The sequence below is a fragment of the Python bivittatus genome, unplaced genomic scaffold, assembly GCF_059951505.1.
Source record: "Python bivittatus isolate LINGU-HERP-01145 unplaced genomic scaffold, Pbiv_v1 ctg000080_np1212, whole genome shotgun sequence".
In the NCBI taxonomy this organism is placed as follows: domain Eukaryota; kingdom Metazoa; phylum Chordata; class Lepidosauria; order Squamata; family Pythonidae; genus Python; species Python bivittatus.
In genome coordinates, this window is record NW_028277035.1 from 72,684,626 (window position 1) to 72,756,714 (window position 72,089).

Genomic DNA, 72,089 nt, shown 5'->3' on the forward strand with positions numbered 1-72,089 from the left:
AAATCAACCAAAATCTGATTTGACACTGAGATTTGAAATTTGAGAGTGAAATTTGATCTGATTGAAAACTCTCTTCAGAGTGTTAGGGACCTTTCTGGAATACAGGTAGTGTGATACAGAGCTACCACAGTGTCAATATCGTTCTCACTCAAAAGTTCAACCATGGGGAACTACTAACTGTTTAGAGATAGATTTTAGGGATATTGGAGATGCCAAAGGAGAATGATATTGTGTTGTATTGCCTTTCATTCATGTTGATATGGGATATATTTTTAATATTTTGATATAGTAGTGATAAAAATTATATAAATAGTGATTTGTACTGGGTGTTTGTTTTACTCCTGAGAAAATAATGAAAAAGTGATTCAAACTGTTATTTTGATTTGGAAAATTAATCCAAATCCACCATTCAAACTGAACTATCATACCAGTTTTGATCTGATGTAAGAAAAAAAAATAGTTTATGCATAGTACCACTGAAATAATCTGAATTGGTTCAAAGCCATCTATAAGGGAATTGGGTGCTATTGTTAGGGGCTTGACAACATCCACTTTGACTCAATAATTTGATTTAACTTTCTAATTGAATTTGGAAAGTCAATTGTTTTAAGAGTTTTGATCAAACAATCTTTGAATCAAATCTGCAAAGCTCTTCTTTTGGCATGGCCATATGTTATTCTGTCCATTTAGAGACCTTCTAGAATTGTATAACTGAGTTCTAAAACCAGATTCCAAAGGAAAGAAAATTGCCTCTTGTTGATGAAGATACCCAGTGACAATCCTAGCTTCAGGCACATCATTCCAAGTAGACAGTTCTAACTCTTTCTTTTTAGTGGATTATTTTACTTTCTCACTTTTATTATCTTTCATGATGGTAGACAGAAGTGAAGAACCTTTGCAATCATAGAAAATTGACAGTTCCAATGTCCCCAATCATTTGAATGAATGGATCAGCAATCAATGAACATGTAAATAGTTTATTTTTTTTCCAGTTGTAATCCTTTGTAGAAAGTTGTTACATAAAATAATAAAAATAAAAAATCAGCTTCAGCAAACTAGCAACTTTTTGAAGTCCCACCCACCTCTGAATATTGTTCCACTCCTCATACTATCTGAAGGTTACGTGAAAATAGCTTTAAACACACACACACACACACACACACACACACACAATTGCAAGAATTGCAAAGAGGGAACACTTTTGTACCCAGTCAGATAATGTCAGGATACAAAAGTATATTGTTATATCTCCTTACATTATATAATGAAACTATGAAGTAAATGTTACTTTGAATAGACAAGCTGATGAAAGTAAAACAAAACATTAATGTGAGAAAACTTCAATCAAATGAAATCCCCCCAAACCTCCATCTGAAGCAATATATGCTATTTGAACATAAAGTACACGTCAAGATATTTAGGTGCACACATGCCCAACTCATGATACAACTATTCAGTGCTAGTTTCTAAAATTAGGAGTTTTCCAAACTTTTCATCATAACACAAGCCATGGTAATTACAACTGGTACACAATGCAAACTAGCATATAAGAACTTAAATATACATTTTTCTTCTGAATTTAAAGAAAAAAAGGAAGCACACACACATGTACATACATTGCCCTGGAGGAAACTTCCTTCATAGGATTCATTGAACGCAACTGAAAATAATGTTCTTTCTTTTGCTAATGTTGGAATATTTGGAGAAAGGATTTAATGTTCTTCACCTTTTTTTAAATATTATCACATGCAGCAAAAAGCAAAAAGCACTGTCATCCTCTGTGTTGCCCATCAGCTGCATGAATGCACATATACACACAGCTGTATGCACACACAAAAGACTGTCATAAGATATTAAGAAATACGCTTGTACCTATGCCTGCTTAACAGCTTCGTTTCTTGCAAGATGTTGTTCTTGCATGAATAGAGATTAAATGCAAACACACAAGATGCATGCATATGTCTTTCTGAATATAACATTCAGCCTCAGCAATACTAGCGTTCAAGCCTCATTGCAGGAAGACAGCTTGTTTGTTTGTTTGTTTGTTTATTTATTTATTTATTTATTTATTTATTTATTTTAGTCTCTTATATTAATGCAAATCACTGCAAAGGGAGGGGGAGCAGAAGAAAGAAAGAAAGAAAGAAAGAAAGAAAGAAAGAAAGAAAGAAAGAAAGAAAGAAAGAAAGAAAGAAAGAGAAAATGCACTTCTCCCTTCAGCATTATTCACATTGCAAGAGACAGCCCAATCTTGTACTTACATATCTTAATGTCTCAGAACCGTCCCAGATTTCTGCCAAAACGTTACTTGCGCTCTGAAAGCCACACAGCTCAGCTAGGCAAAAACCAGACCTAGGCAGCTGGCAGATAATTGAACTCTTTCTCCAGCTGGGAATAGGAGCCTTTTATCTCTGAGCATTGAGTCTCTTCAGTGGGATTAGCTGTGAAATGTATGGCTTTTGCACAACATCCCCGGCACGGTTAGAGTACACGTACCCAAAGGATGCCACCAATCTCAGAAAGAAGCAGCTAATTCCTGCATAGAGATATCCAGAAATCCTGTGCCTTTTGCACTGTATTTCTTTATGCAGGGCAAGAACAGATGCATACACACACACACATACACACAAACACCAGCAAAGAAAGAAAAAGAACACATAAAGCTGCCTGTCGTACCTTCAGCATGATAGATCAAATGTTCTTCCTATTTTTCCCCTTAGACAGCTGTGAGCTCCTACCAGGCTACTTCTCTTCTTGAAATCCAGGTTGCTAATCAGCATATTAAATTGATATCAGGAATGACAAGAGTTTTCTTCCTACAAATGGCATTGTCTTCTATATAAGATTAGGCTCATCAAGAAGACCCTGTACTCTCATTAAATATTGAACTCACCCTATGAGTGGGTTTCCCACACTGTGGAATGACAGTTCTGATCGGAAAAAAAAGAAGTACCCCAGCAGAATCCCATCTATTTTCTATAGGTTGTTGTGAATGACATCCTGCACGTATCCTATAGGCTTTAAAAAAGAGAGATATCCTGCCATTTGACATCTGCTTACACATTTTAAACTTGGAGAAGTGTCAAACTAATGAAACTTTGTCAAGTGTAAAATTGCAACAAATGTTGCAAGCCTTCTCTGATAGACTTCACCTGTTCATTCATTCATTCATTCATTCATTCATTCATTCATTCATTCATTCATTCATTCATTCATTTCCCAAGGCTTATTCAGAGCTCTGGTTGAAAATGTCTTTCAGCATTTATCTCAGCTTCTTTCAAAACACCTATGGATACTGCCAAATTTACTGCATCTTATCTAATCTTCATGCATTGTTAGAAAGAATTCATCGGACAAATCCAAAGATTTGATTTATTTACTCCTGAAGCTCACAAAGTAACCCCCTGACAATGCATAACTAATATTGCCTTCTTTTTCTATATGAAGTTCTACAATAAGGGTCAATAGTGTGACACTAATGGCAATTACTGGAAGTTAATGCAAAATATATTTTCAATTCTACAGCATAATTTGATACCACAACTATATAGAGTATTCCAGTAGGACTTTACCATAAAAGAACATTACTATAGCAGTCCCTTTTTCTGATAATTCCTAACCTGATAGCTATTGTATGGTGGGTTAACAATTACTCAATTATCAATTATTGCCAGAAAATTGTATGTATCAATTTAAAGCCTCTTCCCTATTTTGGAGAAATTCTTTTGGAGTCCTTTGCAACCCATTTGTGATCTTACTATCCTAGTGACACAAGCAATTTTGCCAAGAAAGGAGGTGTCAGAGCTTTAGAAAGAATGCATAGGTAAAGAAACATTATTTGAAGCAATAAATGCAAACTTTAATCTAGAAATACATTGAAATATAAAAATACAACACATAATGTAAAATTCATCCCATGTCTAAATATAATGAAAACATATTTCTGTCCATAGTCATATACTTAAACACAGAAAATAATACCCAGTGTAAACAATACTGGGTCAAACTCTGTGGTATGATACTGTGTTTACTGCAGTCATGTATTACATAACAACATGTCCCATTCGTGTTGATATATATCAATAGGGTCAGATATGAATGAAAATATGCCAAACACAATCTGTGTTTAGCAAGTGGACATTATTGGGTTTAGAATACCTTTCACTGAAATATTTCAAAACTCTATCAATTTAATGATCTACAGCAGTGTTTCTCAAATTTGGCAACTTTAGGATGTGTGGACTTCAACTCCCAGAATTCCCTAGCCAGTCATGCTGGCTGGGGTATTCTGGGAGTTGAAGTCTGGACATCTTAACATTGCCAAGTTTGAGAAACACTGATCTACAGGGATATAAAGTTCATTGATATATTCATGGAGTTTTCCTGCACCAATTACAGTGGTACCTCGGGATACGAACTTAATCCGTTCCGTGACTCTGGACGTATCCCGAGTTGTTCGTAACCCGAAGCAAATTTTCCCATAGGGTTCAATGTAAATCCGGTTAATCCGTTCCGCCCTCCGAATTTGGTCGCAACCCGAGGCAAATTTCCCCATAGGGTTCAATGTAAATCTGATTAATCCGTTCTGCCCTCCGCCCGAATTTGGTCGCAACCCAAGGCAATTTCCCCATAAGGTTCGATGTAAAGTACAATCCGTTCTGAAACATATGCATTTTATTTTTACACCACAAAAACATGAAAAACAGTGCAACTGGCACAGCATGAAGAGGGAGAATGAGGTGGGGAGGCAGTTATTGGTTGGCGGGAGAGTCCCCTTCAGGGGTTTCCTCTCTTCTTTGCCTCTTAGCTGCAGGCTCAGTTCTGGGGAAAAACCTGTCTAAAGTCTGTTGTTTTTTCCTGCGCTGCATAACCCTCCGGAAATGAGAAAACACGTTATCGTTCATAAGATTCAGCACTCTGCTTGTCACAGTTCTGTTGGGGTGGTGCTTCTCAATGAAATCCTGACACTCATTCCATTTCTCCATGATGGACTTTATTGCATCACAGCTCACCTCCTCCCCCTCCTCCTCTTCCTCAATGGAATGCTCCTTGCCCAGTGCCTTCTGTTGCTCACTCTGGAGCTGAGCAAGTTCTTCTGTGGTCAGCTCCTCCTTATGGTCTTCAACAAGCTCCTCTATGTCTGCATCATCCACAACCAGACCCATGCTCTTGCCCATGGACACAATCTCCTCCACTACCTCTGCATCAGACCCTTCACACTCACGTCCAGCAACACATTCTGGCCACAGTTTCCTCCAGGCTGAGTTTAAGGTCCGGCAGGTGACATCTTCCCAGGCTTTGTCAATGAGGCTGATGCAGTGGAGGACATTGAAATGTTTTTTCCAAAACTGTTTGAGAGTCAAGGATGTTTCTTCGGTGACATTGAAACACCTGGTGAAGAGTGCCTTTGTGTACAACTTCTTGAAGTTGCAGATCACTTGCTGGTGCATGGGCTGCAGAAGAGGTGTCGTGTTGGGGGGGAGGAACCTGACCTTTATGAAGTCGCACTCGGCGTCCATGTCATCCACCAAGGCTGGAGGGTGTGCCGGGGCATTGTCCATCAGGAGAAGGCACCTTTCAGGCAGCTGGTTCTCAGACAGGTATTTTTTAATGCTGGGTGTGAACACCTCATGCAGCCATTCCATGAACAACTGCCTTGTGACCCATGCTCTCGCATTGGCCCTCCACATGACAGGCAGTCTGGCCTTGTTCACATTGTGCTCCCTGAATGCACGAGGGGTCTGGGAATGGTACACGAGTAGCGGCTTAATCTTCAGGTCACCGCTTGCGTTCACACACAGCAAAAGGGTCAATCTGTCCTTCATGGGCTTGTGCCCTGGCAGTGCCTTTTCCTCCTGCGTGATGTAGGTTCTCTTTGGCATCTTCTTCCAGAAGAGCCCTGTCTCGTCACAGTTGAACACTTGCTCAGTGACGTACCCTTCCGCCTTCATGAAGTCCTCAAATTCTTTCTTGTAGGCTTCTGCAACAGCCTTGTCAGAACTGGAAGCCTACCATGTCTTGCCACACTGTGGATGCCACTTCTCTTTCGGAATTTCTCAAACCAGCCTCTGCTGGCTTTAAATTCCTCACTTGCTGCGCTGGTAGAGGGGTTTGTCTGCAGCAAATCACTGTGCAGCTTCCTGGCTTTCTCGCAGATCATAGCCTCACTCACGCTATCACCTGCCAGCTGTTTCTCATTCAGCCACACCAACAACAGCTTTTCCACCTCTTCCAGCACTGGTGTCCTCTGCCTCGTTAAGATCGACACTCCTTTTGCCACATCAGCTCCTCTGATGGCATCTTTATTCTTGAGAATAGTCGAGATGGTCGACTTCGCCATCTTGTACTCCGAGGCCAGATCAGTCACACGAATGCCATGATCGTGCTTTTCTATAATTTCCTTCTTCAGCTTGATCGTCACTTTTCTCTTCAGAGCCTTACTCCTGCCAAGCCTGCTCTGCATTTTCTTTGGAGCCATGCTAACCAAAAACCTTCGCAAAACACCGCAAAACACACCACAAGCCTCACCGAACGTCTCCTTGCTACCGCGACCTCGCCCACAGGAAGCCACGACCGCGTGGCAGCAGGGAAAATGGCTGGGGATCCGGTTCGTTAGTAGAGGCGTTCGTAACCCGAGGTAAATTTTTCCTGCCGAAGCTGGTCGTAACACGAAATGTTCGTTAGTAGAGGCGTTCATATCCCGAGGTACTACTGTATTTGCCATTGCCTTCCTCTGGGATGATAGCTCAGTTTCCCACTTTAGCTTATATTCCTAATGATCCCCCATCTACAGTAAATTCACCAGGTCCAGCCCTGCTTAGCCTTCTGAAAAGAAACCAACCCAGGTTAGCTTGGTGCTGCCATCTAGCCAGGCAGTGACATACTTAGCAATTTCTTGTCAATCTTTGTATTTCTCCTAAATTCCTTATACTGCATTAACAACCAAAAAAGCAGTTTGCTTGTTTTTCACTAATTTTCATGCACCTCGTTTTCTCAACTGACCTGGAGATCCAAAGGAAATTATTATGGTAAGTAATATCTACTAATGATTGTATTTCTTCTTACTTTGAAACTTCATTCAAATTTTAATCTTACTTATTTTCGTCTCAAATGTATAAGACTTGTATAATATAATTATAACACTTTCAACCAGCAATGTTAAATGAAGAGTATGGGTAATGGTGGAGGAGCTGTAGAGGCTAATATAAAATGCTTGACAATATGTTTCAGAAAGTGGGAAAATATTGACCAAATTTTGATTGCCAGTTACTTAATCTTTCCCTGGCCAGCTAGCTGGGGAAACTTCATGTGATGGAATATTGTGCACACCAATTTGCCATTTGTTTGCTTGTTTCTTTGTTTTGGGGAAGGAAGTATTTCCTTGAGCCTCTAAGCTAGGCTGGTCCTTGAGATCACCCTCCTCATTTCTGGCCTCTTTGGCTGGTCTCCCATCACCCACCTCTTAATGACAGCTATGGATACAGCCTAAAGGCCCAAACACAACAAGAGCTATGCCACGTGAGTGGCTCAGTTCATTGTCAACTCTGACATTTTTGTAACCATCTATAAGGATTGTTAGAATTTTCTGCTGCCCTAAATCTTGCCCTGGGTCTAAGAAGGTCAAAAATTGGCTTCCTGTTTAAAGGGTATTCTTAGGCCTTGGAGGCTCTGCCTTAGTTAACATTTGTCCTTCTGGGGTTCCTGGTGCTACACCATGTTCTCTCTTCAAGCAAGCCAGTTCATATCACGTAGATTTGATGTAACAAATCAGTTGCCCAGTAGGCTGACTAGTGCACTTGGTGTGTGTGTGGGGTGTGTGTGTGTGAGGCAGAGAGAGAGATTGAGAGAGAGAGAGAGAGAGAGAGAGGGAGGCAGTCAGGAGAGCAGAACAACATATTCAGAATTGCAATGGAGCCTATAACATGATACATCTACCTAGCCATATGATATGAAACTTGTCCTCTAGATCTATATGAAGTCTCATAATGATTTTGCTATTTCTGAGTGGTACAATGGACAATATTATGGTCACGGGGGGGGGGGGGGAGAAAGATCAATGATGAAGTGACAGTATTAGTCTTATGCTTGTCTTGTATATCCTGGAGCCGCACATGCTGATGACTTCAAACAGGTCATAGGCATCCCCCAACTCAATACAGAGCTAGTTGCCCTGATTTGAAAGGAACACACGCCCAGATCTTTTGGTATTAGTCCTATGCCAAATATATATGAGTACAGGATTGTGGAAAGATGGAACCTTATGAGTGGGGAGCTTATGTGTTAGACAGATCTCTGGCCCCATACACTCTGCTTAAAAGGAGTAGTCATAATCTTAAGTACTAACTCCCCTCTATTAGATAGCACTGGAAAACGCAGTCTATATGGGCCCTCTGTGTTCTGAGAAAAGTTAGGAAGAATATGATTATACTAGCATATAAATTATGAGAGGAAATGAAATAAAACTGAGTATTGTTTCCATTATCAAATGGAACCTTGCAGGAATAGATCCAATTCAGTGTGGGACTCCTAAACCAAGGATTAAAGCCATCCCTCCTGAAAATGAGAAAGAACAATGGCTAAACTGCAGTCTGCACCTGCTGTATGAGATTTCAAGAAAGAAATATTAGCAGAGAAGAAAGCAAATACAAACTTCTTGAGCAATCTCATGTCCTATTTGAATGGGAGATCTAGCTATTAGCCTACTTATCACAGCAGAATAATGCAGAAACTTAACATAAGATCCAATCATAGAGCAAAAAGTTTGGATAAAGAGAAGGGACAAAACTTTCTTTTCTCCACCCCCATTCAGGTAATAGCTTCTCATACACATATTTTCAAGTGTTTATTTTGCTTAAATCATTCAGCTTAACACTAGGATCTCAGCCTCTTATAACAACAGGCAATAGTCCCAGCTTAATTTTTCCATATGAGTTTGAATTTATTATAGCATCACTTATATCCTCACCTGAATTCTGCCAGGGTGATTGCTAAATTCCTAGTAAGATGGATGGTGACCAAATTTGAAATATACATACATACATGTATATATGTATGTGTATGTGTATGTGTATGTGTATGTGTATGTGTATGTGTATGTGTATGTGTGTGTGTGTGTGTGTGTGTGTATCCTGTGCTAACAGGACACAAGAATAGAAATACAGGATGGGTACAAATACTGGTGCTTGTCAATACTGTAGCACTTCTGCAAGGAGATACTTTTCTTAGGCTTGCCTAGAACCTGGCTCCTTTGTAAGCAAAGCAGGTGTGCTATTGCTTAGATGCAGCCTTTCCTTTAGGACATTTACAATACAGCTGTGTTATGGATTTTCCACAGTTTAGTGATGCGTCGCATTAATGATACATTAATGGTACCATGGTCAATGAGGGGCATAAGAGATTGGGTAGAGCTGAAACATGTTTGAGAAGCTGGGTTTAGTCAGGATCTCATGGCTGGTCATGCTAGGTACTGTTTGGAAAATGTTATTATGTAAACAAACATTGATTTAACTTACCATCAGGTTTCTGTGCCATCCATGATAAAATATTTTTTTTTTACCTTTGACTATATTGCTCTATCCTTTGTGAGTGGCATCTTTTAAGCTTGTCATCAACAAAAGAAACAATGTACAATCAACCTTGCTGTTAGCCTGTGCTGGCCAGCTTTCTTCTCTTTCTCCTGGCCAGATAGCTATGTGCAGACCTATTTCCCTGCAGCTGAACTATGGCATTGTTTGGCCAGAGGTTAATGCTTATGTCACAAAAAGTTGTGGGGGGGGGGTTGGGAGGGGCAGGGGGGAATATCAGCCTCTGTTTGCACCTATAATATGAATGCCTACTCAAAATCATAGTATCCCAGCCACGTTTGCTTTCTGGACCTCTTAAGAAAGCTAAAAATTGAATCTAGGACCTTTTAAATGTAACCTTAGCTGCCCAGAGCCATGAATTTGAGATGGATGGCCATATAAATTGAAATAAATAAATAAGTTGGGAAGCAAAAGTCAACTAAACAAGGTTCTTCCAGGAAACTCTTCAATTGTTCTGTTGATGACTTTCTCCTTCAAGGATGAAGAAAGGCACAGGAAGATCAGCTGTTGTAATTCTAACTTGAAATTAATTAATAGGGAAGGCAGAGTCAATGGAGTGGAAGCAGCAAGAAGATTGAGGGAAAGTGCCCATATAATGCTGAAGTTGTTAATTTTAAGAGAAACTAACACTAAATATGGTCAAACATCTTTCTCAAATTTGAGAAAGTAGACTTTAATGATAAGTTCTATTTCCATGGCAGGAGAAGCTAATGGGAAGGGTCACTCAGGATGATCAAGAGTTCCTAAAAAGGGAGGATAATAATAGCAGGTGAACAATTCCAATGAGGAGAACAGTAAATGGCTATATAAAAGCTTTAATGAACATCTGAAAAGGGGACAGGTCACTAAGGAAGAATACATACAGATAGCCAAGAATTTCAGAGATAGTTTCACAAACTTCAGTGAAGGATTCCAAGAAAAACAAAAATGACTTCTTCAGTATGTTCAAAACAAATGAAACAAATACTATACCAGCTGCTCAGTGAAGTTGTAAAAAAGAACAGGATGTCTGTTTGGTTTGGCTTAGTCTTCCCCAGAAGGCAATATGTGCTCCACTGGGCAGCTATAAACAGTGGGATGAAAGACAAAACAGAAACTGGAGATGGAAAGAAACAAGATCAAGGAAAACCTATTTATATTGAATGAATTTAAATTCTCAGGATCAGATGAACTACAAGCTAGAGTATTGAAGAAACTTGCTGATAATTTGTATGAAATTGTATGGATTGTCTTCAAAAAAACTTGAAGGACAAGCAGTGCAGGATAACTAGAGAAAGTCAACATTTGTCTGCATGCTCAAAGTGATCTGTATGGATTTAGTTACTTCCTCAGGGCACTCTTACTCTGTTTTTATCATTTGTATTGTTGTTGTTGTTTTAATGTGTGAGCTAAATTGTAATCAATTTACAGCCTTGTTTGTACTGAGTGGGATAAAAATCATAGAAATAAATAAATAAATGGACCAAGGAAGATCAAGGTAATTACAGTCAGACTGACATTAATGCTTGAGAATATTCTAAAGCAGATCATAAAGTTACAAGTTAATCAGTATCTTGAAAACAACAGAATGACAACTTGAAATTTATATAGATTTTTAACAAGAACAAGTCTTGAGAGATTCACATTTTTGATCATGTAACTTTAGATTGTGGAAATGTAGATCCATCTTGTCTTCAGTAAAGCCTTTGACAAAGCACCTTATGATGTTTGTATTATCACCAGTTAAATTTGGGCTGAATGGCATGTCCAATTAATAGACATATCGCTGTCATAAAAACTGTACTGAAAGAATGCTCCAGTAGTTCTTCATCAAACTTAGAGGATGCTTTGAGCCACAGGCTTTACTTCTGGGTTTTGTACACTTCAGCATTTTTATTAATGACTTGGATGAAATGAAGTGGAAGAAATGCATATCAAATTTGCAGATGACACAGCATTAAATGGAATAGCTAATACCCTAGAAGAGAAATATAAAATTAAAAAATGATCCTGATATTTTACACAAATAGGCTGATAATAATTATGAAATGAAGAGTCAAATGTAAAATTCTTCATCTGGGAATTAGGAATCAAATGCACAGAAATAGAATGGGGGTTACCTGGCTTTGTGACACTACTTGTGAAAAAGATCTTGAAATAGTATTTGATTATGAACTGAATATCAGTCAGCAGTGTGAACTAGCTGCAAAAAATCCAAGTGAAACTTAGCTGCAGAAACATACATGCTGTTTCTACTTTACAGTATAGAAAGTAATTGTTCTACTTTACTCTGCAGCTAGAGTTTTTTGTCCAGTTCTGGACAGCACATTTTAAGACAGTTTAAAAAAAAATAAAATAGGTTAGAGGAGGGAAATGAGGATGATCTGAAACTAAGTCTCATAAAGAGAAATTGAAAGATTTGGGAATGATGAATCTTCAGAAGAGAAGACCAAGGGGGAATGATAGCACTCTTGAAATACCTGAAAGGATGCCAAACAAAAGAAAGCTGTCATCCCAGAGAGTAAGACCTGGAATAATGGTTTTAGTTATAGGATGGCAAATAATGGTTGAATGTTAGGGAGCAACATCCTAATAGTAAGAAGAGTATAGCAGTGGAGCCAGTAATCAATGCAAATTGAGGCTCCTCTTCACTAGATATATTAAGGAGATGCTGGACAAATAGTCATTATGGATGCTTTAATCTGGATTCCTGCATGGACCAGAAACTAGACTGGATGACTTAAATGGCTCCCTACAATTCTGTAGTTCTTTTATTCTAGACAGACTGAAACTATGTTAGGTGAAACCTATGACTTCAGGGACAACCACCGTCTATCTCATCCTTCTAGTGAAGTGCTTTATTCCCTAACCATCTCCTGTTGACTTGTTGATCCCCAAGTGAGTCAGGCTTGGTATTACTTGGTTTGATAGAATATAAAGAGGCAATGCTGGGGGTGGGGGGGGAGGTATGAGAAGAGTACAAATGACTAACAATGATGAATACCATTCATTATTTTCTTCAGGCCACTTGGTTTCCTCCTAGAAAACTGTTTAGCTATGTCAGTCTGAGCAAAAAAGTAACATACTTACTGTACTTTTTTCTTGAGATTGATTTGCTATGTGACATGAGTAACAGTGTAACTACATGTTGGCATTTGATTTTGGGTTTATGTTCTGTGATTCTCTTTTTCAATTGTCTAGAAGTTTCCTTAATATAAAATATGGACAATCAATGAGGAAGTGAATATAAAGGAAATTGTTATTGGAAATACTTCCATCTAATGTGTATCTCCTGTTATTTATAGGTTTAATAATCTCCTTGATTTCATTAAAGGTGGGATGGACAGAACTTAGCCTATGATTGTCAAATGCATGTTAATTGCTGTAACCATTCACTTCACAGCCTAAATCCTATGGCAATTAGCCATGCTAGGTTTTAACCTGATCCAGGGTTCTACATGAGTTAGTCATCTTGGGATCTTCCATTACTAAAACGTGATGGCTAGGCTTCAGCAGCTATCTTCACCAACTAAACCACAATTTCTTTATCATTTTTTTGGCATTTAACCAGCTGTGATTGTCTCCTCATCTGAAGCTACAAGCAGCTGCTATGGACAGAGATCTTCATTTGCATTCTATTATACCGTCAATCAAATTATCTCCTGTCTATCTTCTGTATAACACAATAAATCATAGACTTGACATTAAGAAAACCTTGGAGTGCTATGATTTTAATGCTGTCTGATAAGTGAGATTTCAGATCCATATCTTATGAGATCAGAATAGACCTACAAATGGAAGAAATGCAAGGCCACCTATATGACTTCAGGATGCCAATATTGTCTAATACTCTTACTAATAGAAGTGGAAATACAAATACATTGAAAAGACCAAATCTCTAATTGATTCTGCTTCATAGTGATGGTATTGAATTCCCTTATGTCCAATCAATTTTGTGTTTTGCCTGTTGAATATTTTTAAATAGAAAATTTCTTTGTTCTGCATTCTCTTGAAATCCTGTTCCCTTGTACTTATTTCTTTTGACTAAAAACAGGCTCATGAGCCTTTAGTTGAGAGTTCACCTCTATCAACAAACCTGTTGATGTGAAAAAGTCTAGAAATTAGTGAGACAAGACCTTTGTTGAAGCCCTGTTGGTTCTTCTTCAGCAAGTCTCTTTCTTCTCTATACTTCATTAGTGTTATTTTTTGTTTAATAATGTTTTCCATCAATTTACCCAGAACAGATGTTAAATTAACTGGCCTATAATTTTGTGCAACCCTCTTTGATCCCTTTTTAAAAATTGAAGTTTTTTGGCTGCTTTCCAGTTCTCATTTGTATGCACATAAGGAAGAAGTGGAAAATAGCACTTTAGAAAACACTTGTGCCAAAAGAAAGGCTCTATTTTGAATCCTTGAGCTCACTAAACAGTTTCATGTCTTTCCATTGTAAATCTATTAATTTTTAATAATATTAATTATAAGCCTGCTTGAACAATAAGCTATGGGAAAAAAGAAGCACAAGCAACAACAGATGCACGTTGGCTTTCAGACACAATATCAGAAACTTTCTATAGTGTCATGAGAAATTTCAGACACTTCTGTTCAAATAGTTATATCTTAGTGAGTCCCTAAGTGAACAGAAACTAACAGAAAGTTTACAGGGTACAGCATCTTTTCTAAGTATGCATGCATACATGTATGAACAATTCTTAACAGTTTAAAAATAAGAAAACTGAATTTGACAGGGACAGAAATTTGGATATTCTTCCAATGGATTTAGCAATTTTTAAACTATAAAATTGTTAATGAAGTCCCAGAAGGCATTCAACTAAGCAGACCTACAATTAGTCAAGGGAAGACAGTTGCATGGGTGAACAAATACTCTGACCCTTCTAATCTCTCAGGTTTTGATTGTTCATCTAAATTCAAAGTTCACGGGCTCCCTCAAGCAGCTGAGAATTTGGAAATGAAGATAAGTCACTCTTCATAAAAAGTCTATTTAAAAAATCTGTAAATGTTTCCAGCTAGCAATTTCAACTGTGAGAAACATTATTAAGAAATGGAAGTTACATGAACTGTTAAAGTTAAGGCAAGATTTGGAAGACAAAGAAAAAATATTTGCTAGACCTACCTGAAACCTGGTCAGATCTGCAATACAGAACCTGCAGATCACTATAAAATATCTGCTGAAAAATTTAGCTGAGGCTGGAGTAATTTCCACAGCATTGCTTATGGAACAAGTCAGTGTGGAAGACTTGTCAAAAGGAAACAGTTTCTCCAACCTCTTCAGAAAACCCGTTGTCTAAACTATGGAAATGAAAACCTCGAGAAGCTTAAAATGTTTTGGAACTAAGTGCTTTGGACTGATGGAACAAACATTGAAATGTTTAGCCACAAAATACACAAGATACATTTGGAGAGAAAAAAGGTGATGCATCTGAAGAAAATAACACCTTGTCAACCATTAAGCACAGGAGTGGCTCTATTATGCTTTGGGGCTGTGCAGCAGCCAGTGGCCCAGGAAATAGTGTACAGGCGGAAGAAAGAAGAGATTCAGCTAAATATCAACATATCCTGGTAGCTAATGTTCCACAGTCAATAAAGAAATTGAAAATGAAAAGAGGTTGGATACTACAGCAAGAAAACAGTCCAAAACATATTTCCAAATCAACTGTGAAGTATTCACAGGAACAAAATGATAAACTTTTGGAATAGCCTTCACAGTCCCCAGACATGAATATCACTGAAAATTTTTGGGAGATCTCAAGCATGCAGGGCATGCAAGGAGACCTAAGAAGAGTTCTGAGTTAGAAGAGTTCTGCAGGGAGGAGTGGGGGGAAAAAAAAATAAAGGTTAAAAAAGGAAAAACTCTTAGCAGGCTATAGGTAATGTTTGGAAGCTGTAATTTCTGCCAAATTAGGTGAAATTGCTGCCCAGGCCTCTGCATCTGCTATATTTACTGTTTCTATTTTTAATCTGTAAAATTGTTGCACATAAATAGTAAGTGTGAATTCAAATTACAGAAAGATGTCACATTTAACTTTGTGCCATGAAAAGGTAGGTCAGTTTCTACTCCCTTAGGAATTAATTGAAGCATACAATTGACTAGGGGTGCCTAAACTTTAGCATAGAACTGTATATTATGAAGGCACAGCAGATTTATTCTAGAATGTATTTATTTTTCATTGTTGTATAAACAATCGTTATAATTATTATAATTATTCATTATGTGCCTTTACCAAGGGGCAGGATAGATAAAAAAATAAACAAATCAAAAGAAAGCCTAACAGAAAAATTGCAAATCAATCCTATAAAGTTAACTCAGAACCTAGTAAACAAATATTAGACTAAAACAACCAACTCAACAAAAATACATTTAAAACAATGCTCTGGGATAGGACCAAGTGTTTATATACCTCTAATATTTTAATTGATTCCTGAACTATCAGCTAAATAACAATAGGTTGGAATATTATCATACCTTATGCTAACCCCCTAATCAAATAAAATCATATTTAAACCTCTTTTAAAGGAAATCCAATTTTTACAGAGATAAAGGGAGGTGATTCCAGAATCTCCAAAGGCCTGCAACTTGGAAACTGTGAACCTTGAAGTGAGGAATTATATGATGTTGGTGATTTCCTTGGAGTTTACCTGGAAAACGTTGGCTCAGGAAAAGGCAGTCAATTTTCCAACAGGTCTGGGGAATTGCCCGAAACTAGAGCTGCTCCTTATATGTAAAAGATTAATAAAAGCAACACTCAGCTGAATGGGATTCTACATACTTCTTATTTTTTCTCTAGTGTTTTTCATTAAAATAATCAAATAATTCTACTGTGCATTCGGGGAAATTTAGTATTTCAGATGCTCCTTTTATGAATGCAGAAATAATGATTAAAAATAATGCTACCAGATCTAGTAGCAAAGAGTTACAGTTTTCTGTATTTCTTTGTGGTCATCTACTGGTCACCTACTTTTCTGCAGTTCAAATGTGTTGTCCTAATTAAGAGTCCTGTGGATTTATCCTGAGCAAAGGGACAACTGTACATCAGCCAGTGACAGTTTTGAAGCTATCAACCCTCTATTTTTAAATGTTTAATTGTATCTACTTAACTTCCAGCTACTTAACAAGCACCTATCCTATACATTGGGCTGCCAAGCAGCACCTTTCCACAACAATATAGCATTACTCTTTAAATGGGCATTCCCACTCATAGAATCATAGAATCATAGGGTTGGAAGGGACCCTGGAGGTCTTCTAGTCCAACCCCCTGCCCAAGGCAGGAGTCCTCATACTATCTAGGACAAATGGTTGTCTAATCTTTTCTTGAAAACCTCCAGCGATGGAGCACCCACAACTCCGGGAGGCAAGCTGTTCCACTGCTAGATAGTTCTCACTGTCAGGAAATTCCTCCTCATTTCCAAGTTGGATCTCCCTCTGATGAGCTTCCACCCATTGCTTCTTGTCCTATCCTCAGGTGGTATGGAGAATAAATCAACACCCTCTTCCCTGTGGCAGCCCTTCAAGTATTTGAAGACTGTATTGTCGAAGGCTTTCACGGCTGGCATACGATGGCTGGTGTGGGTCTTCCGGGCTGTGTGGCCGTGTTCTGGAAGTTTTGTTTCCTAACGTTTCGCCAGCACCTGTGACCAGCATCTTCAGAGTGCAGGAGCACAGACAGGAGCAGTTCTCTCTGTGCCCAGGGTGATGTGACCCTTTTTGTGGGTATTTATAGAGATCTGGGGGGGGGAAGGGGGGATTGTGTGTGTGTGGGGGGGTTGGGTTACTGAGTGGCTGCTTGTTTTGGTGTCAGAATCTGTGTGCATCTTCCTGGGGATTAGGCAGGGTTTTTTCTTCTATTGAATTGTTAACGAGGGGCTGCTGGGGGTGATTAGCAAGTTCATTGTGTGAACTGTTCACATGTCCTGGTGGTTGAGCTGAGTTCGTTGACCTTTTGCAGGCTGTATTTTTCAGGATGGTAGCCAGGTTTTGTTGATTTTTAGACTCTCCTCTTTTTTATTGAAACTGTGCTGGTGTTTCTGAATCTCAATGGCTTCCCGGTATATATATTTTTCAGGTATATCCTCACTCCTTTCACTTCCTAATCTCCACAAACTTCAGCTGAAATACAGCTTTCTTCATATTGGCTCTCATTTGAACACAACTCTCTGCATGTTTTGAGAATTTGTTTTAGTGGGGTTCTGAATCATCCAGAACAGCATACTTATGTTCAAACCCATATGGACATAGTTCTGAATGCATGGAGAAAGGATGAGTTGGGAATGGAGTTTTATATACATTTTCTCTCCAATTTTAATCCCATGAATCCCTGAATATGGCTATGATCGTAATCACTTCCTTGATTAATTTACAGCCTATTCTATGTACATGTTGCTAACTTTGACATCTTAGAATGTGTTAGAATTTCACACATTAACTGTCTATCCTTGAGCCTCATTGTTTTAACATTGCAGAAGTGGAAAGAACATGCAAAACAGCCATTGAAAAACTGAATTTGCCTCTAGACTGATAACCTATTTATTAAATTTTTATACTGCCTGACTCCCAGAGATTAATAGAAGTGTCATATATGTTATATAGATACAAGAAAGCAGAAAGCTAGTTTAATTGTCCAGTGGGAGAAAACAAAGAGGTGACTTCAAATCAGAGGACTAGAGATTGCTTATCTGTGGGGTTCTTTTCAAAAGAGGCTTTGAGCATATAGTATATCCTGAGCTGGGTCTTCTTGACTCCAATGTGGGTCAGCATGCCTTCTCTCAGATTCCCCTCAACATCTCAACAAATCTAGATTACACTCCTACATTGAAATCCTACATTGAGGATGTGTGCCATTTGTTCTCCCCCTCCCAATGAGTTGCAAGTTTGTGCAGTTCATCATCCATACCCCATTTCCTTCTGCATAAACTTCATAGCCACAAATTGGAAAGTTGGGCTCTATAGAAATTCCACTTCCATTGTACATTTGCCAGGTGGCCTTGTTCAAACTCTTTTCTCGTCTTCAGCTTTTCAGCTATTAAGAATGCATAAGAATGACCTACTTTATGGGACAGTGAGAGAGGGGAAAAAAAAACATTAAAGCACTGAGTATACTAAGTGCTGTATAAATGATTGATGATGATAATAATAAAGTGCCCATTTGATTGCAGTATGCCTTTGAGATTCTTTCTTAGCAGCAGATTTAATGATAGTAGGTGGCTTTGAGCCAGGAACAATCCCCCATTTTCTGTCTAGAATCTGCATTTCTCACCAAAGATTCACTACAAGCATCACCTTTTTCTTGTGCTAAAACAAAAATCACCTTCTCATGTCTCATTCTATATTTACTACCTTACCTGTTTTCTGAGAGAGTATTTTTAACCTCCATTTCATCTCCTCTCCAGATTATGAAGTGCTTTTCAAAAGAAGAAGAAAAAGTTGTGAGAAAGATAACTATCAGTATTCATAGCCATAGATGAATATTTATGGTGGCGTTGCATATGTAAAGTTATGAAACACCTATGTCTTCTTCAAGCAAAATGACTAATCAATGTGACACTTGATATGAAGGCATTCAGTAATATCTTTAAGTTGGCTAAGCATTGGAGAGCTGGTAAACAAAACACTACAGCTCATCTTTTTCACATCCCTCATTACTGAATATTTCATACTAATCCTTTGAGCTACATGCAATACAAATAATAGTGAACATAACCAGAAACAGAATTATGGCTCTGAAAGGGGCAGTAAAGCAAGCAAGAAGAGACAGTAAATGGAAAATAGGGAAGAGGACAAAGAACAAGTGGAAATAGGAAATCGTGAGCAACTGTGGTAAATGATTTTACGTATCTTTATTTACTTTTATGTGTTTTTTTTAAAATAGTTGCAACAAATTATTGAAACAAAAGGATGGGGAGGGGGGCTTGTTATACAGCTGTATCATATACCAGAATGATAAAGGACATTACTAGAAGAGGACAAGGCTTGGTCATTGAGTTCTTGTTATCCATACCATGATTTCAGAGTCCTAGCTATGATCTGAGACTCCAGCATAGGTTACAATAAAACAGACAAAACCTGAGAGCTATGTTTTTCTTTCACCATGTACCTATCTACCCAGACCTCCTTCCATACCCCTCAGAGTTGTTCCCAATAACATTGGTATCAATGTGTACAGGTTGGATTTATAGCTGGGAGCAGATGTATGGCTTGCAGCAAGGATCCTGTTTCTGTATAAACATCCTTGTTTGCAAAAACAAGATCAATACAGAGTAAGACATCACAAAAGACTATTTTATAAGCTCTCAGTATCAGCTAAGATGCAGCTCTTGTTCATGATTAACTGGAACAGGAGAGTAAGCATGCAAATAGCTGTGTCTGTGTACATGAGGTACAACGTACTATATGTAAATATGTAAGGGACACCAGCTAGTACATATTTTCCCCACCATTATGTCCTTCTGCACACCACTCCCACTTCCTCAGTCTTTGTTCTTGTTCATTTAATCAACAAGATCTGAACTGAGTATGCAAGTGGGGATCACAATTGGATCATACCAGCTGGGTTTGCCCGAAATGCTTAGACAAGGCTAAAATGGGATTGGTTATATTGTGGTTTAGTGAATTTGGATATGTAGCCATTGTCTTAGTATGTTGTGTGAAACAAGCTGTTGTACTGGTTTATTTGTTTTAGCATAGAATATTATGTGAATACAGCTGTTTTGTTTGCTTAAACCAGATGTACATGTCAGGTAAACTCAACCAAAGATCTGAGATAGAGGATGAATTAGGTTTTAATATAAACTTCTTGTTTATAGTTTCTGAAGTAAAAGCAAGCTAATACTCACTATCTTTTAATATTTACGTATTAAGAGAAAATGTTCAATCCAAATTCCTGAGAACAGTGCTTCAGATCCCCAAGTGCGTCCCAATTTGGAGGACCATTTTCCCAAGGTGAATATTCATGCATGGCTGCTGAGTTTTAGTCTTTAACCACATCGCTTTTAAATAATGGATCTAGCTCTCTGTGAGGAAGTGAAGTTGAAGTTGCCTCCTGCACTTTGGAAGTTATGCTGCTGCCAGGCAGAAACACTTGCCACTCCATTTCCCTTGTTTCCTTGACTACACATAAGCATCCAGGCCAGCTCTCCAGCTGTGATAATGAGCCACACCCTGGTGTTTTCAAGGATGTGCCAATGTCCACAAGCAGCTTCAACTCCACCCAGGGGCTTAGAAAAGCAAACATTAAGGCGGGGTGGAGGAGGAGGTGCGTGTAGAGGGTATGTGTGAAAGAGAAAAAGTGACAAGCATACAGCCTACAGATGGGGAAATGGAGGTGAAGTCTATTACTATAGCTATTATAAGCAGGCAAGAGGACTAGTATTCAACTGCCAAGTCCACAGGTTGCATTGAGCAGCTTATCTTGGTGGGAGTCCTGCCAGGAGCTTGGTGTTTTGCTGGGAGATCAGTAGCAACTAGAAGAGGAACAAGCACACTGAAGCAGCACCTCATCTCAACTAGTGCAAGAATATTAGGAAAAGACTTAAAGGTTGTATGCCACTCTACAGACTTAATAAACTTTATATATTTATACAGACTTTATCCATTTTATGGACTTCTGCTTGAACTAAGTATTTAAGGACTGAGTATTAAAGACATATTTACATGACAACATCACCTTGCAAGTCCTATATGGATGAAGAGCAATAATCTGTTGTTGGGGAAGATGTGTGCTGCAATAAAGCATTTTGTACAGCTTTGCTATGCTGTGGTATGTCCAGTCCCTGGATAACAAAGAACCCTCACATTCTCCTAACAATCTCCGATCATATTCTGGCTGGAATCAGTCCCTATTGGATAAAGTATGTCTTTATATGCTTTATAAAGTATGTATGGTCTCTCCCCAGAATTTCTGCTACTCATAGGCTATGAGCACGCTAGGGTGCTACTTAAACAGTGAATTCTAGATGTGAACAGCAAAAAGTGTTGAAGAGTTGAGTTTGAATGTGAATCTGCAGGCACCCTAAATATCTTTTCACCTTGGAATTGCCTAATCGTCACAGAGCTTATCTCAGGCTCAGTTTAATATCCTTCCATGTATCTCTGCTAAACTTCAGTTTCACTAAAGTTCCCTATGAGGAGCACACCTGCCCTTGGAAGCAGCAGCATAATAACTTGATCGTGTACAGGCCTCTATTCCAAACTTTCCAGGCCACCCAGATGAATTCATGCTTGTAAATCAGGCAGCCTGCTACTATCTACAATAGTAGATATTACTATCTACTATTAATCTCCTGCACTGGGAGATTAATTGCTATAGTTGTCGAGAGAGAGAGATGGCCAGTTTTGATGACTGCTTATTATCTGTTACCATACTACATGACACGTGTCATGTAGTATGGTAACAGATAATAAGCAGTCATCAAAACTGGCCATCTCTCTCTCTCGACAACTATAGCAATTAATCTCCCAGTGCTTTTACGTTACTATTTCTTTTACTGTGTACTGCTTTATTATCTTCATGAGCTCCACACGTTATAGGCTACTCTAAGTAGCTGTTCTTTATCCACAAGAAAGAGTTCAAGAACACATTCATATACTCATAGAAATTTATGTGGAAAAAAATGGACATTTGTTTACTTTTTTAAAAAACAAGCAAATGTGTAAATGGATGCAGAAGTAGGACATAATGAACATAAAAGAGAGGAGAAGCTGCGAGAAAGAAAATGGAATAGATTCACATATCTGCAAATTGGATATTTAATAGCAATTAAATTGGGTGATTATTGTTGTTGTTGCTGTTGTTGTTGTTTTTGGTCTGGATCCCACTTTCATTTTCATACTAGTCCTCTGGGTTCCCAGAAAGCCTCTGAAAGATAAAAAGCAGGGCTTAATTTTTTTAAAAAGTTATACATTCCTAGTGCATGTCTCTTTCCCAAAATACATATTTTTAAAACTGAAACTCATATTAATCTAACTCTTTGCTACCCTTGTGTTAGTACTTCCTTTAGTATCAATATTTTAGGTATTAATCTACAGAAATTACTTCAACTGGACAAGAGAATACTGGAATGGTGAGTGGGGGTGCAGTTTTCCTCACAGCCCGTGGCTCCCTTTGTTCCACCTCCCCCCAGCAAAGTGGCAGGCAGTTCTGCTGGTCAGCTGAGGAGGAGGAGCATGAAGGGGAGGGGGAGGAGAAGGAAGGAAGGAAGGAAGGAAGGAAGGAAGGAAGGAAGGAAGGAAGGAAGGAAGGAAGGAAGGAAGGAAGGAAAGGGAGGGAGGGAGGGAGGGAGGAAGGAAGGAAGGAAGGAAGTGAGAGGGAGAGTGGGAAGGAAGGAAGGAAGGAAGGAAGGAAGGAAGGAAGGAAGGAAGGAAGGAAGGAAGGAAGGAAGGAAAGAAGAGGGATGGAGGAAGGAAGGGAGAGGGACGGAAGGGGGAAGAAGGGAGGGAGGGAGGGAGGGAGGGAAGAAGGAAGTGAGAGGCAAGGAGGATGGGAAGAAGTGAGTGTGAGGGAGGGAGGGAAAGGAAGAAGAAGGAAGGGAGGGAAAGGAAGGAGAAGGGAGGGAGGGAGGGAGGGAGGGAGGAAGGAAGGAAGGAAGGAAGGAAGGAAGGAAGGAAGGAAGGAAGGAAGGAAGGAAGGAAGGAAGGAAGGAAGGAAGTGAGAGGGATTTTATTTTTTGCAAATAACTCTCATTCTTTGCAACATGATTTTTCTCATTGTTGCCCTCCTTCTCTCCTTCTCCTTCTCCTGGCATTGGTGATCTGTTACTTGGGTTATTTCTGAACATAGGTCTACCCAGCTTTGGAAGACCAGTAAACATCTGTCCAAATACAACTTACTTGAAGGGCTGGTGGAGTGGAGGAGTACTAGCTGAAGTAGAATGAAGCTTTACCAATCCATGTCTCTTCCACTTCATCTCATGCCCTATTTCTGCTCCATCAGACTTGGGTCACCTCCAATACAGGCTGTAATGAAATAAAGTTGATGTCATAAGGTTACATGTCGAGTCCTTGGGGTGCTCTGGGCTTGGCTGTTTTTTTGCAAATGTTTCGTTACCCTGCTAGGTAACATCTTCAGTGCTAAAATAGGATGGAGTTTGTTCTCCATTTATATACAGTGGCATGCCCTGCCAGCATTGGTGGGGGTGGGGGTTAGGGTATTGTTTACTGCTGATTGTACGTCTGGTGATAATCTTGGTGTTAATCTCTGCTTATCTGGGTGATGATTGCTGGTGAGGAGATGTTCTGGTCTTTTGTTTTCCTTTTTATTGTCTCTTTTGAATAGTGTGTAGATGTTATATATCTCTATGTGCCTATTGATGGCTGTCTTGTCTGAATATCAAGCTTCCAGGAATTCCCTTGAATTTCAGATTTAGCTTGGTCTAAGATGCTAACAGTTTCCAAGTTGAAACTATGGTTAAGTCTGTCCTTGTGTTGTGATATTAAGGAGTTTTCATCATGTCTTCTGACTGCTAGTTGGTGTTCATGGATGCACTCTGCTAGCCTTCTGCCTGTCTTTCCTACATAGTGGTTGTTACAGTCCTTACACTGTATGTTGTAGATGACTCATTTTTTCTTCTTGGGCTACTGGGTCTTTTGGTTTGCTTAAGATGTTTTGGAGGGCTTTAGTTGGTTTGTGTGCTACAGAGATGTCATGTGGTTGTAATAGTCTGTTGGTAGTTTCTGAGACATTTCTGATGAATGGCAGTGTTATCCTTTTCATAGCTTGTGTTGGTTGTGTTGTAGTAGGTTGAGTGGCCAGGCACTTTTTGATAAAGTTGTGTGGATATCCATTTTGTTGGAAGATAGGTGGTCTGTTTCCTTTTTCTGCTGTTCTGGGTTGCTGCAGTGTGTTTGTGCTCATTTGAATAATGTTCTTACACAGTTCCTCTTGTGGGAGCCTGGGTTGTTACTTTGGTAATGGAGTACTTGGTTAGTGTGGGTTGTCTTCCAATAGACTTGGGTTTCTAGAAACCCCAAGGACTTCACAGTTCAACCCTGAGTTACACATATTCACTTCTATTCATAAGGTTACATCTCAGTTACATGTTGCGAGGACAAGTCCATTGTTTAGTTCAGACAGTAGCATGAGAAGAAGTGGATTTAACTATCTGTCATGCTTATAATGAAATCTGAAGAAATGGAAATGGTTTGGGGTGTGTATACGTGTGTGTAATTGTTTTTATTGTAATTTCTTTATTTGATTTTTGTGAACTGCTCAGAGTCATTGAGAATCAGGTGGCATACAAGTTTCATTATTATTATTATTGTTGGTTCCATAGTCAGCCAGTTGTTTAGACTGGATTTGGTATTTTTTCCCACCTTTTGCCTTTTGCAATTGACTGATGGTGATTTTGCCATGCCAATGGTCTTCAAGTGGTACTCCAGATGTTTTGGGATTGCACCCAAGGCACCTATTATTGTTGGTACTATTTTTGCTTTCTTTTGCTACATTATTGTTGGTCGCATAGTCAGCCAGATGTTTAGACTCAATTTGGCATTTTTATCCAGCTATTGAGTCCTTCCCAAGGATCTGAGATAGGCAGATGTTGTTGATGGTGTTAAAGGTATTGTCACAGGATGTAAGCTGTTCCAAGTAAAGCTGCGTTTTGCAATTGCCTGATGGTGATTTTGTCAATGCATCATCATCATCATCTAGGGGAAAGTGTCTAACCTGTACTGACTAAGGTAAATATTTTTAATCTTTCTGTGATATCCCTTTGGTAAGTCAAAACACCACTTATTTCTGGTTGGAAAAGTAATCATTTCCATGTTAGACACAGGAAGCCCCTTCAGCCTTCCTCTCCTCACCTATTCTTCATCTTTACCCCAGTTCAGTAACATACTGAAGGTTGTTAACATCTGCCTCTTCATACCAAATTAAAGACGGTTTGAGATCATCTGTAGTAACAGTTGTCATACTTTGTGTGTACACTCTCAAGCTGTAAAAATGGTAAATAATTTATTATAATTAACCACCATTTCATGAATATTGTGAAATGTTACAATATTTCACAATATGTCCTGTCAAGAATATTTTGACAGCTAGAGATCTGAAAGTCTGTCCAGTGCTATGATTGTTCTCACAAAAAGGGTAAGCGGGGGGGGGGGGGAGGAGGAGTGGGGATGCCTGATATTTTATAAAACAAGTGTTATGCTACCAAATGACTTTGGAAGCAAAATAAAGTAATATTTCTATGATCAAAATAACTTACTTGAAATGCCAATCTTTGTTATGCTTCATCTATATTTGATTGCATAAATCTACTACTCATTAACTCCAGGGCATCCTTATTAAAGTCAGTGATACCACTGTAGAGTAATGAGAATTGAAACTATTCAGCTTTTATTAAGGGACTCAGAGATATGATGATCAGCAACACAGACAGCCCTGATACTCCACAGTTACAAAGATTTTCTCACTCTTATTATTTTTATCTAATCTTTTCCCCAAAGTTTGGCTCTCTAGGGAGAGATTCTTCAATGAACCAGGGACTAGTGTAGTTTGAGGACTGTGCTACCTCTGTGGGTGCCTCCAGTCACAGTCCTCACGAAGGGCCCATAACGGTGACAACAAAGAAGGCTGCAGTGCAAGGATTTTCCCACGCCCTCCCTCTGACTCATGCCACATGTTACTCACCTATGCATGCATGAAGTCACCCTTTCACATGTTTTCCAGGTGGGCAGAGACATGTTTGAACATATCTGAACTTCATATGAAAACTATGTCCACCCTAGCATGGAGATCAGGCACTGCATTTCAGGTAAACCTACGTGGCAGATGGTTGGCAGAATATGGATAGCAGTCCTATCTTCCTTTCATTAAAAGTGCTTCTGCTTACTGGAGAAAGTTGCCAGGGCACCAAAGGAGATGTCAGTAATTGCAGTTCTAAGTGACAGCAGCAAAAGCAGCAAGGGGCAGTAAGAGCTGTTATGGGATAGTCAGGTTGGGGTTATTTATTTGCAGCCTCTTTCAGTGGCTGCCTAGTTAGGCTGATCCCTGGTGCTGGCTATCTTTCTGTCCCATGGATTCACAAATTGGTACCCTAGCTAAGGTCAGAACATGCTCCTCTTGAACTCCACTATCTCAAGAAATAGTGACAGGCTAAGATATTTTTTGTGACCTGGCAGTTTACAGAGGGAGATGAGTAGCGAAGATGGAACATTTATTAAGCTACCACTAGCAGGCAAACTAAATGTGGTTTGGAGTTTGGACTGCATATAAATTGTGGAAGCAAAGGAAGGCAGGCAGGCAGGCAGTCAGGCAGGCAGGCAGGCAGGCAGGCAGGCAGGCAGGCAGGCAGGCAGGCAGGCAGGCAGGCAGGCTTAGAAAAGGGAACAAATAATGCCCAAAGTGCCTAATAAAACCAGCTCCAGCCATTTCATTTGATCTGCGTTGGCCTCTTTTGCCATTACAATTCTGTCACCCTGCCACAGCATTTGAAAACTTTCTGCCCTCTACAGATAGCTATTTCCAGCTGAAAGGAGGTGGGGAGGAACAGAAACCCACTCAAATCAATATCCCTGAGCTTATCTATAATGAAACTGCAAGCTCTTTAACCCTCAAACTGAACTCTCAGGCCTGATTGGAGATAATTGGGCAAAGAAGTTCTAAAAGTCTTCATAGAAATAATCAAGGGAAGCTTTTTACTAGTTATTTTTAAAACAGCTGTGGTTGTAGCCTCAAATGTGGCTTCTGGGCTGTTAACATTTATTACCCAGCAGGCTTTAGGCATGAAGACAATTGGAACATTTTTTTTGCAATCTGGGCATTTATTTATTTATTATTTTGTGTCCTCAGGAGAGTATCATGGAGATCTGTCACTTGATTTTCATTCTTTTCAGGCACCTTAACAACCCATGCTTTCATTAAAAATTAACAAGGTGACCAAGCAATTGTCTTTTTCAGTTTTCTCAGAGATTGTTCTTGCTTTCTTCCTTAGGACTCAGGTTTCCTGAAAATGACAATATCAGATAAGTGGGTCTCTGCTTGGATTGATTTTCCTTATGGCAGAGAAAACAAAGAGTGGTGTATGGCAATTACAATGAGCCTGGAATGATGCCCTTGGTGAACTTGCTGATCATATCCATGTCCTTCATCTGTGCTGTGCAGAGATGAAGAGCCCTCAAAGTGGTTATATGTGAGGTGGAGGATAGCAGCTGGACGATGGTTACCTTGTATCATCTGGAAGGAGTTAATTGCGGGGGAGGTAGAGCAAATGGGGCTTATTTACCAAAAATTTGAGAATGTGCTGTCATTTCTAAAGAGTTCTCCAGAAAGGTATACTATTCAATAATTGTTTTAAAAATCTATGCTTCAAAACAGGAGACAAAAGATCATGGCATGCTTCTTTCCTTTCTTTTTTAAATTTTGAAGAAGTTGGGGATCCATGTTTATTTAAAATCACTGAAATGGGGGATGCTAGAATTTACTTTCCTGGAATCTATAGATCACTTTGACAAATTCCCACTCTCCATTCTGCTAAAATCAGACCAGGTAAAAATTCAGATCCAAGGTTTGTGTGTGTACTCTTTCCCATTGACTCTGTGCCCACAAAGAGAGAATGCCATACACAAGTTGTACATGTTCAGTGACAACAGTTGCCCAAACCAACAATATTTATTATGGTCATGATTCTATGTCAACAAAGCCTGGGAATTACAATAAAATAAGCATGTATAAAGTATAAACATATTTTAAAAGATAAAATTGTTCTGTCTGTTCACTTGAAACTGGACTTCCCAAACTTCAATAAATTTAATCAGAGTTTATAAATCTCTACACATCTCTTATCTTTCCATTAACAACTAGAGCAGTTAATGATCCTCTCTGAGACTTGGTGCTTGTATTTGACATGCACAGGTTGTACTGGCATGTTCTTTTACCTTTATCATTGTTGTGAATCAAAACAGATAAGGATGCCTAAATTTGGAATTGTAATTAAGGATGGAGGAGCATTTTGGCATATATTTGATTGAGAAACTACATCAGTCAGCCCTCTCAAACCAATTCATAAATGAAAACTCAGTCATCTTTTCAAATGTGCAGTTCTCCAAACACAAGATATATAACAAATGCATGCATTAGGGAAAATTGCATTCAAACATGCTTTGATCAAGAAGAATGCACGCAAAAATGTGTATGAATGTTCATGTGGCTGAACTCATCAAAAGAGGAAGGAAGGAAGGAAGGAAGGAAGGAAGGAAGGAAGGAAGGAAGGAAGGAAGGAAGGAAGGAAGGAAGGAAGGAAGGAAGGCTGCTAGCTTTAAGCTAGCATTGGACAAGTGAGAATGGAAAAAAAAATCAATTCAGACATTCTGAGTTGGATCGGTTTTGGTGGACAAATTGAGAGGGGACTGTTAGGAAGTCTGCTTCTGATGTCACATGAGTGCCTGCAATTATCTGAGCATTGCAAACTTCCACAGGGAAGGGCCTTGACATATAAAACTTTGAATAGGGCTTGACAAAAACTGAAGAGGATAGAGTTCTCCACATCTAAAGGTGGTCAAGGGATTACTTTGAATAAACTAATGAATGTATTTGCATTTTTGCACTTCTTTCTCCTCCAATGATTATGACAGGGAAATGCAGCCACTGAAACCATATCTGAGTTTTTGAATAAGAACTGGGTCAGGTTCTTCAATGTACTGAACACCCATGGTGTTGTTTGAAAAGCTCAGCCACTTATTCCCTTTGCCTTGAGGACTCAATTTCAGTTTTCCCAGGCAGCTGGGACAGTCATGCTTTATCAAACCATAGGGGTTTGATTGTCCCATTTAATGCAAACACACAGGCAGAAGAAAAAGGAGGCCCTCCATAATTTTTTGCTGCAGGACGGCGTTTCCTGTGTACAAATGGAGTTAGCTATTTCTCAGAAAGCAAAAGACTCAGAGAAACCAAGTTTCATAAATTCCATTGCTGCACATCTCACTTCAGTTTTCAAGAAAAGATGGGTCAGAAGGGAAGGAAAAATGAGAGTAAAACAGCCCCTAGACTTGATCTTACTAGAAAACCAGCCAGAATTGATACACATATTTCAAATTTGGCATTAGAATAAAGTAAGCAGATGGAGCTGATGTTTTCAAAAATATGCTAATTTGTAAGGATTTTGATTTTATTTTTCTTTGCAAAACTGCAGTTTTTTTTTTTTTTTTTAAGCATACTTAATATATTTTTAACAGGTTGAGATTGTAAGCCTGCAGGCAGGGATTGTCCTGCTTCTATTGATTTTATGTAAGATGCTCAGGGAGGCTCTTTGCTTGAAGAGCAGATATGAATGCTTAAGTAAATAAATAAGTAGAGTAGAGACAGGCATAGTGAGAGCTCATCTTATGCATATGGAGGCTATATGCTATTCTTAAAAAGAGCCATCAAGAAACTACAACTTTGGTTGCTTGGGGAAATAAAAAAGTTAATATACAGTACATCTTTAATGTTATGCATCAACTGTAGCAAGGCAGAAGCCATCACCAGTAATACAGTCAGTGGGGCAGCTGTTTGCTTTCTCTCCCATCCAGATCACAAGCATGAAGAAGCAGATAACTGCTAATTAGGGAGACGTAGATTGGAGAATTAAGAAAGGAAAGAAGAAAGCATTGTGGCCGCCAAGTGTTTTGTTTGTGTGTGTCTGAGACAGACAGAGAGAGGGGAAAAAAATCCCTGAAAATGTGTATCCATCAGGGAACTCAGTTTATACATATAACTGATGATGTAGATTATTTGTGGAAGTGGAGACCATGGCAATATATGTAGGGGTGTTAGCTAATTAGGCATCAACCAGTTCTGACATTTACTCATCAATCTGTTTTCATTAATGCTCTTTTCTCCATCACCATGCAGAGTTACAGTAGTTATCCTTTTCCCCTTTCCACACTTATTCCTTCACATAATTTTAAGGAAACTCATAGCAATTTTGCATCCTAACCAATGTGCAACTACTACAAGCTTTAGAGCCCTATTCATATTCTGCATTGTTCTCCTGCAAGAAGTAAAAGAGGTGCAGAAGGTGAAACATTCAGGCTACTTGGAATGGGCATGTATGCTCACTCCACAGATCCAGAAAGAAGTCCAGGAAGAGAAAGAAATCAGAATCATTGTGGGGGGGAAAAAAATCTTACCCACTTTTTAATATGCATTAATAGCATTTGGGCACCCTTCCAAACTTTGGTGAAATGTATTCTTATTTTTTTTGTGACTCATAATCTGTTCTGGCAAATGATGACAAAATACTAGTCATCCTCTAAGCTTGTGAATATTTATAGCTTAGGTGTGTTAATATTATATGAGAAGGTTCAGTCTCTCTCCCTTTTTTATTAGCTTCCAGAGACAAAGGAGAAATTCCTATGAGGATTCTGATATCTTGAAAGTAGGCCATCAGACTAGGATTTAGAGCAAGACATTACAGAAATCTTTACTTACATAGTGCCCTGCTACAATTCTCCACTAACATAGCTAAATGTTAGGTTGAATAGGAATGATGTATATTGAAGTTGGACACATCTGGATGGTATCGAATAAAGAAACATTTCAATACAGAAAATGGATTCAGAGTGTTTGATCTATATTAAATAGGACAGAATTCCTTTTAAGGATCAGGGATATTGTTTGAGAATGTATTTGGAACTCGACTGAATCCTAGGTGGCCAGTCAAGTTGTTGCTAAGATCAGATGAGCACGTGATAATTGTGCCCATTCTTAAAGACAGCGGATCTGTCCATTGTTACATCTGCTCTGATGTAACATGTTCATGTTCAAATTAGATCACTGAAGTGACACTTTGATGGCTGATGATTCTGACTTTGTTCATAATAAGTTTTGCTTTGTTATTTGTGTTTCATGCTCTCTTAGATTAGGTGAGTCAATCAATACAGATTACTTAAATTATTCTAAGAAGTTAGGCAGGAACTGGACTTATAAATATTCTGAAATACCTTTAGAATAAAAGACTGCTTACATGATCAGTTTCTCACAGCCTTCTAATCTGAGGAAATATAGAACAAGACTCTACACTGACTTCAAATGAAATGTTCTTCTAGATCAGGGGTCCCCAAACTCTTCAGCTCATCAACCCCTTTATGAAGTTCATCAATACCCAAACCTAGCCCCTTGGATAGTCCCATCGATTCTTGGTGGTCAATATTGACCACTTTGGGGAACCCTGTTCTAGATGATGATGTTGATGATGATGATGATACATTTATTAGATTTTTTTATGGCCACCCACTCCAAAAGACTCTGAGTGGCTTACAATATCAAAATATACAATCAAAACAGTTAAAAACTTAAAAAAATAAAATAAAAGCCCAGGCTAAAAAGCAGGCATGACAATCAAATATGTGTATCCTCTGAGCTTAGTTAGACCATCTTTCTTTATTATGTACTTCTTAAAGACTACAAAGAAATAACTGAATCTTGCTTATTTCTACATTTGGTCTTCTTCCAAGTAAACACAAAGAACCCACTTATGGACATATATGTGATCCTGCTGAATTTTTATAGGTTTAGTTTTATTGGAGAAACTATAATTATTGGGATCTCAACAGCAGTAAATTAGTATATGGATGTTTTTAGAGTGTTGAGTAAACTAATATAACATTAAAACAAAATCTTTTCTGATTTTTTTAGGTGTGTGTATGTGTGTGTGTGGAAGTTGGTTCATTTCTACAGCTTTATTTTCAACCAACATATATCAAACCAATTTTCCTTTTTAGAGACAGCCAAAATTATTGAAATTGCAGCCATATGTAGAAAGAGATCACTTGGCAGATTTCTTTCACAGAAATATTCTGATTTGGGATCATGATTGTTTTAATCAGTGATAAATATTTCACTAGTAGCTGTCTAGGAAAGGAGTTATTATATATATATATATATATATATATATATATATATATGTGTGTGTGTGTGTGTGTGTGTGTGTGTGTGTGTGTGTGTCTGTGTGTGTCTGTGCGTGTATACACACACACAAACACATACATACCAAAGTTCATTATGAAAATCAGTAATTTTTGTACAATTATATTGACCTCTTCTTTGGAGGGAGATTTAATTAAAATTAATTAATTAAAACTAATAGCACTTGAAAGAGATTCTAATTTGAGAATATTAATGAAGCTATGTAAGTAAAATTTTATATAACACAATGTAGTTGTTGAATGTAGTATTAGAGAAAGGCATTTTAATTAAGAGTTGGGTTTGTTGTTTGCTTAATCTTCTAGAAGTAGAGGAGATATTAATCCACAAAAACAAATCCCTTCTAGCCTCCCATCAAGATGCTGTCAGAGTTCTTTTGGCTAGTCTTCAGTTTCTGCTTTATATCAGGAACAAAAAATGAGATCTTGCTAACTGGCCACATCCAAAGCACTTAGTCCAGGAATTGTGGAGCCTCATTAGATGCCTATGGTCTTAATCTCAGCTTCCTCTGTTCTGTGTGGTTCTTCCTTTTCATTTTCTCCTATTGACAACCTTTGAAGATGATTGGCTGAAGGTAACCCACTAAGTGTTGTGGTGTAGGGTATGGGCTTTAGATGCTCCCAGCTGTACTCTGTCACACTAACTCAGTTGTGAGCAAGCTTTGGGCAGCTAGGGGCCAAACTTGATTTTTTTTTTTTTGGCAAGGTGAGGGCCACAGTGAGTGAGGGGATAATGCAAAGGGGACAGGGCAGTGTCACACACATAGGCTGGACCAGGATCTTTCTTTTCCTTTTCAATTTTTGGGGAAATGTGAATTATTTCCTGAATCATTCCTTGTTTTGAGGATTTTGTTAAACCTGGGCCTTATATGTCAGTTGTCATGTATTCCCCACCTCAAAATTTCAAGAAATTTTGCTGTCAGATTTTGTCAATTGTGATGCGAATGGCTTCAGGGTTGCCAAAAAGGAATTTGGGGGGTTACTGATTGCCTGCTTCTACTTTCTGGTGTTGTATCTAGTGTTCAGTGTATGTGATTGTCCAGTGTTCTACACCATTTCTCATCGTATGTCATTCTACTGTTATTCCTAGATATATGTTCTTTGCGTTTAGATAATCTGTGATACTTCATGCCAAATGTTGTTGGACTTTCTTCAGAATGATATGCATTATTCCTACTTAGCTTTTTAGGGCAGGAGGGCACTTTAAACATCTACTTGGGTGTTTTTATTCCCTTTTTTTTCTTTTCTAAACATCTTATGGGGGGTCTTTGAGGTCTAGAGGCTTTTCTGGAAATAAAGATGACACTGGAGGATGAGAATTTGCTGTGCAGTTTAGAAATTTAAAACAAATCAATTTTTTTTTCTTTTCTTTTTTAATGTAAAACATCAGGTGGGACAAGGAAGCTAGTAGGTATTTTTGATACACTGGCACCTCCAGGCACAACACTGTTGGCCCTGAAGACAGGAGATGATTTACAGTGATTTTTATACCATAATTGGTCTCTGCAAGGTTTGTCATTTTGTTTGGACTACTATGATTTCCATGCAATATTTTTTCTTTGAATGATCTTTTGCAGAGCATGTGATATGTTTCAAAAGAAGATTACACTGGTTTCTCCTATATACTGGCTAAATGCTGATGACCTAAATCAACTTAACTGCTATTTTAGCTAGTAAATAACATATATAACCCAGTTCATACTGCAGTTAATAGCATGTGCATAATTCTTGAAGTGATATGTATTCTTCTAATAATTAATTTATTAGCATTATTCCTCCCAGATCAGCAATAGCAATGAAAAGATTCCAGAAAAAGAGGAAACCAGAGTCAGTATAATTTAATTCTGTGTACCAAAGACTCTTTATTAAGAGCACATCAAACTTCTATAATTGAACTCGGGGGAAAATCATAGCTCAAATTATGTGCGTGAAATTGTCCTATCATAATATTTTGAATCCTCTATGTACTTTTGCTGCATGGTGTATAACATAGATAACTAATCTGAATTTCCAGAAATACTGGAAATACAAATTATGTCCTGGAGAAAAGAAACGGTAGCAACTGTAAGGTTAGTTACTCTGTTGTAATAGAGGAATCTATCTGAAACTCTTGTTATCTTCATTTTTCTGCTTAATTAATGCAAATATAAAATCCAATAACCAGTGGGTCATATTGTCTCCCTTGATCAGCCACATTATTTGTACATTGAAAACTGGGAGCATGTTTATTCTATGCATTCTTTCTGCCTCCTTTTTGAACTTTGCAAACTACTGCTGATGCTATGTATTGTTTTTGCTTTTACTTTCTCTTGATTTCAACAAGAATCAGTACTTATAAAAGATCTGGAAGGATATCCATTCCATCTGTAGCCCTAAATATACCTGCTTATTAAAGATGAGGGAGACTTGTTACAGTTTAGACATATTTAGGATTTCAGAATGACAGTCTTCTGGCTTGAAAAATGTGGCCATTTATACCAATCTATGATCAGCAACACACCAATACGGTGGTGGTTCTGCAGTTCAGCCACCCAGCTTCTGGCTTAGCTGTGGCACAGGAGAAAATATCACCACCACAGTTCTCATTGTAAGTGCTGGACTTCTGAAGTTGGCAGTTTTCTGCTGGCAGTTTTTCTTCATGTTGATTCCTTGTTTCTCAGCTCACCCAGCTAAAGTCAAGAGGCCTTGGTATCTGCTGACCATTTCACCATGTATTTTTGTTTTAACTGAGGACTTTTCTTCTCTCTTTGTGGGAAAAAAAAAAAAGCAGTGTGGTAATGCTAAGGACTGGTGGGAGTGTGTGTGTGAAAACACTGGTTGAAAGCACATTGGTCAGCTGGAGGAACCCTGATCAGGTCATAGAGAGCACTGAGTAGTGGGAAAATGCTTGTGTGTATATGGAATTGCTTGTGACCCACCTTTCTCCCCCTTTTATAATGCTGCCATGCAATCAATATCAATAGTATTTATATAATTGAGCTGCAGCTGCCACATACGATATGATTCTTTACAAAACTGAATCAGAAAAAGGATGAGCACATGGATAAATTGCTAGGGAGAAATCTGGAAACTCCAAGAAAGCAGTTCAATTTGTTTTAATCTGAAAGTGGGCTGAGGTGTCTTCTTTTCTTTCTTGTGCTCAATAAGGTAGCTCTATTATATCAAACCAGCTAGTGAGATACAAGCCATGGATATCCAAGCTGTCCAGGTTAATGATGATATCATGCTGCACTGAAAACCTGTACAGAATTCCATTAAGGATGCATAATGGAATCTTTGCGAGTACAATATGTGGACATATTCTACAGCTGTAGCTGAGACAAAGAAAAAGTTTACATAAGGAATTATATTGTTCTTGAAGAACTCTTGGTGAGCAGCTTTTATCATGCTCACTATTATGTAGGTCAGGGAAAAAATGAAAATCTTAGCAGAGCTGTGTTTGAGAAAATAGCAGCCTTGCTTAAAGTGGTGCAGTCCAGTTGTATTGGATTGCAACATATCCCATCAACCTATCATCTAATAGTTGGTTTGCACAGGACTTGTACTTTCTCTTCCTATTTTCACTCAGATTGCTCTCACTTCCATGTTCATTTTTTCCAATAGCCACTTTTGACACTGCCAAGAAAGGGTCTACCCCACGCTGAGAATCTCTCATTATCCACGTAGCCTTAACTAATTTTCTCAGTCTCTTATCATAAATTATCAAATCAATCATGCTGCTAAGGCTTTTATATTCATTCCTTTGCTATGCATGTTCATGAATAGATTTAAGCCATGCATTCAAAACAAACATATGTTTTTCTAGACACTCACCAGTCACCATTTTAATTTATTCTGGGGTCTCCAAATGGTTCAATCACTTTTTTTTGGTATTCTCTCATCTCATTCTCACCCATCCATTCATGTCATCTAACACAGGGTTCCTCAACCTTGGCAACTTGAAGATGTATGGACTTCAACTCCCAGAATTCTCTAGCCAGCATGGCTGGCTGGGAAATTCTGGGAGTTGAAGTCCACACATCTTCAAGTCACCAAGGTTGAGGAACCGTGATCTAACAGAATAAAATTTCTCCTGGATCACATTCATTCAGAATGTTGTGCAACTTTCCCCAAAGTTAATATCTGATTTTTCTATTATCCATTCACTAGAGTGTAATATGCAACTATTACCAACCTATGGTTTCCTAGTGTCATAGGCATCACAACAATGTAGATGATACCAATTCATAGTTACCACCATACAATTTAGCCCTTTTATTAAAAACACCAATAACAAGAAGAAAAATACACTGTACCTTTACTTCAATGTACGTATTCATCACCTTCACTTCACAAAAATCAGAGCACCTTGATTCAGATCTATTACATCTTTCCCTTTTTTCTTGTTTCGCATATAGACTATCTATTTTTTGTATTTGTTTTATTTTGTTAATGCATCCTCTTTACCACTGATTCCTCTTATATTACAAACCACAATCTTTCATATGGTCCAGTCATGACCACGGCCACGGATATTGACCTCCACCAATATGGGGAGATTATAGGATTAGCAATCTTGCATTTACTTTAGGCATATGAGGTAAAATGGAAGAATTCTATTCTAACTTCATGGCTCTTGTAATCTAGGGTTATTAGGATTAATCAACTGGATTGGAAAATCTGTTTTGGAGCAATTAGCAGGGATAGTATAAATAGGGAGAGGTTAGGAACTAGTGATTATTCTTAGATTTCTTTTTGATGAAACGATGTTAATCCTACTTTACCCCCATACATTTTATATTCTACATACTTTAAATTATTGTCTTCCTACTTTTTACTACCTTTATAAAACCATTGTTTGTAACAAAAAGTCAAATAGGTTTTGCAATAATTTTCACTGAATTAAGATGCTCATAAAATTCCTCTTCATATTTTTTGATGTATAGATTGACATTCCATTTACAACGTGTTCTCTTGAGTCATGTGTTTTTGTTACAGCATTAAGAAAGAAACTTTCTGTAGTAATCAGCCCAAATCAGTGCACTGCAGGATTAGGTCATCTTCACTGATGTGTATGACCTATAGCCTATCATGCTGGTCCAGGGTGAATTAGTAATAAATGTTTTTCAATTTCCCAGTCTATAACTAAGAGCGGCTGACTGGCTCAAAAGTCACCCAGCTGGCTTTCATGCCTAAGGGAGGACTAGAACCTTAAACACTGCCTCACACTGGTGCATGCTCTCTCTCTTTCTCTTTGGTGGAATAAAGCCTTTAAATTGCATCATGCAACAATAGCTTCATGATGTGAACTGAAGCCAGCCACAGTGCAAAACAAGCAGACCTGCAACCAAGCAGGACAAAGGCTAGGAATAACAGATCAGAATCTATATTCCCATGAGGGTAAAGTGTTGATGGCCATAAGCCAAAAGGGCAGCAGACAGCCTACCCTTTCGTTAGAAGGTGTGCCTCAAAGATCACAGTTTTATTCCCATAGACACTGTTATTCTTTGTGTGAATATCAAGAATTCCAAGCATGATGTTTTATTAATTCCTTTTCCTATTTTGTTCAAATTTTTGAAACTATGAAGAAAGGGCTCTCAGCTGAAACTGACCAATTAGATTGCATATCAAGGTAGACAACTGTACCAAAGAATCAGATCTATATTACAGAGCACAGTGATTGTGATATAGGAAGATATATATAACTAGTTGGCTCATTATTTTTATACATTGAGGATTAGTTATATAAAATAGCTTTCTCTTTACTAGTTCAGTCTTTCTCAACTTGGAGCCTTGCAGATGTTTTAAATTACACTTTCCGCTGATCACTCACCATGCTGGTGGCTGGGCTAATAGAAATGATCATCACATTAGAAACAACTGAACCTGTGTCATTTTGTTATAAAACCATTTAATAGTCCCACTTAGACAAACTTATGTCCTCAAATAAAATGAGCACTGCTTCTTAAAAAAAAACCAACAACGCTAAATGTCCTTGCCTGTCCCCCAGTTATTATTTGAAGTGTATAACAGTGCAATCCTATGTATATTAATTCCCCATAAGTGGCATATCTGAGGCCAAATACATAGCAGCATATCCTAGAAAACTGAAATATGAAGGATTTATAAATGGCACTATATTCCTAAAAGCTTCTATATTTGTAGGAATTCTGCCTGTGAATGGCTGCATTATCAAGGGCTTAACATCACTCTGTCAGCCTTTAAAATGACCTTTTGATCTTACATATCCCTCAAGCAAGGATAATTGGGACTGAATTTGACACCCTTTCTTTGAGCACACTAAGAAACAGGATTATCAAAAAAATGTCTGATACTCAAGACTTGACCTTATTGATGCTCCTGACATGCTTTTTGAATTAAGAGGTTTTCAAGGTCAGAGTATTGAAAAAATGCCTAACTCTATCCCATGTACATGGGGCAGTTGTTCCCCCTGCGGCAGTCTGTAATAATGAATCGGTGTTGGTCTATCAGTTTGTGTCAAAGGTGAACTGCATGACCTGAAGGAAAATCAAACATTGAGAAACAATGATTAATTAATTACTTGATTAAGTAAGATTCTTTTCATTCTCCATATGCTACTTACAATCTAAAAGCTGTAGAGACCCATAATGATTATTTCCTTTCATTTACAAAACAGGCTTTTCCCCAACTACGGTATAGTACAGTAGTTAGATCGGAAATACTCAGGTTCAAGTCTGCACTTAGCCCTGGATGTTCATCGAAGTCATTGGTTGAGTTACTGTATCTCAACCTAACTTATCTTACTAATGTTGCTGTGGAGGTAAAAGTGAAGAAGGGAACCTTATTTATACAGCCTAAACTCCTATAGGAAAGGCTGAATATAAATGTAATAAATCTGATGCTATTCAACTATGTTAGGGTTGCAACTCCCAGTCTAGAAATTCCATTCCTAAAAGATGATTGTAGTAAAACGATCAGACATAATGCCATAATTTCACACAGGATTGCATTGAACTTTAAATACATATAAGCCTGTCTGTTTCACTTGGTATAATGTTTTCATATTTTAAAGCACAAATGCCTTACATCTTGTTTCAGGATCTGTTTGTGAAATTTTTAAAATCTGAATAACAATGTGTATATGTACATTCATATGTATTGCTAAATCTATGAGAATTCACTCTTCATCTCTATATACTTAGATATAGAGGCCTAGCTTCAAGTTTACAGAGATGGGGAACCTGTAGCCTTCAGATGGTGCAAAATTACAGCTCCCAGAATCCTTGGCCATGCGGTCCACTTGATGGAATGTGTAATTCAGCAATATCTGGAGGGTCACAGGGTCTCCACATGGCAATATTTAAGTAGTTTCTCCAGTAGAATTGCCTTAAAACAAAATGAATTCTGAAATCATATCTGAGTAACATTTCATATCTGGTTCCTGCAATTTCGGATCTGCTTTTGCAAAGTTTTGTTTTAAGAATGTATATATGAATAATTTGATCATGGGGGAAAATCTTCTACACCATCTATCCTTGCCACAGGTGCAATATTGAACCACATAGTTCACATTTGTGCTTTTGCACAGAATGTTGGGAAACTCTAGCACTATGGGGAATAATTTAGATTATTAGTCTAGGTGCCTTATGAAAGTTATCAGGGGAATACTTATGAACTTGGTGGACTAGCTAGAGCATAGACTCAGAATCATTATCTGGGGAGACATTGTGATGAATAGTGACATCAAGGCACCAATCTTCACTTAACTGCTTTCTCTTTAGTCTTTTGTAAAAAATATATAAAGTCATAATGGTAGATCACTTATCTGTCTGCTGTAGAAATTACTATTCCTCTGTCTTACAATAGGATGCAATTCCATTTAAATATCTAATGAATATTTAACCAAATGTGGAGCCAAATCTATGAACGATTACCAGCAAATAGATTCCTATAGCCACAGAGGAGCTCTTTTAGACACAGTCATGTTTCTGCAGCAGCTTGGCATCCTCCCTTTTCAATAATGTTAAATAATGTATGCATACATCAAAATGCCTGTTGCAGTTGAGGAAAAAAAGAAAATGAGATCGTCAAAAAAGGTTCTTCCATCGTGTTGCTGTACATGGGCATACACAGGATTGTGGAAATTCTTGTTGAACAAGAATCCAGTTCAATTATTTTATTACAGATCACAATTGCCATTCTTAATGCTGCAGTTTCACATACCTTTGCTAAGAGTCTCATTTCATGCATGTCCACCCAAATGAAGTTTCACTGAAGGTAATAGGTCTAACTCTTCAGTAAATAAATACAGGGCTGCAGTTGTTGCTGTTATTAATTTTTTATCCCACCTGTCTTTTTCTATATAAATTTTGGTCAACTCAAGGTGGCGAACACACCTAATACTCCTTCCTCCTCCTATTTTCCCCACAATAACAACTCTGTAGGGTAGGTTGGGATGAGAGAGAGTGACTGGCCCAAAGTCACCCAGCCGGCTTTCATGGTTTCAGTTATGATGTTTTGTGCTGCAGGAGATAGTCATGTATTGATGCAATAGTGTAGATCAGAAATGATACCAAAGGTATTTCATATGAGTGTTACAGGTTTTCTTCCCCTCTCCATGTGTAATCCAAGAGTCCAAATATAGTTTAAAAACAGAAATCCGTTTTATATTTCTTATGGCACCATGAAAGTTTAGCAATGAAGATTTAATAATGAAAAGACATTGTTTTGTTCTTTCAACAACTCCAGCATGCTTTTATGATTCAAGTTCAAAATCAGCGGGACAGCACTTTGTCAGCTTAGTAACTTTATTCAGACTTTACAGAGAAAGAGAAATTTCTTTGGCTTCAGACTTTCATAGCAAAATGCTACCTTTTCTAAAATACATTCTACTGAGCTCAGTGAATGTATGCACAGGTAAGAGTGCAAGCATGATTTAGACATAAAATAACATTATGACAAAGGTAAAGGTGCCCCTGATTTGAGCTTGATTTATGGTACCTGCATCCACACAATCTTCTGGCATGTTACAGAAGTGTTTTGGGAACTTCTGGATTGTTTTTTTCAGCTCCCAAGTCTAGACAACAAATCTGGAATTACAAGATGGTTCTTGGCCAAGGGTTAATCAGAACCAATCCTGCTTAGTTTGGATCAGCTAGCTTACTGAATAGCCTTAGGTTAACAATGAACTCTTGCTTGACAAAGACTATCCATCTGTAAACATGGGGTCACTAATATTGGGCATCTTAACAGGGATACTGAGAATATAACTGAACTAATAAGAGTTAATGAAGTATTTGGAAGCCTTATAGTAGCAAAAGTATTTTATAACTAATGATAACTCCTTACTTCCAAAATATTGTATTGTGATATGCAACTAATTTTTATTCTACTGTTTTTCCAGAGAAGGCTTGAGTTAGAGGTGGAGATCTTTGCAGAATAAATAGCTCAATGGCCTACAACTTCCTAAGAAGAAATGTCTGGTTTTCTTTCATACTTAAAGAAGACAGAGCACCTTGGGAAAATAAGATTGGGACTGTAGTGAAAGGAGGGTGAATTCTTTCCACCAGTGCAACCTGATCTCCTACACACACTCATATTTCTAGGCAGAGTGGAGATGTTGATTAAGGATATTGTTATAACAGTATTTTGATTGCTAAGATAGTGGGAAAACATTTGAGAAATAATTAGTCTGGCCTTGCATATGATATAATTTTGGAGAGAGGCACACTTTTAAACATGTGCCTCAGGCAGGAAAATGCTTTTGGGTTTATCCCTGGAATATGCCTGAAATTGGCATATTTCAGATATTGCCTAGTTTGGCCTGAGGAAACCTAGCAGCTCTGGGAATATTGATATAAATCTTTTGAAATGGGTTGGTCCTCTAGGGTCACATGAACATACCAACCAAATTATTATAGCCTGTTAAGTGACTGTCCAAACTTGAATTATATTCCAGTGATTCAGGGACTCACAGTGGGTGATATGTAGGCTGTTGAATTAAATATTGCTCTCCCAGGAAGTAGGATATAAGCAGGATGCAGCTTTAAATATCAGAATGCTTTCCCTAAGCAAGCATAGTCAACCTCAGGAAAACATTCCATCTGCATTAAATGTTTGAAAATCACGCTCCAATTTCAGAAGTATCTGTAATATGTTTTCTCCAGCAAACATATTTTTCCCCCAAAAAACTCCTGCAATATGAATATCTTATACTTGTAGCCTGCTGATTGAAGTTATTTGCTAGTGGTTATTACTGAGCATTTTTGAAGAAAGGGGATTGATTTGATGGAACTTCTGGCACTTTGTTCTGCTCCTCATGCTGTGATGACATGTTTTTGTCAGCTCCACCACGTTACCCCTTCTATATTAAGGACTAATCGCAGATATGAAAACCACAGCTGCCACCTACAAATAGAAGGAATTCTCCCTATGTAGCAGAAGCATTCCTTAAGCAATTTTTCACCTTCACACAGATTTTCAGCTTACCATCTGCCTTGCAATTAAGTTATTTTAAAAGTGCTCACATCAAAGCAGAGTTCTGCCTTCTCAAGAAGAGAAGCCAATACCATACTAAACAGGAAAGATGAAAATAAACAAATCTATCCATTTACTTAGCCCATGATGAAGAAACAAATAATTTTTCTTCCAGTATTTCTTATTGACAAGCCATATTACATTCTGAAAAGAGTGTATAAATAAGGGGGGGGGGGAATCTATCCATTCAATCATGTCTGATTCTCGGAGACTGCCTGGAGAAGTCCCTGCAGTTTTCTTGGCAAGGTTTTTCAAAAGTGGTTTGCCCTTGCCTCCTTCCTAGGGCTGAGAGAAAGTGACTGGCCCAAGGTCACCCATCTGGCTTTGTGCCTAAGGTGGGACTAGAACTCATGGTCTCCCAGTTTCTAGCCTGATGCCATAACCACTAGACCACACTGGCTCTCATAAATAAGAATAATTTCCTAATAATATAAAACCTCACCATACAAGAAACATTCTTTGTCTTTTCCTGAGACACTTGGTTAAAAAAAGGTACAGTTTACTCAAAGTCATCATCACCACCCAGTTGTTGTGAGCTGGGTGGCTTTATAAGTGTTTATGAATAACACATAGAGGTGTCTATGTGTTTGCACACCTGCATGCACCAACATCAGTAGATGAGAAGCTTCTATCAGTGAAGATTCCACTTTACTAGACTTCAGAAAAATAGCAGAGATACTAACAGGGATCATTTCACAGCATCTCCAGTCATGGCAATAGGATTCTATGCTTTAGCACAGGAAACTGTCTTAGGACTAGCTCAGTTAGGACTGTCTTAAGACTTAGCTCAGTTCTTATCATAGATACCTGTCCTCAGATGAAACAAATGGAGAAATGGAACCTGTACCAGAGATTTATTACTTTAGAGAATTGTGAATTGACTATATGTATAATTTTATCTTCCTCCTAATTCAATCAATTCAATCTAATAATCTCTCATAAGAACCCTACTCTCATTTATGACCCAGATTTTCATCCTCCTTTTCACTCCAAAGGCCTTCCCAGTTTAAATTCCTTTATCTAGCTGTTCCCATATTTTGTTTCTTACCCAGGACATGGTCATTCCTAATGAAACTGTAACCCAAACTTAATGCAAACAGATTTTATCATATTTTCTTTTATGAATTATTCAAAGCAGGCCCACAACTGAATATTTAGGAACATAAAAAGAACCTTGTTAGATCCTATCTGCTCAAGAACAGCCAATGAGATCCCATGTAAATTCTGCAGATAGATCATGGGCAAGTGTACGACTGTGCAAAGCCGCAAGGGGGCCTTGATGTGGAACCCTTGATCACATCATTTCTTTCAAGTTTCAAAAAGTAAAGTGATGTCCAGTACCTACTGGGAGCTTGACCTGGCTGAGAGTCATCTGGTGCATAGGTATGTGAACGTGCACAAAATGCTTCCACCAGTATATCTGTATATATATAAAATGAAGCATTTTGCAGAGTTGAAGTAGCCTGCCTGGACACTTCAACCTTTTTTATCTCCCAAATAAAGTTTATTTATTTGTTTATTTTTTTTACTAAATTTCTATGCTGCTCCAGTTGTTGTTATTGTTTTGAAATGAATGGTTCCTGTGACTCCTTCACAAAGTTAAACAAGGTGGTATTTTGGATTGGCCTACAAATAGTATCCTTGTTTTAATGTTTTTAGTAAGCATCATTGATAACATATTCCCTCCAATGCTGGCAATAATAAATCTGTAACAACAGTAGTCTCTTATGTGACACTGAAAGTTGCCGGCCAGAAATGGTCGACACTTCAGCGGTTCGAGCCTAGCTCCACGCAGCAGAGTGAGCTCCTGCTTCCTCCCCAGCTCCTGCCAACCCAGCAGCTCAAAAACTTATGTGAGTAGAGAAATGGGGACTCTCACCCCGGTGGGAGGAAAAATGCTGGCAGTGCCTTGCAAAGGAGACGGGAGCAGTTGCTGGTAGCGCGGAAGCTGCGCTCGCCCGAAAAATGCGCGAAGCAACGGAAACCCCGCCTCCTGCGCTCGCCAGCTGGGCTCTGCTCTAGGAAGGAGGCTCTGGCAAACCACTTCCGAAACACCTTGCCTTGAAAGCTGCAGGGACTTGTCCAGACAGTCACCGCAGAATCGGTCCCGATTGAGTGTGGATAAAAAAACAAAACAAAACAAAACAAACAAAAAAAAACAGTACGCTCTTATAAACCTAATCTCCCATGTAGGTACTAGAAACATAGCCCTAATCTCCACAATTATATCTAATCCCTTTTAAAGATTTCTAAATTGGTGGCTATCACTACTCTTTAATGGTTGGGAATTCCATAACTTGCCATGTGCTGTTAGGCTGTACAAAGCTTTGAAGGGTGCTTTGGTTCACCAAGGCTTTGATTAAATTATCCCAATGACACAGATCCATAAATCAAAGTGGAAACCCACTTGATGCAGTGAACTGAATCAGGTGGCTATACTTCCAGTTCTGATGGCTTTTCCGTTGCTTCTAGGATCGTTACAGACGATATACCACGTTGCAACTTCACTTACACATATGAAAAATGATGGGATGGTTGAGTGTTATGGTGGGCAGTCTGACATTGACATTAGGCAGCCAATGAGTTTTATCACCTCATTAAGCTCTGTGCCTATCACAGCTCTTCTGGAATGGCAAGGTTAATAATGCTTTGCACTCCATCCACTTCTTGGCTCTCAACTTCTTTAATGTGGCCAGTTATAATCCTCAACTTTGCTCTCTCTTGTTTGAATGGATGTTACACATCCGTGCTGTTTTTTTTTTTTTTTTTGACCCAACTGGAATTTCAGCTCAGCTCCCACCCTCTGACAATGGATTCAAGGCTGACTAACCTGTTATGAGTCAAACCTTACTTTTACATCCTGCATAATTGGGACAGATTTGTGTTTCTCAGCAATGAATGAATGGGCACCACATGTTTCATTTTATTTATTTATGGCCAAAGCCCCAAAATTATGTACATTAAGCACAGATAAAATAGTCACAGTTTTCATTTCTGTTCTATCAGTATCCAGCATGACATTTACTATGTTCCCATCAGCAGCATACTAAGCTGATGCAGGAATCTGCAGTATGAGCATGATCAGGTGCTAAATCTCCATAGGGCAAGAACCTGTGGTTTTATTTTTAAAACATAAACTGGTGGAAAGGCTGACTTATTGGCAAAATGTCCACTCTTCAAGAAAGAAGGAATACATAATTCCCAGTCTGCAGAGGGAAATCTTAAATCAAGTTTTTTAAAAAATGAGGCCAATAGAGAATATACTGCATTGTTCTGCACTGAATGCAGTTTAATGACAATCTGCATCCTCCTTGTTCATATTTTTTTAAAACAAAACCTTGCTAAAGAGTTGCTCTGCCGCTTTGAAAATATTGGTCCACACCTTCCTCACAGCAGTTGAAATAGGAAACCTTTGCAAACTGTTAGACAGTTCCAACATCCCAACATCCCACTTATAGCATACACTATTTTAACATTAGCTTTTATCCATGATATCCCCTGTGCAGTAAAACACTCTTTTTGATCTGTTAGTCTTGTTCACTTCAAATTTCTGCTTCTGATTTCAGGTTTAAATAGCAACATTTCTAAACATTCCTTTAAAGCTGGAATATTTGTAACCTACGCATGAGTTACAGAAAATAAATTTTGATTTGATTATATTGGGTTAGATTTAGATTTAGACCTATTTAAATCTCATTGATTTCAGCAAACCTTAATTGACTTAAATCCTATTTATTTTAATGGGTCTGTGCTAAGAATATTTTAACTTTAAATGCATATTCCTCAAAATCAGAAAAAAGATCAAACAAAAAGTACATTGACTTAATGCTGGGCCAATATCCCTATCTTTCTTGAAAAACTACAGACACACACACACACACACACACACACACACACTTTTCTGAATAATAATAATAAGAAGAACAGCAACTTAAATGTATCCTAAAACAAATGGTAAGACACTTTGCTGTCATTATTTATTTAGGAGATTCGCTACTTTGCTCTTCAGGAGGTGTCTACTCTCATATGGTAGATTATAATAATCAACACCCATGAAAACATTAAATCAGTCAAATAAATATTAGTACTAGGTAAAATATGGAAACTATGTGGAGGAGGAGAAACATATATTTTATGGTATTGGTAGCAATGGCACAGCATGTTGACTGGATAAAGAGTAATTCTGGATTATCAAATGATACCATTATCCAAACTTATGCTGTTGCAAGAGAGATTCATATGAATTAATATTGCATTATCCATCTCTTTTATACAGACTATGCATTCCACATTGTAGCAGAGCAGAGTATTAGTAATTTTCTTTGCTCCCCCTCTGTAGTTTGTCAGTGTGACCGATGATGTGGAGGAGTGGTAGGCTCCCCCCTCATTCATAGATGTCTACAGGGAAGGTAAGGGGGCAAGTGATGAACAGTATGTCATGATGCAAACTCCATCTTTTATGTACTTGTGTGTATCACTGCAACACAAGTATAAAATAGCAGACCCTGTGTTTTGATGCCATAGTGAACATTTTATGGTATCACTGTGGCTAGCTGCAGACATCTATCCTCTTCACTGGATAGTGTTCAAGGACAACCAAAGTAGTCAAGCAGCATAGTACTTCAGTTTATGTAGCCATCTCTTGGGAGGTTTTTGATTTGGATTCCTGCACTGAGAAGGAGCATTGGACTCAAGAGCCTGCAGTTTATAGCCTCTTTCCCCTCTAGGATTCTGAGAAAATCACATTCTCAGAGTTACACAGTACCTTCAGTATGTGATCCAGCAAAAGAGCCTTGAATTGACTGTCAATTTTGCTGTCTTTTCTTCTCAGCCATTCTGTGTTTACATTTTTTTTAACTATGTTGCAATAATAATAATAATAATAATAATAATAATAATAATAATAATAATAATAATACTAATATAGCAGCTTTAAAGTATATCTGCATACAAAGTATGTCCCATAAAAGGAGGAAATAAAAAGACACATTATGTGTTTGAAGCAGAAAACAAAGATGAGATGCAATGGCATGTGCAGAAAATTGCCTTCCTGCCATGATAATAAAATAATGAGGGTGGCTCTTAGCGCAGCTCAGAGGTAGACAGAAGAATGAGAGCTGGAAAAATCCTACTACCTCCAAGCTTTGCACAACACATAGGAAATGTAAAATACCACATCTACATTACACAGCAGCAGAAGTAATAGGTAGAGCAATTATTTCTCCATCATTTAGTTACAGAAGAACAGGAGCTGTGGTCAATATACCAAATATTAGAAGTTAAAGCACAAACACATAACATTTTAAATAAGCAACCACAGTGAAATGTCATATCTTTTCTCTCCAGATTTTTCTTTTTTATACAACCTTGACCAGCATTTGACAAATGAAGGAACTACAGGTAAATAAAGATCCCAAGGTAAGTAAAATAATTCTAAGATTAGACTATTTTTGTCATTAGTCTAGCACTTATGGTTAAATGTAGTCTTAAATCCCTTATATTGTCACTGAAGCAACGATGCTAGAAGTACCTTGTAGCATCACTGCACACAGCTTTAAGTGGATGCAGATTTAAAAACACATAATGGTCAAATGTTAATGTGCACTATAGAAATACTGATGTGGTGTTGTCTTTGAGTCATTGAAAGCATAATTCAGTCGCCATCACCTGAAAAGGAACAAAAGGGAATGGGATCTGATTGTGTATTACAATCACTCTGTTAGACTGCGTCAAAAAACTTACGATTCATCTGCACTCCAAATTCTTAGAATTCAAGTTCTTTAATGGAAAAATGTTTTTACAAGCAAATATATTCAAGGAAGGCTGACTGAGTTAGATTTTAAGAATGGGAAGGTAGTAGAGGCCATGGGTACGATTTCAGGGTTTTGGTTGCAACCCTGTGCCTGCTGTCCTGCAGATTTTGAGTCACAACCCTCACAGATGTGACTGAGAGCAGTGCTTCCCTTGCCTAACATCTTGCAGAAGAGTTGAGACAGCAAAAACCAGAATTATTCTGTTTATTATATTTTGGCTGTTACAATTCATAAAATAAAAGTAGAAAATAATGGGCCAGCTTCTTCACCCTTGAATCTTGTCAGGGTTGCCTGCCAACAGATGGATACTTGGCACTGATACTTGGCAATAACCTTCAAAATTAAATTTAAACAATTAAAGTAGAGGGAATCTATTATTGCAAATAAAACACTATACTATTCCCCCTCCTAACCATAAAATCTGCTCAAACAAAAAAGTCACTAAAACGTGCTCACATACAAACTTTGGTGAACTTCAAAAGACTGAGGTTTGCTCTCTGGGCAGGTAAAGTAGAAGCAGGAAGCTGAAGGTATCCTGGTAAACTCCCTCAAGCATCTTAATGACCTATTGAACTAACAGCCAGCAGACAAGAGGGAAGATGCTCCTGAGTTCTGACAGTCTAAGGCAATGTTTCTTAACCTTAGCAACTTTAAGATGGGTGGACTTCAACTCCCAGAACTCCCCAGCCAGCCATGCTGACTGGGGAATTTTGGGTGTTGAAGTCCACTTATCTTAAAGTTGCCAAGGCTGAGAAACACCAGCTAAGGACATCTAAAGATGAATCACAGTGTCATGAAATGAATGGGTATTTTTACAACAAAACCCAAGGGGAGCAGATGAAGAAAGGAACAAGTAAATCAGATGTCCAGTTTGATACCCAAATATCTGGGGGCAATTGGGTTAAATAATGAGGCAGAGACTTGATAGGGAGGCTAGTGGGCCAGATGGAAAACTCCTGTGACCTAGATCTGGCTCATGTATTAGTAGTTTTTCATTACAACAGCCATTGATTTAACTCATTATCAGCTGAGTCAATTCAATGAAAATGTGCTATTTGCAGAGTCAAGATGAATTGAATTTCTATCACCCACTAAATACAAAGATTCAGTTCAAGTGGTGGGAGGAGGAAGCCAAAGAGAAGCATGGCAACTGGCCCACATTGCAGAAGATTAGCCCATTTGTTTCTGTAATTACATCCAACTTTTGGCTTGCCAGAAGCACAAACCAAGGGCTTGGAGCACAGTTGCTCTCGGGCCATGGCTCTTAGCCAGCAGATCAAATGAAATTGCCACCAAACTCTATTTTTAATCATAGGCATTCATTTAAAATTTAAGATATATAAACCAACTATGGGCCAGTCACTCTCTCTCAGCCCAACCCACTTCACAGAGTTGTTGTTGTTGTGGGGAAAATAGATGGTGGGATCATTATATGAAGTGCCTTGAGCTGTACAAAATAAAGCTGTGATATTAATGAATAAGCTATTTATATAGCTTTAATTATTGAAATTAATATATTGTTTTATTTTTATATGGGCTTTATCACTAATATGTATTTGCATTGAAGTTCAATACAAACAATTGGGACTGGCTCCAGTAGCGGGGGATATTATATATTTTATTAAAATACACAATTGTCTCATAATTGCAGCTAATCTCTCCTCTAAACAGGAGATTTGATTTGACAAGAACTGTCTGGGTGCATGCACAAAAGTCTGTTAAAGCTTCATATCAGTCTGAAGATGCCCACTTTGATGATTTGATCTGTAAGGATAATTTAACCAAATCACCTCCAGATCAAGTCTTTGTGTGGTTCTATTTTTTGCTAAAAGCAATCTTTGCATAGTTTTTTTTTTTTTTTTTTTGCTAAAAGGTCAAATGGCTTCAGATCATAAATAACATATTGCTACTAAACCGATGTAGCTATTTTTCTGATTGAACATTAATTGAATCCTGAAAAATTCAGATGGGCACTTATGGTAATATTATGGTTTTTATTACTAAAAACAGAGAAAAGCTAAGCTGTGTTTTTATGCTCCTGATGTCTGCATCTATGCGGTTTTCTTGGCAGCTTTAGAGAAGAGATTTGCAATTGCCTCCTAGATATTTCATTTTTTCTTCCTAGTTTAGCCAGCAGCCTTGGTTTGCCTGTGCTATTGCCCATCTAAGAAGTAACCAAGATTGATTCCATTTAGCTTCTGAGAACAGCTGAGATTGGCTAGATGATGCCACCTACTGAAGCAAATTAAACCAAACCCACTGATTTTTATGCTAGTTTCTTTATTCGTCTTATTTGATCAGTAGCTTCAGATGTCCTAGCTGCTCACTTCTATATTTAAAGGCTTTAGAGCTATCCTAGAGCTTTTTTATCAAAGAGCACAGTGTTGAGGAGATGCCAGATGACAGCATTAGTAATAGGAACATATTAAGAAATAACCATAACATATTTTTTGTTTTGCTTATTTAGAATATTATCGCCACCGTTTTTCCCAACTAGCTGCACTCAATTATTATGAAAGACTGGCTGTGAGCAAGACAAGTGGGTTGCAATGCTTTTGAACTTCACCTGAGTGGCATCTCTTCCTAAGGGGAATCTTTCTTGAAAGGCAATGAAAAGGAAGGGAAGGTTAAAATAGAAGTTGCAGAAAAAGGCACAGCAAAGCTGCAAGGAGTAGGGGAAAAAACAAAACAAAAACAGGAAATCCCACTAGATTTTTAAATGAAAAAGCCTTAGTAATTCATAAACAACAGGGGTTCAGATTTCAGAAGTCACCAGTTTATAGCAGATAGAGTTTCCATTATATCAGCTTTATTAACCATCCAGGATGCTCAAGGCATGTAATTTGCAAAGGCTAAAATTCACCTTGTACCACAGTAATACTCTAACGAACATTTCAAATAGCAGCATTATGCAGTGACTGAAGATGCTGCTTCTGTTTTGAATTGGAGGAAAAAAGAAGGGGAATGCTCTGAAACCAAATTTCTGAGGAAAGGCCCTCCAGTAAGGTAGAGGAAGTTGTGTCTGGCAACCAGAAAAGAAGAGAAACCTAGTCCTGCTTTTTCATACTTTTAAGTTATTGCCTATTTTCGTTAACAGAAGGACATTTCTTATCTGATCAAAAATTAATAAGACATATAGAATGGTAGGGACATAGTAAATAAAACATTGCAGATGAGGTAACAGGTTGCATTACCCCAAATGTGAAATATTAATAACTAATAAAGCCTGTCCTGCAACTGAGAAATCCCATGTAGGCTTTATTGCCACAAAGTCTTATTCAGATACCTCAACCTAACATATAAATGGATCCTGTATCTGACCCACTGTCATAGGCTATGCAAGCCACCCATGATATTATGAAATGCATACCTTTTGTTGAGTGATAAGAGAAGGCTATTGTCAGGCCCAGCCCAAGAGCATCAGGGAAACAGTCCTGCCAAGTCCAGTTCTTTTACTGCTTACATCATATAGACAGAATCTTGCAGACTAAATCTGTACCGCTATAACCTAGTGGATATACCCTGGGAGATTCTAGGGAGTGGCTATCCTAAGTCTCTTCTTCTTCCCACACTCCTGCTCAGACTGTGCTGCCTCTTGTCTCTCCCCTTCCCTCCTGGAATGTGCTCCCTCCTTCCTGAGAACCTGGTGCTCTATTGCATTCCATCACATCACCTCCATTCCATCACAGCTATCTTCAGTGCGTTTGTCTTTTCTCTGCAGTAGTCCATCACTACTGTTCCAAACAATTTGATCATGATGGCTGGTGTGGGTCTTCCGGGCTGTGTGGCCGTGTTCTGGAAGTTTTGTTTCCTAACATTTCGCCAGCATCTGTGACCGGCATCTTCAGAGAGCAGGAGCACAGACAGGAGCAGTTCTCTCTGTGCCCAGGATGATGTGACCCTTTTGTGGGTATTTATAGAGATCTGAAGGGGGGGGGGATTGGGTGTGTGTGTGTGGGGGTTAGGGGAAGTGTGAGGGGTGTGGGGTTTGGGTTAATGAGTGGCTGCTTGTTTTGGTGTCAGCATCTGTGTGCATCTTCCTGGGGATTAGGCAGGGTTTTTTCTTCTATTGAGTTGTTAATGAGTGGCTGCTGGGGGTGATTAGTATGTTCATTGTGTGAACTGTTCACACGTCCTGGTGGTTGAGCTGAGTTCGTTGGCCTTTTGCAGGCTGTATTTTTCAGGATTGGTAGCCAGGTTTTGTTGATTTTTAGACTCTCCTCTTTTTTATTGAAGCTGTGCTGGTGTTTGTGAATCTCAATGGCTTCCCGGTATAGCCTGGTATAGTGGCTGTTGGTGTTGTCCAGTATCTCTGTGTTTTCAAATAGGATTTTGTGTCCAGTGTGCTTGAGAGCATGTTCAGCTACTGCAGATTTTTCTGGTTGCTGTAGTCTGCAGTGTCTTTCATGTTCTTTTATCCTGGTCTGGATGCTGCGTTTTGTGGTCCCGAAGTATACTTGCCCGCAGCTGCATGGTATGCGGTATACTCCTGCGGTGGTGAGGGGATCCCTTTTGTCTTTTGCTGATTTTAGCACTTGTTGTATTTTTCTGGTGGGTCTGAATATTGTTTGGAAATTGTGTTTTTCCATCAGTTTTCCCATGCTGTCTGTGACCCCTTTGATGTAGGGCAGAAGTACTTTGTTGGTGGGTGGCTGTCCATCTCCCCCCCTTCAGATCTCTATAAATACCCACAAAAGGGTCACTTCATCCTGGGCACAGAGAGAACTGCTCCTGTCTGTGCTCCTGCTCTCTGAAGACACCGGTCACAGATGCTGGCGAAACGTTAGGAAACAAAACTTCCAGAACACGGCCACACAGCCCGGAAGACCCACACCAGCCATCGTATTCTGGCCGTGAAAGCCTTTGACAATACAATTTGATCATGGTTTCACCAAGAGAAATTCAGACTGCAGCCAATGCCATAGCAGATATCTTGATCCAAGCTCCATCGCTTTTGTACATGTGTCACATACAAAAGGGGTCTTTGTGGATTGTGATGGTGTACCTATCATTTGTAGGTTGTGAGACACCCCCCTCCCCCTTGTAGATGCCCTCCAATGAGAACACATACAACACTGCATTCTAGGTAAGCTTTTCCACAGAAAAGAAAATGCTCTCATTCTTTTCCATTATCCCTAGAATTTAACTTGTGGAAAGAAGTGTTTCTTCATTCTCCAGCCTTTCTATCTCTACATGATTTCACTTTAGTTGGAACCTAAACAGCAGATGTTTCTGTCATGTTTTTGGATTTATTAGTATCAGATTTTAAAGATTTTGTCAATATAATGTGTGGATATAACTAAAGTAGCACACCTGCATTTTTTTTTTAAATGCATGGAATATAGAACCCTGGAAATGGGACTAGATAAATTATAAAACAATGAATGTGTCATTGAGTTTAGAAATGAGTTAACAAGTTTATTCAAGATCACTTTACTAGCCTGTTAACTATTTTGTGCTGGTACAGGATACTAAGAATATTGAGTTCACAGATACTCCCTGCCTCGTACTGGGTCACAGGATGCATGGTAGGAGTTAAAAGGTAATGTAAGAACTGCCCTCTCCCCACTGGCGACAGCTCTTCAAGTGTTGAGGTGCCTTTCAAGAGTAGTCTGACATAACCCCTTCTCTCCCCTAAATGGGGGAAGCTTGTACTGGTGAAGTTAGACTTTGTCTTGTGCATTATGTATTCTATCTTGTCCTTTCTGTAGGCAACCACTAGGCAAATGCAAAGATGAGTACTATGCTCAGCGTGCATTTTACAAGTTTTCCTAAACTGATGAGGTTTGCAGTTTCAAGTTGGAAAATGCAGAGGCTATGTTGGCTTGTTGAGCAGATTGTGAGGTGCAGAAATACTGTATGTGCTGTACTTGTGCATTTCAAAGAAAGAGATGTTCAAGTCACTAATCAAAGAAGTGTATTTTTTGATGCTGTTGTCATGGGCTGGGTTGAAGTGAATCATGCTGTGTGGTGATCTTTGCCAGGTTTCTGCGGCATGTGTAGGCAACCTGGAAAAAGTTTTGCTTAACCTGTTGTTTCCATTGTTTCATTGCTCTCTCTCTCCCCCCCCCCCCCCCAATGTTACTGGAAGCTGAGTGATGAGCAATAGTTATCACACAGACTACCAGTCTACCCTACTTTGGAAAGCCTAGTTTGAAAAACCAGGGAGCAAATCCCCATTGTTCCCTGTGGTAGAACATGTGAAATATTTTGAATTCTGTTCCATACAAGAATAAGAACACACAGGACATTCTGAGTTGTTTGTTTCCTCATTGGAACACATTCAGCTTATATTATTCCAAGATTGAATATGAAATGATGATGATGATGATGATGATGATGATGATGATGATGATGATGATGATGGTGAAGAAATGTATTTGCTGCCTAAATGTTCCTGTTTCTTGCACATATCTATAAGTATGGTATGATCAATTCTCTCCTAAACTAAAAAGCACATGTTGTGATCACCTCTTCTAAACTGGGAATATATATCTTGGAAGAGTCACATGCTTTTAGACATGAAAATAGATTATGTTCTTACGTCCATGCGCTAATGAAATTTATCATTGTGGCATTGTGGAATTTGAGTAGATTTTAGCAGCAATCCATACCACAACATTTGCATTTGAAATTAATCAATTTATTACATGGCTTGAATGGCTAGAATGTAGACTTGAGAGGGATGGACCATGTACAAGAGCAAGAGGACCAATGATGCTGGAAAAGACTGCTTTCCATCCTTAAACAGCCAAGAGAACTAATGCTAGAGGAAATCAAGCCAAAGTGGTCCTTGGAAGCAATGATTATAAAACAAAAATGATCATACTTTGGGCACCTCTTAAGAGCTGATGCATCTATAGAAAATACGACAATGCTAAGCAAGGCGGACAAAAGAAGAAGAGGCCAACAGTGCATGAGGTGGATAGACAGATTACTGGAAACCACAGAAATGCACTGAAAGAACTGTACTGTGGCAAGGGACAGAACAGCTTGGAGAACTTTTATCCACAGAATCTCCAGGAGTTGGCTCTGACTTGATGAAATATAACAATAGCAGAAGCAGTGGGATCAAATAAGAGAATGTATACATCATAGAGAAGTTTTAAAGCAAGGTATAATACGGTCATACACCTGAGCATTTAAGTTATCATTACTTTGTCTGGTTGTATGGAAACAGAGAGGCAGAAAAGGGCTTTTTACTTGTTCTGGCTCTTTTAGGAGGTTGAGAAGGAAGGCTGCTCTATAAGCAAATTTAGAACCAGAAAAAAAAGGTTTTCTAGACTGATAGTCCATGGATGACCTAAAACCGAGGTCTTAAATATAGCCAATGAAAGCCCTTGGAAGTGGATTGGCAGGCTGGATGCACCTTTCAGGGTACATATTACATGCTTGAGTTTTCTACTACTAAATCCTATTTGATTCAAATCTTTCCTCTGACTGCATTATTTCTTTTTCAGATTACTTGAAGTACTACAGCACACTCTGCCCTTCTCTTTATTAACATGATTTGTGATCTCTTGTTGAAGATCAAAGAGAATATAGTATTTTCCACACACAAAAAAATCCATATACAAACAATGTTTCAATGTTCTTTTTTTTAAAAAAAGGCTAAAACACCATTAATAAAAGAATTTGAAAATACTATTAGCAGAGATCTCTTCAGAGAGACTATTGATTCTTTTAAACAAGATTGATAATTATCTGTTCTTTTTATTGTATAAAGGATTGATCTTGATAGTACTCATGACTGGGGGGGAAAAAAGCCTTTAACATTAAAATGGATTTTTTTTTTAATCACCTACAAAAGCCCAGTGATATAAAGGTGACTATTTTCAGTTGGGAAGGTAATGGTTCAAAAATATTTTTCCTTCCTTCCTTCCTTCCTTCCTTCCTTCCTTCCTTCCTTCCTTCCTTCCTTCCTTCCTTCCTTCCTTCCTTCCTTCCTCCCTCCCTCCCTCCCTCCCTCCCTTCCTTCCTTCCTTCCTTCCTTCCTTCCTTCCTTCCTTCCTTCCTTCCTTCCTTCCTTCCTTCCTTCCTTCCTTCCTTCCTTCCTCTTTAGAGTGGTACAATAGCAAAGATCAATTAAAGATACAGGTTTCAATTAATTTCATACACAATCATTAATTGGGAATGAGAGAAATTCATGCATGAAAGAAGAATCAGTGTCATTAGTAGTGAAACGCTATACAGAAGCCACTGGTTTGGATATAGAACGGAACTTACTTGTGGTGTATATAAATGTACAATCAATTTCAGTTCACACATTTATTTCAAAGGTGTGAGTTAGCTATTCAGATTTAAATGTGAAATTAATGGATTTCTTCCTCATCCCTAAACCATCAAAGCTGCAAATGAAAAAGTACAGATCCAGAGCTATGTCCCCCAAACTGTAGTTTTGCACAGAGTAAGTTTAGGAAAATGCAACTTTTCCTAATGTACACATTATTGTATGAAGGTTTCAACTGAAAATTGCATCAGAAAATCTGGAAGTTTGTTGAATTTGAAGAATAGCAATGTCCTAAGTCAAAATAGTAGGCGATTGCAAATTAAATCAGTTTGCATAAGACTATCGACATTTTCCAACAGTTATAGTTCTCAGGTAAGGTTCTGAGAATTCTGGATTCTGCACTATAAAGGGAAGAATTTGGTGGATGGGATGTTGTATCCTATACATAATACTCTTCATCCCAAAAGTACTCCTAATCTGTACAGATCCAGAATACCTTGGGATGGAGAGTATTATCCATAGGATACAGCATCCTATCCACAAAATTCTCCCCTTTATGGTACAGAACAGGGGAAAGATCACTTGGTGTCCTGCTTTCCATCTCTATTCTGCTGTGTTTATAAACAGAAAAGGCCTCTCCCCTTGGGACCATGCTTGAATATGGGAAAGAATACAGCATCTGGAGCTTTAAAATGAAGAGCCTATTTTAAAAACTAGTTCCTCTCAAAAGTCATGGAGATGCCATGTCCAAAACAAGTTCAAGCCAGGACAATTTGAATGAAAAAGGGTAACCTGATAATTCTGAAGTTAAGATGAACAAGCTTTAAACTGATTCAAAATTGTGCTTCAAGGAGATCTGAAATAAATTAAGACAGACATATCTTCAGTGCTCAGAAAGCTCATAAGGGAATGGACATTTAATGGAATGTATGCCAGAGTATCTATTCAGAGGATGCTAAAACCAAATAGTGCAAACCTTTTGGAAGATTTATCAAACTACTTATTAAGTTCATTACCAGAAACTTATAAATATATAGTACGATTAATCAAACTTCATGATGAAAGTTCCCTTGAGGGAATAATTGCCAAATTGGAGATATAGCAGCATGATTTCAGCCAAACAACTGAAGAGAATTCTGTCATTTCTGTAATAGAAGAGGACATATTAAAAGGGGGTCACGAAGAGTCGGACACGACTTAACGACTAAACAACAACAAACTTTATAGACCTTACAGAGAGAGATAATGAGATCAAATGTCCTAAAAGAAAAGTCAAGCCTGCACACAGATTGCGGAAAACAAATACAGACAAAAAACAGTATTCATGCTGGCAAATCAATGCTTACTTGAAAATAAGTACGATCCTGAATCTGAAAATAAATACAAACTTTTACTGTATAATGGTGCATCAAGTCAATATATCTGCAACAAATATCTGGTTGTATGCCTTGATGAACCTTACAGAGGAAAAGTTAATATAGCAAATGGAATGTTGATAGATATGGAAAAGACAATATTAAACAGAAGTGCCTGATAAATCATAATGAAAGCAGGAATACAGTATCTCAAGAAGCATATTATGTACCTGAATTGGATGCAAATTACATATGTTTGTGTTATCTTATGCTGTGTGTTTGTTAAATTATGCTTAAACATGGAGTTTGCATTGTTACAAAAGATTCCCAAGAATGTTGAAAGGAAAGCACAATGAAGCTAATTTGCTGGAATTTACATAACCTACAGGAAATAGAGCAGCAGGATGCATGCATAATAATTCTGCAAAATGGTACAGAAGCTTTGGTCACAGAGATGAGTCTGTTACTAAGAAAATAAAGGATGATTGATTATGTGCCATCAAGTCATTTTTGACTTCTAGAGACCACACAGATAGATTTTCTCCATAATGACCTATCCCCATCCTGGCCATTCAGGTCTTCCACTGGTGCACCTGTTGCCACTGTAACTGAGTCCATCCACCTTGCTGCTGGTCATCCTCCTCTCCTCTTCCCTTCCACTTTTTCCAGTATTACAGCCTTTTCCAGAGAGCTGGGTTTTCACATAATTGGATTGAATATTTGTTGTTGCCAGCTAAGAGAATCAACATGTAATTGATGTTTAAAAGCAAAAGAAAAAAAAAAAAAAGAATTTTCTCTGGCCATTCAGCTGTTGGAACTTATTTCTCAAATGTTTATGGTCCCACACCGATCAAAATGAAGGGCAGGAAAAGTACTTCATAACATTCTTAAACTGTAACTCAAAATATAGTTGCACCTGTTTCTTAACCAGTAAGAATTTGAGAAATTCAAACTGTATTGTGCTTACCTAGAAAACAAGTTGAACAGAAAAAAAAAAGGGGGGGGGGTAATGTTGGATAACAGGGGAGACTGTTGCAACCAGAATTTTGGATGGATGGATGGATGGATGGATGGATGGATGGATGGATGGACTGATGATAGATAGATAGATAGATTAGATAGATAGATAGATAGATAGATAGATAGATAGATAGATAGATAGATAGATAGACAGACAGACAGACAGACAGACAGACAGACAGACAGATAGATGATAGACAATAAAGGGGGGAAAAAAAGGGGAAAAAAACATTTAAGTTACAGCCCAGAGTAAAATGGGGTTGCAGAAGCAAATAATCAGAGCCTGCTAAGCATGATAAGGTGTTTTCTGGTTGAGTCACGATGACTAGGTGATTTGAGGGGAGGAAATTTAACACACTGTTTATCTACCCACTGTTTACTCTTGTTATAGGATGGGAGCAAACTCAATCTGTCGTACCTAAAAATATTTGGATACAAAACTTAAGTATATATCCTAAAATAAAAAAAAGGAATAAATTACATTGCAGAACCCAATTAGGAATAATCTGGGCTGCCAGATAGAAACAAAAGGCTACAGGACTTAAACACTGGAAAAGTAAACAGATACAGTGCTGCTCATTTTATAGAAGAAGTACGGATAGCACTAGATGAGCTGCAATATTTACATACTAGTGCAAACCAGCCTAGTTTTACCAGTAGCATCTGCATCGACCCAAATAACAACAACAACCACATTGTATAATCAGAAGGGGTCACTGAAGACAAGTCTGAGGAACCTGAAATAGCATCAGATTAAGAAGGGGCTGATATCTCATAGTCAGACTCAGAATTAGAATTATGAAGATCTCAAAGATCTAATGAAGAAAGTCCATGGAGAGAATGTGCCACACAGCCAAAGCAAGGGACCTGCCTGATCCCAATTCATGGAGAGAAGGACCGGTGGGGCACAGAAATGGAGGGAAGCACCATGGAAAGGGATGGAACCCATGCACAGAAGCAAAACATGGGTTCTAATAGAACTACCAAAGGTCTAGAAAGCCATGGGCTCTGAGGGGGTTTTCACAGCAAAGCCTGACGCTCCTGGAAACGTGCAATGCTCTATAGGTAGCTTAATAGCAAAGGGCTACATGCAAAAATACAGTGAGGAGTATAACAAAAGGTTTTGCAGCTGTAATTAAACAGGCAAGCATAGAATGCTACAAAGTGTAGCAGCATTGAGAAAACTGGAGCCCTTATAATTAAGATCACCTTTCTGCAAGGTGGTCTACATGCGCCAACCACCAGGTTTGGAAGAGTCAGGGAAACAAAGCTGTTCTGTAAACTGCAAAATCCACATATGGGCTAAAACAAGCAGCCAAAGTGTGATCCGATCAGCTACATCAAAAGTTGCAAACCAGGGGCTTTGAACAAGGGAATGCTGATCTTTGTTTATATACAAGCGTAAAAAGTGGAAGATGGGTGTACATTTTTGGCTATGTTGATGTTTTAATTGCACGTGTAGAAGACAAAAGCAACACCTTGGAGAAAGTGAATAATTTAAATAAAGAAGTAGAAGTAAAACATCTTGGAGTTATCAGCCTCTGTCTTAGAACTGAAATAATAAAGGGCATAAGTGGAAGATACTTGTTCAGTCCAAAACAAAAGATAATAAACCTAAAGAAGTTTCTAGGTTCCAGTGAGGCAGAGGAGTAAAGTAAACCCATGGAAGTTGGATATCTGAACAAAAGAGAAAACCAAAAGAAGTTGGCAAGTAATGAGCAGAACAGGTCAGTTGTGGGAAAGCTATTATGCACTAAGATTGTGAGGAGACCTGATATAGCCAAACTGGATTGCTAAGGAGATAAGCTAGCAACTCAAGAGGACTGGATAGCAGTAAAAAGATTTGGCAGATATTAAACAGTAATTATGGATTTTAATGTAACACTGCCTGTGATTAATCATTCAAAATCTGTTAGATATACAGATTTGGGTTGGGCTGAAGATAAATCAGATAGGAAATCTATTATAGGATAGATATTCTTTTATGTGGTGTGCCCATCCCTTGGTGCAAGAAACAAAGCACAGTAGCCCTGTAATCTAGAAAGCCTGAAAATTGTGCTGTGGAACAAGCACATCTGGAACTTGCATGGCCACATAAACTACTGTTAGACTTCACAACAAGAGAGCCAATCCCAGCCATGTTATTTGAGATCAACATGGGGTGCATAAGGACTGCAGACAAAAGCAGTCCAGATGTAATAAGAAACACATAAAAGTTAAACTGCATGATGTGAAGGACATGCAAGAAAAAGGGCAAGTAAACTGTATACTGTCCAACTGATAATATGGTGGCTCTTACTAAGCTGCTGCCCAGAGACTGTTTCCTCAGGCTAAGAGAAGCACTGGGACTCAGTGCATGCATGAAACACAGTGGTACAAATAATTATAGTGCACAATTTGGCGCACAGAGTGGATGAGGAGGATACACCATCCTCACCCACCACCAAATTGTTCCCTTCATGGTGCAGAATAGAGGAGGATCACCTGGTGTCCTACTTTCCATTTCTATTCTGCTGCTGTTATGTAGATAAAAGGGTGAACTCTGAAATAACTAAGTGGCTCTGGAAAGTTCTGTGCCTTTTGAAATTGCTATATAACTGTACAGATAATGTGAATTCTTGCCTGGTATTCATGTGTGTTTTTGCCTGCCTTTTGCCTTGCTTTTTGCCAGTTAAATGTTTTTGATGTTAGCTGGTGTTTCATAAATAAATATCAAGCTGCTGTGTCTTTGCTAGCTGAACTGAATGGCCTACGTGCTTGCTTTTATCTGGATACAGAGCTTGACTGGGAGTTTGCTGGCTGCAAACTAAACTGGAAGCAAAAGGACCCACAGTAAAATTGCAGCACCATTTCAAATCTCTTAGCATTCAGTCTTCAAGATATATAGTGTGGTTAAAAAAGAAATAAAATAAAAAGGAGACTGTGATGAGAAAGTTGAGATGAGAAGAAAGCTCTCAAGCATGTTTTTGTTTTAATTTAACATCTTATTTTGCTTAGACAGATGAGTAACCCTTTGGGGAGGGTCTGTATTGGGAACCATCTTCCCACAGTACAAAGAGCATCACAAAACGGATGATTAATTTAAGTTTTCATATATTTATTGTGATGAATTATTAACTGAATGTTTAATCTCTGAAAAATAAATCACTCAGAATCTGTTCAAGTATAAAAGCCAAAGATGAATCATTTTGGGAGGTCCAATGTACTGGAGATAATTGTTTTTAGTTATCAAGCTTTTTCATTTACGCCAATCTTTACACTGAATTAAAAATGGCAAACTGGCATAAATTTACATCAGATTGGAGAAGCCTCAAATGTTGCTGAATACTCCCAGATTGGCATGAGCTTGCAGTTACATGTTAAGTCTTGAGTACTGCATTAATGGAAAATGAGAATAAACAGTTCCTTGTCTCTGAATTCTCAAAGAATTCTTGAAGGAATACTAGAATGCCTTCTAATCATTAGTTCAAGCTCCTTGATTGATGGAGCAATCCAATTTGAGGCAGTGAACAGAGAAAATAACACAATTTGGCATCAAACCAAAAGATCTTCTGCTCTTTTACACATGTACAAAAGAAAATTGAAGTCCGGGATCAAAGTGGGTCATCATTTTGATTTGGCAGTCAACTTTGATGGGGTAATTTGAGCAACGCTTCATTGACTCAGATCATGCTATTGACCTATGCACTTCATTTTCATTTCTAACTATGAGCTAATTTTGGGTATTCTGGAGTTAAGAGGAATTTTGTCTGAATTTGAAAGCTACTAGTATATCATTTATCAGATGCATTTCTTTTCTTAGTATCATAATTTTCAATACTAGGGACAATGTCAAGGGTCCACATTATTTCACCTCATATCATTTCAGATATAATTAAATTGCCAGTTTGGAATGCTTTTTGAAGAATTTTATACATTGGATTGTGTGATTAAGCACTTTTATGACATTTATTGCAGCTAATGTGTAATACTTATAGAAATTTGGTAGTTTTATATGTAATTTGAACTATTCAAGCTTAGTTTTAGTTAATTAGTCCAAATACCATTATAGGTAGGTATAGATAAGTGCTGAATTGAAGCCTGCATTTAATAGTTATGGATATATCTGTCTTATTTTCTTATGCACATAAATTTTCAGCAATAAACATTGATCACAATGTTTATCCTATAACACTGAATATAATAATAGGTGTAATAAAATATATGCATTGCAGTAGAGTTTGATCCACTGAGAGTTTTTTTAATATATTTTGTATTAAGTATTTTGATTACAATAGTAAAAATAAATACAAACTAAACTTAAAGAAAGAAAAAATAAAAAGAAAGAATAAAAAGTGCAAGAAAAAAGAAAAGAGAAAAAAAGTATATAATAAAGAAAAATAAAAGAAATATACAAATATAGATTAATTTAGTAACTTTTCACCCCTTATAAACTTACAAACATATATCTCTTCATCCCATATCCTATCCCTTATCTATAAGCAAATCCATAAAACATAAACTTTTCAATCCTGGTATCAGCAAAAAGTCTTTAAAGGGTTGCCAGAACTTTACCAAAAAAAAAAAAAAAAGTCTTATTTTAACCTTGATCAAATAAACCAACTTTATATTCCTTCTTTTTACTTCTAGCAGTCTTAATCATTCAAATGTTGTAGGATTTGATTTCTCTTCAATTCTTCTTTATCCCATCACACAGTATTCTTCAAGAATTTAACAAGCCTCTTTTGTAGATACAATAAGAAAACATTTTCCAGGTCATTCTCTTGACTTGTCATTTGTATTTCCCTTTTAATTTTTAAAACTTCAGCCAGTTTCTTTTGTATATCCAATAAAGTGACCTTTTTCCAAATCATTCTTTTGGCCTGTCACTTGTAGTTCCACTTTCAGTCCTTTTCTGTCTTGTCAGACAAAATTTGCTCCACATCTGTCATTCCCTCATTAGCATATTTTGGACTTAATCTATCCATAGACCCACCCACATGTTACCTCCCAGGAGGCCTTGACCAACCAGGAGGGGCATGGATCTAATATACAGGTGGTAACGCTTACAGACCTGAGGACCCTGTCCACTTCCTTGGGCCCAACAGAATCAAATCATTCCCAGATAACTGGGTAAGTCTGTGCTCCAGGCATCTCCAAAAGACCTGCATCACACCTGGCCTCCAACTGGGAACGAATCTGGGCGATTTTACCTACCAGATGTACAGCAAATTCCTCCATGCAACTTTGAAGGTAAACTTTGAAGCCCACCTTATCCAGGAGGTAACCCTAAACAGGGCCATCAGATGGCATTCTGCAGATGCAATAAGAGTGGAGAAATACTGATCTTTTGCCACTCTTACCAGCATGAGGTAGACCTTAATCGCAGCTCTAACTCATGTCTGATTGGATTCATCTCTTGTCTTCCTCCAGCAATGGTCTACATGTCTCTTGATACTTTTCAGTTCCCTCAGCTCCTTGGTAAACCATGGGGAGTGGCAGGAACAATGGGCTAAGAGAGGTCACGTGGGCACGATCCTATCTAAGGTCTCAGCTGCCTTTCTATTCCAAGTAGTGGCCAGCACTTCAGCGGGACCACACAGCAAAGCCTTAAAAACAACCCCCAGTTCCCTTTGGAACCTAACCAGTTCCATCAGTCACCAGTGATGGACCAGTTGAATAGGTCCTGCCTCCCTGCAAAGGGGGATAGCATAAGAGAATCTCAAAGTCACCAGAGTGTGATCTGACCATGACAGAGAAGACAAAGATAACTCACTCCTCAGATCACATTGCCATTGCTCCAACAAGAGAACCATGCCCAATGTGTGGCCACTGTTTCAGGTCAGGCCATGAATAACCTGGGCCCATGGCTGCTATAGTGGCCATGAACTCCTGAGCTGCTTCCGAGGCCAGCAGGGAATGGCAAATTGAAATATCCCAAGACCACAAGCCTGGGGAACTCCATAGCCAGCCCTGAGATGGCCTCCAGCAGCTCAGATAGGGAGGTTGCTACACAGCAGGGAGGCTGGTACAGTAGCAACAGTCCCAACTGATCCTGTGAGCCTATCTTCAAAAATGGGGATCTCACAACCATCAACTGATTCTTTAAAAGGCTCCACTGCGGTTGTGAGGAAGGTGGCTAATCCCTTCATCTCCTGGCATCCAAATCCAGGGAAGACCACCACCCTGTGGTCTCCTCATGAGAAGCAACCATCCAGAGCACATGTGGGTGATGTCCCAGCCTCTCCTTGTCCGGAGAGGTTCCAAGGAACCGGTTTACTGACTGGTTCCTTGGTCTTTGCCACGGTCGTCGGCTTCACTTCCGCAGAGCCATCTTCAATTCACCATGCCTCCCCCACAGGTCCATCCACTAAGAGTTTTAATCTCATGAACTTCTTTTTGAATAATAGGGATGCACATAACTTTAGAGATCTCACCTTTAGAAAAAGATGAGATGATCAAATCTTTGAATAACATTGACTTTCTGAATGATTCAGATTACATTAGATTGAATTCACATTATGAATGAAATGGGTTTTATAAACTGAGTCAATGATTCAAACCGACTTAATGGGTCACATTGAATCAAAAATTCAAGTTGGATTGGAACTGATTCACATGCCCTATTGACATAGGGTGTCAGTATTCTACCCCCAGTACTCAACACTCCATTTTCATTTGACTGGCCTGATGCTATTACCCAGACTTCAGAATGTCAACCTTGCTAGTCTCAGTGTATTTCAAAGGTTGATATAGTACTGTAACAAAGCTGACATATAAGTCTGCTCCCACCATGTCATTTTTAAAAAAATTCTAACTCCATCCTGTCCCATTCAGTTTCATTCAGTCCAGTACAGTTGTGGCATAAAAGAGAAGCCATCACATACACAACACACCTGTGATGAGCCAGCTCTTTGCCATAGCATTTTGCTCGTACTTGGGATATCCATGCATCCATGCAGATATCCAAACAAATCTTTGCTGATAAGGAGCTGAGATTAGGAATTAGTTTAGATTCTCATAGCAAAGCTCTCACAGGAGGCATTGGTGTCAGATGCCATGCTGGTATTAGAAAAGGAGTTTTGATACAATCAGAAAGAACTCTGGTAAGGATACTTGTATGGAGAAGGGTAGTGATGGAGATGATGGCTGGCAGCTAAAATGGTTGAAGTGGACTTAAACACCAGGTGGTTGTTGAAGATGGACTCCTTGTTTTAGAAAACCAATATGGGCTGGTAAATTGGGATTAGCTTGTGGGCAAGCCCTGAGGCTATTCTGAGGCCACACATTGGAAGGCAAGGAAAGAAAATGCTTGTTTGGTACTTTCAAGTCATGTGGTATGAAACTCTCAGTCAGCTGAGGGAATTGCCTATTAAAGATTGTAAAAATTAGGAAGGTCTGGAGCTGGGAAAGCATGGCTGCTTGACTGTTCTCATAGTGCTTCTCATCTATCAGTTGGACTATGTAGAGGGAGAGATATCCAACAGCTACAATAGGGGATAAGTGTAAGACTCTTTCTGCTGCTTACTTTAGAATTTCCATCCAGAGAATAGGTTGTACAATTGCTGTGTTGTGATAATCTTGCTTGCCTCGCTTTGCATTAAACCTGAAGTGGGAGCAGATAAAATTGGGGAAGGAAGGAAGGAAGGAAGGAAGGAAGGAAGGAAGGAAGGAAGGAAGGAAGGAAGGAAGGAAGGAAGGAAGGAAGGAAGGAAGGAAGAAATGTGACAAGATAGAAAATAGAAATTAGATGGTGGGGAGCTGATTTGTCCTTTAGCGTTGCACCAGTTCTACATATGTCCCTGAATCTCAGGGGGACACCACTTTTGTAGCCCAAAACACCATGTGAGAATCATAGAATGCAACTTATTGTGAGGGCTATGAGTCAGAAAGGCAACTTATCTTGAAGCTGGGACAACATTTACTTAGGGAAAGTAGCTGCCAGAATATGGCCAGGCTGTAACCAGTTGCATGTTTTTGTATTCTTCTGCCTTTCAAATATGATACCTAGATGGTGCTCATCATTTATGAAACATGCTAAATGATTCTGATGTACTTTCAAATTATCCTTACATATAGCTCAAAGGTCAGTTATGCTAGCATTATATAATATGTTACTTCCCGAAATTACTTCAGTCTGAGTGATACTTTTATCATCTTTTCAATAGAAAAAGACTTGATGCTTTATCGAACCTCCCCTTCTGTCACATTGAGGAATTCCAGTCTCATCAACAACCATGAGGTCTTACAAAATTAATGAGGAAAAGCTAAGTAAAACAAGGTGTGCTGAATAATTTTACAGCATGTTGGTTATTGTCACATTAAGATTGTTAGAAGATTGGCAGATAAACAGGTCATTTACTTTGCTAATTAGCAGCAAGCAAATATGGGCTGAGTTTCCGAGATATGTCATAAGTTACAGTTCCAGGGAATACAAATGATGCTAGCTTCAGATTTATTTTTCTTTTTTTTTTTTCAAAATAACTTTATTAGATTTTAAAATAAGAATAAAAACTGACAGAAACTAACAGATTTATTTTTCAATGTGAAACCCAGTATTTTTTTCTGGAAGTGAACTTGGATAAGATCGTCAAATAAGCCTAGGATTTCAGAATTTTTGAAAGGGTTGAATCTAAGTAACAATGATAATTTGGGGACCAAATTTCATCCGATAAAATGGTACCACACAGCTTAGGCCTCTCTCTTTATTTAGCAATAACATGGAAATCCCCTGGAAACTATTCTGTATAATATTGGCTTCACAAAAGGCCAACATATTTGAGAATCGCTCAAAGAGAATTGCTCAGAACAGTGTGTTGGAAAGTGTGACTGTCAGGGTTAGTACTGGGTGGTGTACATGCCTAAGAAGCTTCTGTATTGTTACTTTCCGAAAGCAGAGAGGAAGTAGTCTTGTATGCCTTTGGTTTGTTCTCACGTATGGCCACTTCCAACCTTCAAACCATTATTGAGTTTGATACAGATAACTGAATTATAACATAGATTCACTTTTCCTGTCAAGCTAACTGGAAATTAAGCCAAAGAACAGATCACGTGATTGAATTTCCCAGTATAAAGACAGGTAACATGAACAGTATCCATATTGCTTGTCATCTATGATAAACGGTTATCATTTTTAGCAGCATAAGAAGTTGCCCACACTAAGCAGTTCCCTGTTCAGCAAACTGTGAAGAGGACAGCTGGAGTGCTATGCATTTACAGCTATAATATCCACTGCAGAAAATGGGTTTGTGTTGGCATAATGTGAAGCTTCAGTTTCTTAAGAAGATTATTGAAAATGGGATTTTGTTATTTTTCAACAATTCTTTTCTACTGAGTTACAAAGTAATATTAATAGAGAATTGGAACCAGATGGTATAGAAGCTGGGGTCTCCATATGAACAAATAAAAAGATATGTGCAGATGAGTGCAGAGTCACTTGAGGAACATATTCCTTTATAGGTCTCAAGTGATACCACTTGGAATAGCTGGAGTGTGTTAGGCAGGACTAATATAATCATGCAAGCTGGAGTAAGGAGGGGTGGTTGCTAGAGGTCAGTTTCCACCTCTCCTTTCACAAATGGATCCCCTGATAGCCATTCTGACCAATAGGATCCAGCTAATCACTATGACTGAAGGATGGAGACTGATTTTCCCAGCCAGATCCCACCAGCTGGAGTCAAAACAAAAGCAAACCTTGGGTGTATAAAATATTCAGTAGCTATGTCAATGCACTTGGAAGAAAAAAAAATATATGGGTGACACAAAATGTAAGAGTTTGTGCTCTGTAATCTCCAGATTTGTCCTTTCTTTCTTTCTTTCTTTCTTTCTTTCTTTCTTTCTTTCTTTCTTTCTTTCTTTCTTTCTTTCTTTCTTTCTTTCTTTCTTTCTCAGGGGTGGGAGCTGGGGAATGACAAGTTAGGTTTAGCAGGTGAGTGGGAAATGGCATCCTCCTGACTGTCCTATGCTATACAATGCACTCCCTCTGGAGAGCATTTGGCCTCATTCCCTCCACCTTTAGAAGAACCATTAAGAATCACCTTTTCAACCAGGCCTTTAATTATTTCATTGATGTATATACATATATACTTTAAGTTAGTTTTAATCACTTTGTTTTTATCTCTTCTTCCAAAACATTTTTTTTTTGTATTTATTTCTTTTTAAAAATATATCTGACTTGAGTGTTCTATAGTAGGAATAGCAATAAATGAATGAATTTGCAAAGAAGTATTTGGGGAGCACAATATTCTGTTTTTCAATGCTTCTAAAATTTCCTTGACTCAATTGGTCCAAATAAAGTATGTATCATCCTCTCCACACCTATCCATTTCTCCTCCTTGGGACGTCTGTATTGGCTAGTGCCTCCTTTTGTCCTATTAACCAACCTGAAAAAACTGCATTCTATTTCCAACTGTGTGGAAGACCAGGTGTCTACTGAAATGTCAGTTTATGATGATTATTTATTATTTACTATATTTTATGCTATTTATATGGCCACCCATCTCACAAGGTGACTCTCATCCAGCTAACCAGATATTCCCCAAAACTCAAAAGCAAGGCATATATTGTTTCTCATTTCTACTAATGGACTTGCTTCCTTAGATAATAAGTCTCCTTGAGAGATTATGGATGCATTTTGTATTACGTTTTTATTTTTCCTAGCACAATTCTTGTGCTAGGCTTTACTACTGTGATGGTGCAAGTTAACCCAGTGACCTACAAGATAGAGTAGGATTTAACTCCCAGTCCTAATTTAGTGTACTAACTACTATACCATGATAGTTTCATTTGGATGACACTGAAAATTTCATTTATTTTCTTCTTAGTTGCATTAGTTAAGTTATCAAAACTCTGACAGAACAAACCATGAAAAATTGTTGAAGTACCTCGATCAGTTTGCAAACTACAATATTCTCTCTCCTTACTGATACACGCACATACTTGGTGTAGAAAAAGAGTATATCTTAGCATAATTACAAAAGCATAATTACTCCTTGCAATGCACTCCTTACACATTTCTTAGATGTGCTGCACTTACTACCAAATCCATCCATCTATCCATCCATCCCCAAATTGGGTTTCTTGCCATGTTTTTATTCTTGTATTTTCTCTCTCTAACTCAGCATGCACTTTTAATTAGATGCAGATGAGTTCTTTCACTGCTTACTAACACCTTAATTTGGAAGCGCAGTTTTCACTACGTCTGCAAATATCCACTTTGCTTTCCAGTCAGGCTCATTACTTGCAATAACCTTGTTTAGCCTGGCGATTGGTGTTGTACCATTAATAATATGGCCTCCAATCCATCCACCTGTTAACTGTTGAAACCCACCTAATTTAGCTTTATTACACAAGTGCAAAACATAATCATCTATGCCGTCCCATGGCACATTTCCTCTGCTGTGTAAAGAAAAAAAGTTGTCTTTCCCATACAGCATGGAAAGCATTATTGATGTGTTGAAATAATGTTATCCTATACTTCTTACTCTTCTATTACAGGGCAGCAGTGACATATCATTCATGGCTCAGTTAAATATAGCAAGATCAAAATCCTCTCTTAATTCTTCTCTTAATTTTAGCAAAATACAATTCACTTAAAAAATTGGGTGCAACATGAAAATTTGGACATGCAAAGTTTAGAACTTGAATTTCTGATGGCAACTATCCAAAATCTTCCATGCAATTTTCAAAATCCATTGTACCAGATTTTTAATTTTAGTGTTAATATTTATTTTTGTGGTTAAGGTTAGAAAATTTTTCACCATCACCACAGTGCTCCATGACAACCTAATTTAATTGGCATGTACCACATCTTGTTACGCATTCCAACAAAGCATTCATTATCTGTATGCAGTTCATGTACATTCAGGAAGTATGTAGGTAGCAGATTCCAGTGGGAAAGAAAGTAGCAAAAAAGATTTTAACCTGTTAACCTTTATTGCTGTTCCAGTGAAAATAATTTCCCTACACTGTATAGGAAACATGTTATTGTTAAGAGATGCAAGACACTGATGGTTAAAGAATACCCAATAAAGTATAATGTACAGGAGTGATAAATGTTTATAGAGCCCCTTATCATATTAGTGAAGTGGATTCTATTCAATGAAAGTTTATGCCATAATAAATGTGTTAGTCCCTAAAGTGCTACAAGACTCTTTGTTGTATTACTTTTTCAGAAGTATGCTTTAAAAAAGCTGTTATAAATTAACTAGCCTCTCTTGTCTGTTCAAGGCCTCACTGAATATGCAATAACAGTGACAGAAAAAGCTTGTGAGACTCACACTTACCCCACAAGGGGTAGGTAGGGTTAGGTAGAAGGAGTTCAACAGATGTCCTAGGTGGCTGTTTATGAAGACAAAGATGCCTGCAAATGGAAATAAAATCAAAGAGTGGTTAAAAGGCCACCTTCCATTCCTAAATTAAAGATCCAGTAGAAAATCACAGTTGACAGTAACATCATAATCCATTTGCCAGATTTAGCAATTTGTATTCTGTAGCACTGTAGCACTAAAGTCCTGCAGAAAAAGACTTGATACTTCATTTCAGGAACAAGAATGATCCCTACTCACCAACTCACAAACACATCTGCTCTTGATTTTATTTTAGGAGTAGTAGCAGCAGCAATCATTTGAGAACACTTCTCATAGTACAGGCCTCATTTGTGAGTTATGAGACTGGTCCATGATGATTTGCATAAGACTCCAAGGAATATTGTTGAGACAGAGC